The 72,089-nt window shown below is 47.8% G+C and overlaps 2 long non-coding RNA genes and 1 pseudogene across 5 annotated transcripts; 1 reads left to right on the top strand and 2 right to left on the bottom strand.

The window, feature by feature from the left end:
* Nucleotides 1–17,198: 17,198 nt before the first annotated feature.
* On the bottom strand, nt 17,199–38,122 carry LOC144103889 (uncharacterized). Its single transcript, XR_013308360.1, has 2 exons — nt 37,737–38,122; nt 17,199–18,691 (listed from the first exon to the last, which is right to left on the bottom strand). It is a non-coding gene; the product is annotated as an uncharacterized LOC144103889 (long non-coding RNA).
* Nucleotides 38,123–38,136: 14 nt separating this feature from the next.
* Nucleotides 38,137–58,225, top strand: LOC144103888 (uncharacterized). Of its 4 annotated transcripts, none has more exons than XR_013308359.1 (4): nt 38,137–38,454; nt 42,195–42,276; nt 55,316–55,369; nt 57,366–58,225. It is a non-coding gene; the product is annotated as an uncharacterized LOC144103888 (long non-coding RNA). The 4 variants fall into 4 exon arrangements; XR_013308357.1 differs by having other exon boundaries at nt 38,137–40,424; XR_013308358.1 differs by lacking the exon at nt 38,137–38,454 and adding an exon at nt 41,795–42,016.
* On the bottom strand, nt 43,802–51,793 carry LOC144105108 (uncharacterized; annotated as a pseudogene).
* Nucleotides 58,226–72,089: the final 13,864 nt, after the last annotated feature.

Here is a 72,089-nt window from a genome sequence, read left to right as displayed (position 1 = left end):
TATTTCATCTAAATGTGGTGAATGCCGTGACAGTTTCCTTCGATATGCTGGAAGGTATTTTGTCTGATCTGAACTGCTTACCGAACTGACACTCTTGTGAATTCTGTTCACTGTTGTGAAGACTTGTACAGGGCCATGGTCTCGTCAGAATTTTAGCCTTTAGACTTCTCTTCTTCTGAGACACTGTCTAAGGAGCAAATAAAGGATAAAAATAGCTATTTGTTTAGCATAGCTGACTTCTATTAGTTATTAAGATCTCTTGGATTAACTTGAAACAGTCTCATGATGCTATAATTCAATTGCAAAGGGCAAAAGGGAGTGATTTTGCAGGGGTTGCAATGGCTGACCTCTTTTTTTGATAATGATGATGTATATATAGCAGAATAACTATTCTCTTGAACTGCATGCAGAATTAACTGCAGGGACGTCTTGCAACTGACCTGAATTCTCCTTAAAGCCAATTTGCTGAAAGAAACATTTGAAAAATATGCGGAGCTGTTAAAGAGTGCGTCCCACACATTCATCTGGTATCTTCTCTTCCAAGTGAACTGTGGACTGTTGGTTCTTGTAATTTATTGAAAATCCTTTACCTTTAAAACACAGGTTCTGTGGATATGCAAACTGGACATGGTGTATCTCCTGGCCAAGATTCTTCTGATCAAATGCACTCTTTCAGCCACTCCTTGGAATCTACTCATCCTGGCATAGGTAAACACTATAGTAAACCCAGAGCAAAGAAGCTGCACGTATGCATCCACTGCAGCAAGGGATTGAAATATAGATACTGGCTAGTGAAGCATCTCCAAATCTATACTGGCGTCAGCCCGTGCCATTGTGACCAATGTGGAATGAACTTCTCTGTAAAAGCCCCCCCTGGAATGCCAGCTGTGCTCACACACTGGTGAACGTCCTCATCGTTGTGACCAGTGTGGTAGCAGCTTTGCACATAAGGGTAACATGGTAGCACACCTGCCCACTCACACTGGTGAACGTCCTTATCATTGCGACCATTGTGGTAGCAGCTTTTCAGTGAGGAGTAGCCTGGTGGCGCACATCCGTACCCAGACGGGTGAAAAGCCGTATCAGTGCCAGCTCTGCCCCATGACCTTTATAGAACACTCACACCTTGCGAGTCATGTTAGAACACGTAATGGTGAACAGCCCTTCCAATGTGACTTGTGCCAGAAGACATGCAGGAGGGGGCAGAATTTGAGAAATCAAAGGACTCTATGCACAAAGAATAGCAGTGGCCCATGATGCCATTATTCAGTATCTTTTGCTAGCTATACTTTTGAATACAAGCTAAAAAGATTCTGGCTGAGCACCCTATGAAACAAGGCTGTTAGCTAACCTCTATCATTAGCTATATATATACGTCTCTAAGTATTGCTGGTTTTGAGGAACTTGTCAGAAAGCGGCATTTGTTGTGCCTTTAGGATACACAAGACAGTCGGTATAAGTCTTTCCTGAACAAGGAAGGTGATCCTGCTAAGCTTGTAAACTTGCATGGGTGGATATAAGATCCCGGCCATACTCTCTTTTGAAAAGAGACTTTCAGTAGCATTATATGCATCATTTATGGCTGGTGCCAGCTGTCAGCCTGCCTCAGTGAAGAAATTTGGGGGAGTCAATGGGCACAAAGCACTTCTTTTTAATCTTGCAGTCCGAGTGGGCTATTTTTATTGGTGTTCATTTTAAATTTGCTAATCAATATCATTGCCCCTATAATTGACAACACAGGAAAATCTCCTCCGGTAAAAATCCTTGCGTGTTAATTCCAGCAGGCGAGTGGGAAAAAAGAGGTGTTCAGCCTCAAATTGATACGTCTTGTGTTAGTTTGCAGGTTTCAAGAGTTCAGTTTTGTTTGGAACGAAAACTAACAAAAACGTTCACCAACATCTGCCTCACCATTACTTAGAGCACAGTCTTTGTTGGATATAAATGACATATTATATGTGTAGAATATTAGGTCCACACCATTTTCAATCGCTTTTGGTTGTCAGAAAATCAGCTGTTTGTGGCCATTTCACTTTGAGCCGGCTACCTTTGTTGTATTGGTGTTATTTGAAAAAGGCTTATCTCGTCACATAAGCTGCCATGGTCTTTGGTCGTTGAAGCAAAAAATACTCTACGTACTGGAGACGAAAATTATTATAACCTTGTAGTGTATTGTAAAGCTCCTAATTTAGGCGATTTGTGTGAAATTTCTGATAGCACATGAGAATTTACCACATTTTTCATTGCAAAATTTTCAATTTAATCTGCCAACTCACTTCACATATTCTGCATTAGAGTCCAAAAGCAGTGCAGTTCTTTGGTTTGCCTGCTAAGATGCATAGCTGCCATTCCCCTTTTTTTACATTATACTTCAAGCATCCACAGATATCATTGTCCCTTTCATTTGGGAAGTCGTTTTGTCGCTCTCTTCAGCACTCAGTGCCGTTCCCCACAAAAAGTGTATTCTGTCTGATGGCGTTGCGTTACCAGTGACACACCAACTTGCGGTAATCAGTGAGTTATTGCTCTTTGGCATCCACCCAAGCGCAGCCTTACGGCTTCAAAGGAAAGCTATGCAGCTTCCACGAAAACCTCGTAGTTAAAGAATAATTCTTCATGGTCCGGGTTTCGAACCCAGGACCACTGCTTCATAGGAGCGGCGGTTCTACCAACAAATTTTATTTAACTACGAGGTTTCTGTGCAAGCTGCATAGCTTTGCTTTGTAGCTGGCGGCGCTCGGCTCGATGCCAGTGACTTATTACTCCCTCATTACAAATCTACTCCGCCTTGGTGGATTGCCCTTTAAAACATTCGACCAACTTGCATTAGTTTAGGTGGTCGCTTCGGAGGAAATTTTAAATCTTTAATTCTCTCAATCACCATGACAAGCCCTGCATACATTGATTTGAATAAAACACAATGGTATCCTTCTTGGAAAATTAAAAAAAAACATTACCCCTGCTTTTTTACTTGTAGCACATAACGCAGTCCTCCCCATGCCTTGCATCCTTATTCTTTGACGCTCAAGTACAGTTAGACTGCTCGTGCTGTGTGCGCCTTTGCAGCTATTTCTTTGTGAGCAGCACCACGAATATGGACACAGGTGCCAGTATTATTGATTTTAATCAGACTATAACGTGCATGCTCATCCTACTATCTTTTCCTTTTTTTAGGAATTGACTGTCTGTCTAGGCTGTCAATGGCTGTTGTTCATTCAGGTTCATGTTGACTATATATATGGAGCTACAAGTTGGGTGCAGACTTTTATGCGGCAATATATACAGTAATCACAAAGTTTGTCCAGTATACATATATATACTGAACAAACTTTGTGATTACTGTATATATTGCTGCCTAAAAGTCTGCCCCCAACTCGTAGCTCCTGCTGGCCAAAGAAAAAGTTGACTCCAAATACAAGTAGGCACACACAACACCAAGCACATCAATTGTAGGCTCAATCTGCTTGATTCTGGCTGCTGAACTTGCTTTATTCTGGGCAGATCACGGTTGCATTGAATGACACAGCTTGCTAGTTATGCATCTTATGCACTAAGGCATATCTCAGTGTGTTACGATTCACGAACAGAACAGTAGCCATGTGAACGGTGGGTGGCGTCATCTGTTGTAAACACCAGAAATCAGAAACATTGTCTTTTTGAGTGGCCACCACTTGTGATAAAATTGAATGTCATTGATAAGAAAACAATGTTTTCAGTGAACATGTGAACTCGGACGAAATAGAGTGCTGCAAAGTAACAGAACAGTAGGTGTACGATTGGACAGCGAGCAACGATGTAGTGCTAAACTATGCAAAGGAGGGGTCTTCTCCCCAATGCATGGGTGCTTTTCAATCAGGTGATCGCCTTTAGTCAATAGAGGGGTGAACCGCGCAAGGAAAGCAAACGCGCAACTCTAGGTACTTATACAGTAACTCTGACCGGTATCACACTGTAGTGCCACCTAGGGCTTCTGGGGGCTTCTAGAGGCCATCGCCTTGCCGGTTTGCGGTGAAATCGGGATCGGAGATGCCCGCGTAGCACCCAAGATCTTCGAATTAACCGGACTGGTACAAGCCGCCACTTTGAATTATCAGTCAAATATGCATTATAAATTCCGGGACCACAGAAATTCTTGGAATTAACCGGGATTCCGATTTAACCAAGTTTGAATTGTCGAGCTTTTACTGTGCATTGTTTTAAAAATATTAAAGACTTTTGCCCACTGATCTTTTTCAGAAATTTTTTATACTGTACAGATATGCAATACTTGATGCGATATTCGAAGGGATTTCTTCTTCACGTTCTTATTCGATTCGTATTTCAAATTTTCTATATTTTTGCACACCAAATAATGCGTCTATAAGGCACAGAGGGCTGCCCTATCATTTGTTTTGTGCTTGATGACGTACATTAGGGAGCCAAAAGTAGGTATGTTTATTCTTTTCAATTACACAAACCTATAGATGATAGCCTCAAAGTAAATTGCAAACACAAGTAGTGTTTTTTCAGCATTGCCGCCTCCCCTCGCCCTCTTCTCCCAACTTCTTTGTACGTGCACTCACTACGAATATCCTTTAATACCTACTTTCAGCGCATCAGTAGCCAAAGAATCATGGCTACTTGACTGCAACGAAAGGAGCCTTTTTTTCTTAGTAGTGGTTTATTTGCCTTACTTTTTGTATTGCCCTGAAATGTTCATGTAGGTGTCCCTCAAGGAAGCATCTTGGGCCTTCTTTTGTTTAACATTTTCGTCAACGATTTTATTAACATTAATCCCGACACCACATACATTACGTACGACGACGACACCACACTTCTCTTTTCATCCAAATCCCCAGCTGATTTTGTCGTACATGCTAACAGCGTGCTTTCTAAATTACATTAGTGGTCTCTTAACCGTTGAGCCCTGGTGGTGTCTGAAGTTGATCTATGGTGCCAAATCGCACATGTCAAAAACGTGTTGCAGCGCAGCGTCTACGCATTCAATAACATTTGCGACGCGGATATTAGCTTGGATAGGCATTTCACAAAACATTTAAAACTGAGCGAAAAAGAACGAATTGTTAGGCACCCGTCGCGGTGGCTCAGTGGCTAGGGCGCTCAGCTACTGATCCGGAGTTCCCGGGTTCGAACCCGACCGCGGCAGCTGCGTTTCTTTGGAGGCGAAACGCTAAGGCGACCGTGTGCTGTGTGATGTCAGTGCACGTTAAAGATCTCCAGGTCATCGAAATTATTGCGGAGCCCTACACTACGGCCCCTCTTTCTTCTTTTACTCCCTCCTTTATCCCTTCCCTTACTGCGCGGTTCAGGTGTCCGCCGATATGCGAGACAGATACTACGTCATTTCCTTTCCGTAACAAAAAAATTGAAACGAATTAGTGAGATGATGATGACGAATCAACATTTATTGGGCCCGAAATAAATCGGTGGTGCACGCAAGCACCAGACGGGATGGTTCCCTAGTTACGGGACCTATATGTTTCCAGTTTCCAGCAGCTCCTGGCCCCTGTCCGTCAGTGTGAGCTGAATCAGCAGGGCGGGGCTGGATAACAAGGTTTCCCATCGCTCAAAGGGTTGGGGATTGGGGGTGTCGGCGGGAACGGGAGGAGGAGGGGTCTTGAGTTCTGTGTACTTTGCCAAGACGTGCGGCAGGGTGCCCTTTTCTCTTTGCAAGAAGGACAGAGCACATCGTGTTCCGCAGAGTACATGCAGTTCATCATGCAGTACGGGATGCGCAAGGAATCCCGCCTCCGCTCGACGCAGGATAGTCTGTTGTTGCCTGGTGAGTTTGGGGTGCGGTTCTGGCAGTCTGAACCTTTCCTCTGGGCACATCCAGGTAATGTCCCGAAAGCTGGTAACAGTGTACGCTAGCTCTTCCGGCTCGCGTTTGACCCGGATTGACATTTCTCGGGCATGGTAGTCGGCGATGATGTTGCTTGCTACCTGCGAGTGAGCCCGGACCCTCACGAGCTCTATGGCTCTTCCCGGATGCTTGCACTTGGATAGAATGGCTCGGGCCGTGGAGGAGATTACCTCTCCCCCCGGCGGAATTTGAGTCAATGACCATGGTGTCCGCGCTCGGCTGTGCGAGGGCCAGGGCCGCTTCTTCGGCGACTGCAGGGTCTGTTGTCTTCAGGGACGCGCTGACGATCAGCCTGTCTCCTGTCGTAACCACCACCGCTGCGCGGTCACTGTTTTCGGAGCGAGGCGTCTGTGTAGAGGACCCTGGGGCTCTCATCCAGGTTCCGGGCTATGGCTCTGGCCCGCGCGGTGCGCCTCTCGTCGGCCTTGCCCGGCGTCATGTTCCGGGGAAGGGGCTTGGTCTGAATGGTCGTCTTTCAGTCTTCCGGAAGGGCCGCCTTGATGGGTACTAGCTCGATCTGCCATCCTATCTTGCGTAGGACGGCTCGTCCGTGTTCCGTGTGACTGAGCCGGATTCTCTCATTAGAGAGGTGGGCTTCGATGAGCTTTTCTACCGTGTTGTGGGTGCCCATGTCTAGCAGTTTTTGCGTGGACGAGCATATGGGCGTTCCCAGTGCTTGCTCCGTTGCATTACGAAGCGTCATGTTTAAGGTGTCCCTATTTTTTTGATAGCGTTGTTTATTGCCTCTGGGCGTAAGGGGAGTTAGGAATAAAAGAGAAAATAAAGTAAAGAAAAGAGTGGGTGGGTCGTCTTCGTAAGCTTGAGATGCGGGGCGGAGTAGGTAACCTGCGACATGATGAACGCGCGTACCGGGAGCTTGGCATCGTCGTCTTTAAGGCCTCAGTTTCTGTTAGATACCCTCCGAATAATACTAAGTATCTATTCGGTTGTAGTCTTGATCTTTGTGACGGCGGCGTGTGCCTTCCCGTCACTCTGAAGTAATAGGCCGAGAATCCTAATCTGCCGTGTTGGCTTAATTGATGGCCGTTCCGTCGATGGTGATGATCACGTTCGGCGGCAGCTCCTTCGTGGATTTTCCCGGTTGGATCATGAGCAACTCTGATTTCTGAGGAGCGCAGCTCAGTCCGCACGACTTTGCGTACTCGCGCACGGTCGTTGCCACCCTCTGCAAGGCTTCCTCCGTCCAGGCATCGGACCCAGCTCGGGTCGTCCACACCGTAATATTGTCGGCGTAAAACGCGTGGTCCACGCCTTCGATTTGCTTGAGTAGATCGGGCAGGGGCAGGAGAGCCAGATTGCAGAGCAGGGGCACAAGACCGATCCCTGAGGGGTGCCCCTATCGCCGAGCTCGACAGGGTCCGAATTCTCCTCCCCTATACTGATGATCGCCGTTCGGTTTGACAGAAAACATTTATGCAGCCGAATGTCTTTCGGCCACACCTGGTCTTGTTCAGACTCTGCAACAGTCCCGTGTGGGACACGTCAAACGCTCCCTTCAAGTCGGGGGTGAGTATCCCGCGCGGCGTGTGCCTCGTTGCCGACTTGACGACCAGTTCGTGGAGTTGGATCATCACATCTTGGGTGCTGAGGTGTTGCCTGAAGCCGTACATCGTCTCCGGCATCTGATACGTTTCTTCGAGGTGCTTCTGCAGCCGGCGAAGGACCATGCGCTCCGTCACCTTCTCCGAGCAGGACATGAGGAAGATAGGCCGCATGTTGTCTATTGTGAGGGCCTTGCCGGGCTTTGGAATAAAGCGGACCTTGGCGTCCTTCCATTCATTCGGCAACCGCGAGCTCTCCCAGGATTCGTTGATGCGCTCTAGGAGGCCGCGGGCCGCTGTACCGCTCTTGTTACCGAGTAGCTTGTAAGTTATGGCGTCCCTGCCGGTTGCACTTCTCTTGTTACTTTCATCTATCGCTGTCCACAGTTCCGTCATGGTAAACGGCCGGTCCAGCTCTTAGTTTTCGGGTCCTTCGTACCTCTCGGGCACCAGGCACTGGCCCTTCTCTGTTTTTAGGTACTTCGTCTTCAGGTCTTCCAGGAACCAGCGGCCGTCTCCCTTCCTTGTACGTGTTCAATGTTGTGGTGAGGTTGCGATTGGTCGCAGTTTTGCAACTCAACGGGTCGATCAGATGCCTCAAGAGACACCACGTCTGCCACGTCGAGAGCTTGCCCTGCAGGCCGTCGCAGGTCTTGAGCCAATTTTCCCTACATAGTTTGGCCACGTGCTCGGCGATCTGTTCGTTCAAGACTGCTATGCGCATGACCAGCTTTCTGCTGTGTCTCTGACGTTTCCACCGCCGCGTTAACGAGTGTCGGGCCGCCCACATGTGGGTCAGTCTGGCGTCCACGTACGGTGTCTGCGACGTCGTTGCGATTTCTTGGGTAAATTTTGGAGGGCCTTCTTCTGGTCACTCGCCCATTCTGTGTAGGTCTATTGTGTTTCAGCTTGTCTCGATTCTTCCTTGGATGCCTCTTGTTGTTCTTGGGTAAACTTTCTCATCTTGTCCCAATCCGCGATCCGCGCCGTTTCCAGCACAGCCCGATACCGGGAACCTCAGATCGTGATGCCGGTCTCCCTGTTGTCAGACCCCAGGTCCACTTTGCTTCTCCAGGCGATGTCTAACGTGCCAGATAACAACGACAGGTCTGGCGCGGTGTTCCTCGCGGCACTGTTGCCTCTTCTGGTGGTTACGTCTGGCTCCTTCAGGAGGGCTATCTCGTGATCCTCCATTGATTTGGCCAATGCTTTTCCTTTCTTGGACTGGAACTATGCCCCCACGTTCTGTGAAGGGCGCTAAGTCGCCGAGGATCAGGAGAGGCCTGGCACCCGCCAACCCTTTCGCCTGGCTCAGGATGCGGTCAAATTCGTACTGCCGTTGTGACGGCCGGCAGTACGCGCTCATTACAAATAAATTGCCCGAGCTGCCAGTTTCTCTCGCCTGAATTTCGACCAGCGTGTGCTCGCATCCGCCCTGCGCCGTGACATGTTGAGTTGCCGCCTCGTTGCTGCGGACGAGCACCGCCGTCCGTTCAACGTGGGGTGCGTACCCCGGCAGTCTTGGTTTCCCGTTTGTCTCCTGTGGAGCAATTACGTCGCTCCCGTTTTCTTGCCCGTCAGTGTAACATTAGTTCCCCTTCTTTGTTGCGAATCCCGCTGCAGTTCCGTTGGTAAATTACGTTGGTGTCCCCCCCCCCTCCCTCCGGTATTCTCCTTGTGCTTCTTACTTGGCTTCTGCACCATCCTTTCGGGACGTCTTGTGTCGATTGCGCCTTTTCGCGATCGCGTCTTTGATTTTTTCGGCCCGCTCCTTTTTCAGGGACGCGAAGCGGTTCCTCACCGATGTTGAGGCTACTTTTGGCGCTAGGCGCTTGTGCCTCACCGAAGGCGTGTGAGGCTGACTTTCGACAGCTTCGATTCGGGAGTCCATTTTGCCTAGCCTTTCGCTAATTTGCGAAATTGCGGCCAAAATGGCTGTCAGCTCTCCTTATCGCGGGGTCTGTGTCGTTGCCGTGGTCGCGGTCTCTGCGGTCGCCACTTCCTCTCCGCTCGCGGGGCTCTCTTCGGCGTGTATCGCCTCTTGTTTATTTGATGCACGTTGCGTGGTCACAGCCTCTCCCGCCGCCCGCCCTAGGCGGGTCGAGGGGGGGTCCCTCCGCGGCACCCTGCGCAAGCCTGCGGCGTTGTTTGCCGCCGTGCTGTTGCTTTGGGGCCTTGCATTTGCCGAGCTGCCGTTACTCGCCAGCGTTTCGATCTTATTCATAAGCGACCGTAGTTGGGTGTTCTGCTCCTGAATCTGAGCGTTTTGACGCTCTATGATCCTCTAAAGCATTATCACTTCGCTACGGTCCTTTTGCGGATTCGCTTGTGAGTTAAGGGATTGGGAGGGAGTGAGGGGTTGGAATTCGGTGTCGCTGGTTCGAACGACGGGAGACCTGTTGGTACAGCTCACCTTTTTCTCGGCGATCCCTCGGCGTCCGGTTGACTCGCTCCGGGACCTCGAACTGGCCCCGGATCTCGAACTGGCCCGGAAGCTCGAGCGACGGTTGCCGCCGCCGTTGTCACCCCCGGATGGTGTCTTCGATCGGGAGTGACTCTGACGGCTGTTTCCGCCGCCTCTGTTGTTTCTGCTGCGGCCTGCCGTGTGTGACCGGCCCCGTTGTTTGGTGGCTCTACGGCGGGGTCCGCCTACAGGACTTCCCTTGTCTCGGTTCCTTCTCCCGGCGTCTTCCTCCGCTCGCCGCCGTTTCCAGCGCCGCCGGCGGACGACGTAGAGCGTCTTAAAGCGGGCTTTGCAGGCCTTATCCGCGGTCAGGTGTTTGCCTCCGCAGAGGCCACACTTCGGGACACATCAGTGGTCTTAGGTGGGGTTGGAGATTCCGCATCCTCGGCCGATTGTGTTGGAAGGATCCGGGCACATGTCCATTCTGTGGCCCACTCTGCCACGCGCATAACATACGTCAATTTGTTTTCTGTGCAACGTGTACTCCGTGAGCAAGGTTACCGCATTTCACGTAACTGGGGGCTTTATGCCCATCGAAGGCAATGACGACCAATCGGGTCTTACCATTCGGTTTGCCTGTAGCGCCGTTGGGTTATGCCTGTGCACAACATTGTCCTGAATCTCCTGGGCCGTATCCTCGAGCGGGATGCCCCTTGTGACGCCTTTCACCATGCCGTGGGAGGCCGGTTCGTAGGTACTTTGTGCACCGTGCCGCGTGTGTCGATCCTTCCTAGTGCAGCGTATCGGTCGGCGTGCTCTCTCTTGGAGGTGCTCACCACGACGATATTCTGCTAGAGATTTGGCCACAAGACGTCCTCACTTGCTTCATTGGCGGGGATCTGTGCCGCCGCCGCAATTGCACGACCTAAAGTTCACCGCGGGTCACGTCGCTCTCGTGGAGCCCGCCTCATGGTCGTAGCACGATCTTTATGTCACCGCGCGGCAAGTCGGGCATGCGCGCGCCCTTCAACAATTTGCCCTTGTATACACGTCTCGCCCTTCAGTGACGTGTATCGATGCCAGTGGCGCCATAGCCGAGGTTGTTGCTCCGGCTGTTGACATCAGCCGCGGCCTTGGCGCCATCTTGGCTCGTTTGAAGTATGGAATTTAGGCCTAACTTGCCCATGCCTTTGTGCCTGACTCTCTCGCCGGCGGTTTTCCAACCTTGCGATCTTGTGCACTGGTCCAGCGAAATTTCGATGCCATTCACCTCTACACTCATAGCGGAAATCATCTTAGGTCAATGCTCACTTGCGTAATCACCGATGGTTCGATGTTCTGCTGGCGGCTTCACCGAGGCTCGGGCTGGATCTACTGCTCCTCCTGCCAAGGCCAAAGTCGACATTACGTCCAGCAGCGGATGTTCCTCTCGGCACACAAAAGTCCTCTAAATTCGGAAAAAGCGGTCCCCTACCTCGGAATTTCGGTTCCCGGTGGTCCACACAACTTTCATGAAGGTGCGACTAAAAAAATCGGCAGTTCAAAGAAAAACACGGAGCCCAGGTGAGATGCGTCCGCTCGCTCCCGAGGGGCGTGACTTTTTCCAGTGAGATGTAAACATACAACTTAGCTTCTTCATCGCATGACTACCATGCTTCTTCCTCTCTTCTTTAGACCGCACAGCTCAATGGAAATGCGGGAACAGCGATGCCGATAGCGACAGTGATCCTGGATGAACTAAATTATTAAAAATTAGCAATTTTTTCCGTTACTGATTTGCGAAAGAAATATTTTTGTGGTGGTGTCAGTTGATGCCACCAAGGTCGAAAGGGCTAGGGAGGAGTGAGGCTCGTTGGCCTGCGTCAGCTCGCTGAATGAGCTAGTGCATGCGCTCCGTCGTGAATACCCGATCCGAGGCCACCTGAGCCCGGTTTAAAGAGCTTCGGGCTAAAGGGTTGGCGGCCTCGTTTCCGGGATTCCCGGAGAGCGCAGGCACCCATATATGAAGCGTGTAGGAGGGGACACGCCGGCAGTGGGCGTGGAGGCTAGCCCTCCAGTAGACAAAGCCGTGTCTTCCCACTTTTCATCCTTCCTTCAACCACAGAAGAAGAAGCAAGACAGAGGGCAGATGTGCATCTCAGCCGTGAGGTCAGTGAGGAACGCTTGAATTAGTAGGGACGCAAACCCAGATTCAGTGGGTGCGGAATTCAATGCGATCAGAAGCTTTAGAGATCTAAAACTAAGACTGCCTTAGTGCGACCTGGAAGAAGTGGGTTGAAAATGTCGTAAGTTGCAGCATGACGTCCGGCGAGGATAGATGGGGGTAGAATTCCATCATGCTGTGCGGTTATAGATGGTTGTCTGCCATGTGTGTTGTGAGTCTCGTTAACACAACATGCTCGAAGAGCTTCTCGAGGCATGAGGTCAGCGAAATTGGGCGAAGGTTTTGGAGTGTAAGCGGTTGTTCGGCTCTTTCAGGACTGGTTACGATTAGTTTGTTATGCCCAGTACCCAGGGCTGCTCGCAGAGCACATGTTACGTGCGCATAGACGTCTCGCCGCACAGATCACCGAGAGGTGGTGGAACTACACAATTAGCCAGCTGTTGATACAAAAGGGAACGAGCAAGGAAATCCTTCACACCAATCGTGGCCTGACGGTGTTGGGCGACGTGCATGTTCCTGAGAATATTTCCAGTATACTGAAGAAGCGACCTAAATAAAGTTACGAAGCTCCAGTATAAGCCCACGAGTTGCTGGTGGTGAATCTAGGAGTGGCCAAAAAAGCAGATTTCGAGAACCAGCAGGGATGCCTTTTAGAAGGCGGAGATACTCTGTCGAGATCGGTTGGCAAGCCTTCTTCCGCAAAAATGCAGCAAGAATTGGGATCCGTGGTTCGTTTCTTCAGGCAGAACGACCTAAAACTGTTGCAGGCCGACAAGGAAGGAGGATTTGTCGTTATGCCCACCGGTATCTACAACGAGAAGACAGCCCAACCACTAAGAAAGAACTTCAACCAGGTCAAGAGCAGCGTTACAAGAGTCAACATCAAGGCGGAGCGGTTGTGCAAGGAATTGGGCCTCACACAATTGGCTGCAGCGATCGGCTACGCAAATCGAACTCGTTAAATGTATTGTTTACTGCAAAGACTCACAAACCGGACATACCGTTCCAGGCAATTGTTAGCGAAAAGGGCTCCTGGCAGATCCAGGTTAGCCAGTTCCTTCTGAAGCATTTGAACAAATTGAGTGTAAACGACCGTTCCGGCACAAAATGTTCAAAAGATGTTACAGAGTATGTGGGGCACAACCATTGTATTGGGTTCGCGTTTTCTATGGATGTCGAAGACCTTTTCAACTCCGTACCGCACACGGAATTGTTCGCATCGGTAAGGGCATGAGTGGAAGAACACAGAGAAGTGTCGTTCCAAAATTCTGCAGGCATGTCCTTAGGTAATTTTATGAAGCTTCTGAAGTTTTACCTTAGCACTACTTTTATTTCATTTGACAAATTTCATTATCTGCAACGCCTTGGCATATGCATTGGTTTATGTGTAGCACCTGTACTAACCAACATCTTTTAACACGTATTGACCAGTCACTGACAACTGCCCTAGATGGCAGGAAGGTTTTAAAAGTTTTTAAGTACGAGGATGATTTTTAGTTCTTTTGAGCAACCACAACGCTATGACGATCCAGGATATGGTGAATGAGGTTTTATTTTGGTTTCGGCAACATGGCAAAGGTCTAACTTTTACACACGAAATGCCATCGGGGGACTTCCTGCAGTTTTTAGACACCTACGTGATTTTTTAGAACGATGGTGTGTCCTGGTTGTACCGCCCCAGAGTCCAAAAAGATATATTACTCTGTAGTTCAAAGCATTCAAAAACTGTTAAGACGAGGATTGCTGCTCTGTGTCTAGAGTCTGCCCTCATGAAGTCGTGTCCTCACAGAATGCAGGAAAGTTTTAATGATCAAGTTGGCAGGCTTTTATCTGCCTGGTTCTCTTGTGCGAAAGTGGCGGCTGTGGCTGAGACGCTACTGCAAAAGATGAAAGGGAAAGCGCGGCAAAGGGCTGAAAGCAAAGCAAGACCAGTAGTCATGCCGTACGTGCACAAAATATCACACAACCTGAAGTAGGTGGCGGGAAAGTACAATGTGCCGATGGTGTTTACAGCACCGTCCAAACTGGCAAAGCTATGCCCCCTCATCACCAATCAAGGAACAAAGAAAAGTGTTTGTGAAAAGAAGCACGCTAGGCCCTTTGCGGGATGCGCCGTCGGAGTTGTCTACGAAATACCACTCACTTGTGGAAAAACGTACGTAGGCCATTCTGGACGCTGGTTGAACGATCGTGCACGGGAACATGGGTTATCGCTAACAACGCGGGAGGGATCTAATTTGGCTAAGCATTGCCTGCCCTGCAGTCATTGTCGGCCACGGCTGAATGAGATTAGAGTTCTGGGCAAGAGTCGCGATACAATCGCATGTGAAGTTAAGGAAGCCTATTTCATAAAGAAAAGAGAAGATGCATGTATAAGTGATTCTTCGATTCCACTGTTCAATAGTGAGGTAGCCTTCCTCGATAAGGCGATGTAAATTCTGGCCTTGGTGTGCAATTGATTATCACATGATGTACCCTTTTGCTGCGCATTATCAACGTGCGTTCATTTTCTTTCAAATGTGTGATTTGTCCGTTGAATAAAATCAGTTGTAAGTTTGCGCTCGTCCCGTACCCTGTCTTGTGTATGTGTGTGTGTTTCGCGCAACTACCATGTCCGATGTATTCCGTAATTTGGATGATCGCGGTCGGATTAGAACACGGGAATTCCGGCTCAGTAGCCGAGCACCTAACCACTGAGCCATCGACCAGGAGAGGGTGTCGACTGCGGGTATAGGGTTAGGCTGTGAACTGGGACTTCGAGTCCGTAAAGTGTGCATGGAACGCAATCGAACCGAGACCACAACGGAAGGCCGAATATGCACGTGAGCGTAGAGACGCCCAGCCGGACAGTGACTTGTAAAACTTCACAACGAACCAGCAGCTCCAGACCAATCGACTGCTAATGGCGGCCAGCTTTAGTCAATTAATGCGCTGAGCCAATAAGCTTAAGTCCACTAATTTTTGTGAAAATAGGCCTAAAATTTGTGCTCGTGTTTTACTGGTAACGCGCTTTCATTCAGATAAAGCGTCGGATCACTGTCCATTTCTCGTCGGAGAGAACTGGACAGAAAAGAGAGAGGGATAGAGCGGCAGGAGGGTAGGAGGAGGGCCAGATTCAAAGAACTGGCGAAAAAACATAAAAAAACACGGAAGCAGTACACGTGGACATCGGGGCCTATGCTGAGCCAGGCAGGTTCGCGATTGCTGCGGTCGACATCGAGAAGAGGCCAATCATTACGGCTTCAATCTATGCCAGGGATCCTGCGGAAGCGGAATCACTGGTCAAAGCCATCACCATCAAGATCAACAGGGCAAGTCATCGCACGTAGTGACGGACTCCCAACAAGCTAGCAGGGGCTACCTTGCTATAAAACGTCACGGAAGGGCGAGCACAACATTAAGTACACTCTCGCATATGATAACAGGATAACACTCACACAGGATAACATGGACGCCTGGTCACGAACGCCTAAGCGAAAACGAGGCAGCGAATGATCTAGACCGAGCTCTCACAAACTAGGTGGATCCCCATCTCTACGCCACACCCTCCTATGAGACCGCATGACGACAGGCTAGAACACCTAAGGCTAGAAAGGAGACATTGCTCACTGCCACACAAACAGCTGTCCTCCTCAGATGCCACTGACTGGAGGCAAATACAAAGAAACACATATCCAACTCTTCACATTTTACACAAGATCAGAGCCACATAATGCTCAAGTTACTGTCCTTGGTGCGGAGCAAGCCCCACGCTCTACCCTACATCTTGGGAATGCCGGGACAAACCAGATAAAAAAAGTTAATAGTGCCATACCCGACACACGAGCAGTGGTAGGAGGCCCTGACCAGCGACAACCTGGAAAAGCAAGCCTGGATCATCCAGCTAGTCCGAAACTCAGCTGCCGCCAGTGGAGACCTGGACTAGGGGCCCCGACCACCCGGCTCCTGCGAACTGATCTCCTATATAAAAGTTTTCTCTTACTCTCTCGCCTCGAAACTATCGAATCACGTGACTCGCTGCGCCTCGCCGCAGTGCGAAGCCGACGGCATTCTCGCAACTGCCGGAAACCGCGTGACGCGCCGTTCGCGTGTGCTTACCTTCACGCAAAGCCATAGATAAGCGATGTGCCCGAAGTAGTGCTTCGACGATCTGTCGTCGCCGTCAAGCGAAATCTGACGATCTCACGATATGAAAAGGCTTCAGATTGGATAACCGTGCTGGAGCTTTCGCTCGTCTTACTAGGTTCATCCGGGTTTAACCACAGCAAATTTTTTCTCCTGAAATATTATCATTTTCACACAAACGAAAAAAGAATCACTATTGGCCTACTGAATCGTGTGGCCGCCGCGGTGGCTCAATGGTTATGACGCTTGGCTGCAGACCCGAAAGGCGCGGGTTCGATTCCGGCCGCGGCAGTCGAATTTCGATGTCAGTGCACGTTAAAAAAAAACCCTGGTGGTTGAAATTTCCGGAGCCCTTCACTGAAGCGTCCCTCAGAGCCCGAGTCGCTTTGGGACGTACCCCCATAAACCCAATGTGTGCATAATAAATTATTTAAGGAAAAAATAAATTATTAGGCAGCTTTATTTCTCGTGGAATCAACTTGAAGCATTTCCGCATCCTGCCGCGGACGCCTAGATCTCCCAGGTGGCGAAGCATCCCATACCTCCATGTGATGCTGTAGGTTTACTCTAGATTTAAGACAGCGTTTTCAGTGCACAACGCTGTATTTTCAATGCAGCGGACTATCATTTTCAATGCACCACAAGACAGACAGTTGTTGAGCATGCTTTTTTAAAAAAGACCTACGGACATCAAGTTCACGGGGTGAGAGGTGTGTGCGTGCGGATAGGCGGTGGGCTCCTCTCGTGGGCCTGTGGTAGATGGAGTGGACCCTTTCCCCTGGTGGGGATTTCTGGAGGGTGGAAAATGGTAGTGTGTGGTAGGTCCTCGCATCGGCTTGTAGAAGTCGAGATGGATGACGCTTCTGGCGGATGAAGGTGGGTGTAGTGAAGCCTTTTGCTCTAAAACGCCACCACCGCAATTTCGCGAAATGAGCCTATTACTGCTGTCGTAGTAAAAAGAACATTTTTTTAGTGTTCTCTACAGCCGATAATGTACTTTGTTTTGAGCAAAGGAAGACACAACGGTCGTGGCCTCGGCATCATCGACACCATGGAAAACAAGAATGATGCGAAGCACAGAAATAGGAATAGTTGAATCCTTTATTTTTATGTACACAAGCTGTTGAGTTTAAACACCGCGTTAGGATCCTTTACAAAAGGTATCTGTAGTCACGCAAACTTATATTGTTTTTTCATTCATGCGAATGCTGGAGGTGTCCTCAAGCTTGCAAGACTGTTCGTTTTTGTTTGATAAATCACGACAAGAATTATGTGGCCAAGAGCCACGTCCGCAGAATACAAGAGCCTGATGCCGTTGCCCTTTCTGATGCTTTGGCAAAGAGCGTAGAACAGGCGTTTTAGTGAGCACGTCTAATAGTCAGAATAGAATTGAGACAGCGCCATTGCTTTGGACACTGTACAGCTCACGCTAGCAGCTCCCACTTGACGAGAAGCTTGTCGTCATGCATGTAGCCGTCTCTAATAAGGTCCTCTAAATCCAGCGAAGGGACCTCGACCTTAATTAGACGTTTATCTGCCTCCGCTGGCCCTTGGGGTGCAGATGAGGTTGGCTTAAATATTACTGCCCGTACTGTGTCATTCACTGAGTTTATGAAGCTTAGCTTGATTTTGTGACTGAACGGCCACGTGAGGGCTTCATCCACATAGCCTTTGGTGATCAAGAAGCAAATATGAAAGCTCACTGAGTCGCCGTCTTTTATGAATTTTAGACCGGGTTGCAGGCAGTAACCGCGAAGGTATACTATCTTGGTGAAAAAGAATTTCTGGCCATCTTTTACTGCACCTTCTTTAAGAGACTGCACATCATTGACAAAAAACACGCAAGAATCCAGGCGCAGTTCAGCTAGCCGGAGCCCATTTCTGGCGCCCTGCGATGCTCGCTGACTGCTTTCATTGCCATCAAGTGTTGATGTTTCGAGGACAGGCACAACGTCCACCAGCCTTTCGGGATTCTGTTCTGTGGCGTTAACTGCATCATCCCTTAATATGTGATCTGCTGTATTCACAGTGGCGGAAAGATTCTGCACCTCCCTTCCGACGGCCAGTACACATTTTTTCATTATCTCATTAGACGCGACTACTGCAAGCATGTTTGAAGCGGAACTCTCATTATTCTGCCTAACTGTTTCCGCCAGTTCCCCCAGACTTTGCTCTATAGTGTTCGTGTTGTGGCTCAGTTCATTGCTTAGCGTTTCTCTTAACGTGTTCAAGCTGTGACAGACGTCGACGAGTATTGCATCCCGCGGGCTCTCGCTTACAAGCAACCGCTCGAAAAACGCCTTCATCTCGCAGGCCTGTTGTTCCAAGGATCTTGTGAAGAATGAAACAAAAGCTTTGTCTTTGCAGCTTAACTGCGCTTCGCATTCGGATGCGAGAGGCATTACTGGGTCCCGACATTCCGATCTCAGATGCGAGCAGATATCCTTGCGAAGAACCATGCCCGAGCACTTGGAACAGGAGACCAAGTGGTGTCCACATTCATGCCGGAAATGCCGGTACATCTCCGAAGCAGCCATGACAGCCCTGCAGCCCGCTTCTTCGTTCCAGCACGCAACCTGAAAGGGAAAAAAAGAGGGTCGAGTTTGAAGCCCCGTCAACTATTTCTCTACAAGTCAGTTTCTCCGTTTTGTTTCTTACTAACTAATGGATCTAATCGCAGATGACGCTTGCTGTGATGGCGGCAAAATATAGGTGCTCATTTTCTTTAACTTTTTTTTTCGTTCAGTGTGGCACAACGCATACAGGGTCTGAACAATAAGGAGGCATTATAAAGACATTCGAAAGGGCTACAAGTAACCATGATGTCAGGTTTGGTTCAATTGCCACTATAGGCACTGCCCGTCAGCCACAAGTGGAAGTGGGAGTAACTGTTAGAAGACCGCACAGGCTACCAGGGAACCCGGGCGCGCTCCTCGGATGTCTCTAGGCAAGTCCACAGTAGGTGCTGCGCAACACCTACAGGCGTGGGGGCACTTGTCAGGTGCTGGTAAAGTAAGGCTATGCCACTGGTGCCGAACTGCCAAGGTAAGGGCCACTCAGACCTGCAGCCACCTCAGAGGCACCTCCTCCACCCCAGTTAAATTGCGGGGAAGGTTGGAGAAAGAGGGCACGTGTACAATGCCTCAGAGAGGCAGATGATGTTATGTGGATTAGGAGTGGATCTGCCGGAAGGAAGGTGGGAAGAGGTTGAGGCAGGTTGGTTGCACGGCAAAGAGCATCAGCTGTACTATTATGTGCACCTTGTTAGTGAGTACAGGCACTGGGTGAATGGCAAACAGCGTGGATAGACTGGGCAATCTCAAGGGTGCAGCCGTGGACTTCCTTTAGGTGCTTCAGCGCTCCTTTGGAACAAGTGAAAATGTGAACTTGGTCATAGGGAGGGTTGTCACATGAGGCTTTGATGGAATGTAATACTGCAAGGTGACGGGAGAGGAAGTGTCAGTGATGTGAGCTTGGCAGCCATTAAGGTGAGGTTGCGTTGGGCTACTTTAAGCGGCAGATCCTCCTGAAATGGTTAAGACGACGTTCGTGTAAAGAATGCAGCCATTCGATAATGATCAACGGAAACGGAGTGGAGGTCAAACGTGTCTTCCTGCGAGGAATAGGCTTGTTTGTTGTGAACTAACAGCAGTCCTAGGAGGCGGTTAAGGTCGCAACGAAGGATGGACGATGCTTTTGGGATTTTGCTGGCTGGCCATGTTCGCCAACTGATTCTCTCAGTGTGTCAAAATTGGGAATATTCTTGGAGCAAAGGGACACTATGGGGACTCGGGTCCGGTGACTACCCGCGTGGCTTCACAGTTCGTTTCAAGGGCGGCCCCTGGGTCCGAACTTGAAAGACGGCCCGAACCAGACATCCAGTGATATTCGATGCGGGCACTGCCAGAGCGGTGTACGGTAGTCACAATGTATTAAAATATTATAACATTCTAGTTCACTATATTACCGTGGACGAGACCAAGTGTGTCTAACAAGTTCCTTGCAGCACTATGGAAGGTAGAGACCTCCTCAGCCAATCAGGAGAGCGCGTTAAACGTGTTCTGCCGCGCCTCGTAGTATGGTCACGGCGTACACAGATATGGTTAGAAAAGAATACAAATTAATTAACGCAGTCTATGCACAATAAGGGTATCCACGCTTACGTACAAAAACAAGCATTCTGTGGGACGTTACGCCATTTGTCAGATTCACACATTTAGTCTGGAGTATGCAAATCGAGACGCGACGACAAGCTCAGCATAGTAGCGACACCTGGGTGTAGTAACCATTTTTGTCAACAAAACAACACTCCTCTTTAGGGCTCATTCACACTTGAGAGCCGCAGAAGCCGCGCGACTGTTTTGGTCGAAAAGCGACAGTCGCAAACGGTCTTGAGAGTCGAAAAGCTCGCGCGACCCGCAGTTGCCTGCGACTACACCGCAGCTCGACAACACCGATGTTCACACTTGCAAGGGCGACCTGCGGGTCGCCTTCTCGTTCGATTCTCGTTTGAAATGAGAACTCTTGGGAATGACGCCGTTCGCGCGCTTTCGAGAGTTTCGTCTGCTTTGGCCGCGTCTCCTGCGCTCGCGCTTGGCCCTCAGAAGTGCTCTGGTCCCTCGATGTTAGCTATGTAAGTACGCACTGTGACGACCTGAGCGAAGAGGAAGATATAGCGGCAATGTGCACCGCGGCCGTACAGGCGGCCTGCCAGCCAGCCTGGATGCCGACCGCTAGCGTCAGAAAAATGCGCTAGTATGTTGTTCGCGTTCATACCATGCTCTGGGAAGTCGAACTTAAAAAAATGAATCAGTTTTGAGTGTCGTTGACCAATATCGAGCTGCTGGATACAAGCAAATTTCTTCTCATAGCCGCTTTGCTGCTGTTGTCCAAAGCGGCTCGATCGCCTGTCGTCTGCTTTCTCCGCTGCTGAAGGCGTCGCGGAAATCGACCATATTTCTATATTATCACGAGACGGGGTCCACAATAAAGCCGTGACAAATGTAGCATCTTGGTTGCAGCGCTGGTCAGTTCCGAAACGCCCTCGGCTGCGGCATCGACGTGAAAACGGCTAGGCTTAGCGACGACTACGGCAGCCAAGGAGCAGAGTTCGTCGCTCGGTGCACCCGCGAGCGGCGTCGTTGCCGAAGTCTCGGCTCGCTCGCCGATTGGTTCAGCGGTTTGCGACTCGCAATCGCGAGGCTGAAAAATCGAGCAGCGAGCGACTGGGCCGCGACTGTCGCTTTTCGACCAACGCGACCGTTTGCGACTGTCGCTTTTCGACCAAAACAGTCGCGCGACCTCTGCGACTCTCAAGTGTGAATGGGCCCTGTCGCTTTTCGACCAAAACAGTCGCTGCTCGATTTTGCAGCCCCGCGACTGCGAGTCGTAACTGCTCCTTGGCTGCCGTAGTCGTCGCGAAGCCTAGCCGGTTTCACATCGATGCCGCTGCTGAGGGCGTTTCGGAACTGACCAGTGCTGTAACCGAGATGCTACTTTCGCCACGGCCTTATTGTGAACACAGTCTCATGATAATATAAAAATATGTTCGATTTCCGCGACGCCTTCAGCAGCGGAGAAAGCAGACGCCAGGCGATCGAGCCGCTTTGGGCAACAGCAGCAAAGCGGCTATGAGAAGAAATTTGCTTGTATCCAGCAACTCGGTATTGGCCAACGACCCTCAAAACTGATTCATTTTTGAATTTCGACTTTCCAGAGCGTGGTATGAACGCAAACAAACAACATACTAGCGCATTTTTCTGACGCTGGCGGCCGGCATCCAGGCTGGCTGGCAGGCCGCTTGTACGGCCGCGGTGCACATTGCCGCTATATTTTCCTCTTCGCTCAGGTCGTCGCAATACATTGCCAATGTCGAGAGACCAGAGCACTTTCGAGGGCCAAGCGCGAGCGCAGGAGACGCGGCCAAAGCAGACGAAACTCTCGAAAGCGCGCGAACGACGTCATTTCAAAGAGCTCTCATTTCAAACGACAAGGCGACCCGCAGGTCGCCTTTGAAAGTGTGAACATCAGTGTTGTCGAGCTGCGGTGTAGTCCCTGGCGGCTGCTGGTCGCGCGACCTCTGCGACTCTCAAGTGTGAATGGGCCTAGAGGCTGCGACAGAATCGTCACTTTAAATAAAAAAGTAAAGCAAATTTATTGCTCTTAGCGCGCGCACAAGAAAAGACAACAGCCAGTGCGCGGGACGTTCGAAGCAGCAACGGACTCTGGCAATAGTACCATGGACTGAAACCTCCCGGTTTAGCGGGTGCTTCCTCAGTAGACTGGCCGCCTGCCTGGAAATTAGGCCTTTGCCGAAGTTCCTAACAGCCGCCTTTTTGTCTGGAGGAGAATAGTTTTGGCTCTAGTACCTGTCCATGGTAGCGCTTTCGCAGCCTTTTCAGTTATTAAAGCGTTACGCGTATTAACGGATCCAATTCCTTTTTTGGAGTGGTTCCCATCCGCCACTGCTGTGACTGCGGCCCCTTATAGCGCGCAGGCAGCTCCGCAATAGGCTCATTCCTCAGGAGGGTCTTTCATTAGTTTACTTTAAATAAAGTTTGCTCTATGCACCCTTCGTTCCTTGCCATGAGTCCGGTGCATATTCTTAGTAACCGGTGCAATTTTGAATAGTTTCCGCGTCTCAAGCCCCAGGGGTTCAGCGAGATAGGGCAGCTCTCCTGACGGAAGCCTTAGTTCTTGTAGTATTTTTCGGCCCGCTACAGTGGAGTTGAGCCGCCATATTTGCGCCCCCCTGACCGCTTTGGCAATCTCTCCACAGGTATTATGCATTCCCATAGCTTCTTAGGAGCTTCTTTATCGAGGAGATGAAGGGGGGGGGGGTGCCTAAAGCCCTTTTGAATGACGTTCTGATCATTATCTCGAACTTCTCCGCTTCGCCAGGATTGAGATTGAGAAAGGGATCCAGCTCATGAGGGTCTACCAGGCAATGAGGCTGCCCATCGCCTCGCTGGAGATGTATACACCCAAGCGGCCGTAAAGACCCCGCTACCCGGAGGCAAAGACCCCCTCATCGCCTACAAGGAGCTCTCTGGGACTCCCAGACTAGGCCGAAGGATCTATCCACCACCAGGTATGTCCCTAACACCCTGAGAATGTAGGGCCTGGCGAAAAATTCAGGCCAATCGCTTCTTAATTCCCTTATGTTACTCTGCATAATGAGCTTACAGGCGATCCGGAGGCTTGCAATCTCTGCAACGTACCTCTGAGTCCAAATCATCTAATCTGGCAATTCCACGAATCTCCGGGAGCTAAACAGACTGATCCCCTTGATCATGTAGTCTGGTTGTCCCACATCCGCAGCCCAAATGCGGATGTACAAAAGATCGTCCTACGCCCTGGCGAAGGAGGCTTAATTACCCCAAGACCTTCTCTGCGGTCACGGCGCAGGAGGGTCGGCAAGGGGTAGACCTTCCCTCTGGCTGAGCCCCTGCCCCGAGGTCCATGCTGGTGTAAATAGTCTTCTCTCTAGTACGATCGAAGCGCAATTTTTGTAGCGAGATCTACACTGGGCTACCAGTCGAGCATTTCGCGGTGCATGGGAGAGGCCCGTTGTGCGCATGCGCCGTAGAGGAGCAAGGTGCGGCGTGCTTTTCGCCGTCGCCGCGGCCGCGCGCCCGCTCCACCGTCGGAGCCGAGTGTGACGTCATGCGGATAAGCAGTTGAGCGCATGCGCCGATACCATGGTAACCAGAGAGACTTCACAGTTGCGCCACGTTCTTCGTCGCCGCTCTAGCACCCGAACCGCGCGTTGCATGCGCAGCATTGCGTATAAGAGGCGATGTAATGGGAATATGTATTGGGGGGGGGGGGGGGGCGTCCTGGCCTTACGGGGCTGGGATCCAGGGGCTCTCGCACATGTGGCGAGGGCTCCTTGTCACTGGGGGTATCTGTTGCTAAACGTCGTCATCGCTTCAGGTGGCGCGGTTGTTGCTACGCGCGTCCTTTCTTTCAATCTTTCCTCTCACATTTCTTTCAACTCTCCTACTATCTGCACGAGGCAGCGATTGTGGCTCAGCTTGAGCCAGTGGGCAGGCCCGTGCACTTCTTTCCTTTTCATTCTTGCTTCAGTCGCAACAACAACAGCATGTGTATCACAACGTGTGACAAGCATGCAGAGAAGGAGAGTCCGGCCACTGCTAAACGGCCGTATAGACAAGAAAAGATTAACTCTTCCGATCGTGAGGTTGTCGCCTGGCAGTTGGCTACCGAACCGAGAGAATGAGGGTAAGAAGGCGAAGAGAGCAGCGGAGACGCCCAGAGAGAGGAATGCCTTGCCAAACGGAGATGCCAGACTTCCGAGCGTAATAGAGGGTGCATAGCCGCCGAGGTGGAGCCTATGGAAGGCGTCAGTCAACGGAAACGAACAGAACAGGATGTGAAGGCCCGTCGTGTGACTGATCACACCATTTGAGTTTCCGAAAAACAAGCTCTGCCAGGGAAACCTACCTCTCGCTACGTATATCCTGGCATAGCCGAGATAAGCCACTGCCTGTTTTTTCTCCGTGCGCTCTTATGGTGGCGCCAGCAGCGACCACATCGCCAGCGCCGCCTCGTGGCACTGGCAGCGTTATCCGGACGCTCAGTCACGGCCGGTCTCGAGGGGAAAGCGCGCGCCCCCCTGGATACTGGTCGTGGTGGCCCTGTGCCTTCCTCCATGCCCTGCACGTTCGCGTCATCCCGGCCGCATAGCAGACACGCGCTGGCCGCGATGCTATTCCGGGTCAACGCCTGCTTCTCTGCGGATTTCAACGCACTGAAAGCCTTGACGCCACCGCTCCTACATTTAGTTTCAATTGCTTTCAGGTTGGGCTGATCACCGATTGCGAGCAACCACGATTGTGTTGCAGTCCCACCGGCACTGCAACAACCGGCAGTGAAGTTCAACTTATTGAGATTAATTAAGTACCTTTACAGTTTGAGAAACAAGTGTCTGATCGACCCAGATAATGAAATAAGCTATGTAACTTACATCCACTAAATGAATGGTCGGTTAAAATTACTGCACATGTCAGATGATAACGCTCTACATCGTGCAGGATTGACACTGCTTTACATTGTGTATTCCCCTCAGAGAAGCATAGCTCTACGAATGCAAAAAGACGATGGGTTTCTTGCAGACTACCTTCCAAAGTTAGGGGACTGTCATTACAGGTTTTCCATGGAGGCACCAATTAAATTAATTATTTTGGTCTTATTTTTCTTTTGGTAAATAACTCTAGAAAGGCCACCGCGGTAGCTCAGTGGTTATGGTGCTCAGCTGCTGACCCAGATGACTCGGGTTCGATGCCGGTTGCGGCGGCCGCGTTTCGATGGAGGCGAAATACTAGAGGACCCCGTGCTGTGCGATCTCAAAGCATGTAAAGAACCCCAGGTGGTCGAAATAATCTGGAACCTTGCACTGTGGCGCCCCTCATAGTCCGAGTTGCACTGGGAGGATAAACCCCATTAAAATCAAAAGATTAACTCCAGAAATTAAGGGCTTAGCGAATTGTAAAATCCAGGAAATATATATATACGGATATTTGAACCAAACTTTTCCTTTTTATTCATGCAGAACAAGATTTTAAATCTCGAGAATGCAACAAATAAATGAAGAAAACTTTAAACCACTGTAGGCAATAAAATGATACAAATACATGCACAAAAGCTTAGGTGAAACAATGTGAAAAACTACATAAGCACACACTGAAGTACGACGTCGCAACCACAGCATACACACACGCACGAAAAAAAAAACAAGAAACCAAACTGACGCGCTGAACCACAGATGAGCATAACAAACTAAGAGTGAAACTTCAGATGCTAATTCCAAAAACTTCACCGTAGACCATTTTCTGTGACTCACTGAGCGCATTCCTTCCCTCTACACAAAGACATAAAGCAACTCCTGACTCCTACCAGTGAGGGAATGTTCAAAACACTCCAGTCAGTGTAAACCCCGTTAAAAGGAAGAAACAGCGCGATGAAACACGGACACTCAATGAAACGACACACACGAGCGCTGACTCATAACTGAAATTTTATTCTGTTGGAAGACGTTTAAATAGAAAACATAAGGGGGTGGGCAACAGGGCTGCTGCAGCAATAACCAGCAATCAGTGTCGTCGCGTCAAAAGATAAAAAAACAGGGACCAATAGAAAGTTATAAGCAATAAAAAGACGGTGTAAAGGGCCGCGAAAAGGTGGTCAGGTAGGTAACATTAACAAAAAACGAAAAATTACTCAAAATGGCGGGGAATGCGTTACAACCATGAAGGACACAGAAGAGATTATACAAGTGAATACATAAAAACGTCAAGTAAAAGCTTTAAAAATTCCGGCTCTTGAGGAAGGCTGGCTTCAGCACAGCAGTAAATTAAAACGATGAAGCAGAGTTTATTCGGACGTTTTTCCATGCCTGACGTGATACAAAAGCGCTCTTTGACATCACAGCCATCGTTCGGCTGTTTAAACCAAAACAGCACAACACAAAATTTTAATTCGTTTCTAAGTTATTTAGCGGTCGTAGGTGAATATCACATGATGATTCATGCCTAGTAGTGTCTTCCGCATCATTGCAGAGAAGAAAACATACCACAAAAATTAGGTGTCTATACTCCTTTAACAGCTGATGTCTTCAACACCGGTACTAGAATGCGCTTTGTGCGCCATATGATCTCGACAGTCGCTGTGTTATTTCCCAGATGTAATGAATTTTCTCATTGGAGGTGGATAAGAACCTGGCGAACAAAGCAAATTATACGCCAGAACCCAGTCCGATCAGGCAGAAGATGCACACTTGAATGCAAATTTTAAAATTAAAAGCAGAGTGACTTGAAATACTTCGCTCAGCAGAGTGTTGTGTTGTGTTTTATGACACATAGGCAACTGAGGCCATCATGCGCCAAGAACAAGGTATAGGAAAAGACTTGTTGAATATTTTAAAAATGCAAGAATCATCCTTGCTCTAGCGGCCCTCAAACATTAATATTATCCAGTGAACACATACACAAAATTTATAAATGGCTACAAGTAAGAGCTTTAAAGAGGGCCGGGTAACCTCAGTAGCCTTCCTTGGCTGCGGAAGGACATCGAGGCTCCCAACCAATCAAAATAAAAGCCTCAGCTTTCTTCTCAGGCCTGAGAAATTGGCTGAGGTGTACTAAAATTCAAACAAACCAGTGGGTAAAAATTTAGAGTCTCTTGAGAAATCCCGTTTCGTTAAGAAAGCTAAAAACACATGATATATTAACAATTGCATCATCTCCTAAAAGCAGTGCGGGATGAAAAGCAATGCATTTATTATAAAATTCAGTAAAATACGTTTTTCTTAGTTCTTCCAGTTCCACACAAGAGAATAAAATGTGGTTAACCGTGAGTTCATCTCCACATTCTTGGCAAACAGGTTTGTCTTGTGTTGTTAGTAGGAAGTTGTGCGTAAGGTGCGTGTGGCCTATTCGGAGACGGCACAAGATCACTGCTTTGAAACGTTCTTGGTGCACACACGACTTAAATTCACCTAAAATTGGTTTTACCAAGTGTAGTTTATTTTTGACCTCATTGTTCCAAGCCGACTGCCATTTTTTTCTTAGTTTCCTTGCTATTAATTTTATGCAATCATTAAAAGGCATATTTACTTTCATTATTTCCTTGCCACGAGGTTTACCAGCACACACATCTGCTCTCTCATTGCCTTTTATTCCCACATGACTCGGGACCCAGCACAGTTTTATATTTTGTCCTTGAGCTCTGGCAGTTACTATCTTGTGTATGATGTCACCAAGCAGAGGGGAGCTTGCATTTTTAGAATGGAGAGCTCTAAGTACACTTAAGGAGTCTGTGTAAATAACAGCATTTTTGAGGTTCTCACTTAGTATTTTTTCTATGGTCATCCATACTGCGTAGCTCTCCGCGGTGAAGATGGAGGAACACTGTGCGGTGAAGATGGAGGAACACTGTGGTAGTCTTACTATTTGCTCCGAATTTCCTCGCACCACTGCGCTTCCTACGTAACTATCTGTTTTTGATCCATCAGTATAAAATTCTGTAAATCTACTGTATTTTTCTTCAAGGGCACGGAATTCTTGTAATATATGTTGCTGTGGAGTTCGCTTTTTACGGAAATGTGCAAGAGTGAGGTCACAGATTACAGGAAAATTGAACCATGGAGGCAGTGGACCACGTCTTCGAGCAACGCCAGGTAATGCATCCATTACGCCGAGGTTTTTGCACATATCTTCAAAATGCAGGAGAAGTGGCCTTATAGCTAATGGTTTGTTGTTAAATGGTGTTCTAGATGGGCACTTTGTGACTATTTGGTGACAGATATGTTTAGGTAGTGAACGGATTTTTAAAACGTACGAGCAAGTGAGCATGGTTCTCTCTGTAAGCGACGGCTCGTTGGCTTCCACATAAAGACTGTTTATCGGTGACGTCCTGTATGCACCAGTGGAAAGACGCAAGCCTAAATTGTGTACTGTGTCTAGCCGTTTAAGGTACGATTGCCTCGCTGATCCATAAACTATGCATCCGTAATCTAATGTAGAACGTACTACAGAGCGATGAATCCGTAAAAGACAAGTCCTATCGGAACCCCAATGTTTTCGTGAAAGTACCTTTAGTACATGCATAGATTTAGAAGCTTTCTTTTTGAGTATGTTTATGTGTGGTAGGAATGTGAGCTTTTTGTCATAAGTCATTCCTAGAAATTTGTGCTCATCTTTAATTGGTAGTGCGACTTCATTTAAATACAGGGAGGGATCAGTGTGCAGTCCTCTTCTAAGCGAAAAAAGAACAGCTACTGACTTTTGCGTGGAAAACTTGAAACCGGTTCTGTCTGCCCATGTTGTTAGTTTATTTACTGTCATCTGTATTTGCCTCTCATACGATGTAACGCTAGAGGATGTGCAAGCAATCTGGAGGTCGTCGACGTAGACAGAATACATGATAGACTTTGGGATTATTTGTGCTAGGGAATTCATTTTTACTATAAAAAGCGTGGTGCTTAAAATGCGCCCCTGAGGCACGCCGTTCTCTTGAATGAAATTCTTAGAAAGAGTGGCACCCAGGCGTACTTGAAATGAACGGTTGGTCAAAAAGTCACTCAAGCATTTTAGCATTCTACCATGGATTCCGAGGTCTCCAAGGTCCCGCAATATGCCAAACCTCCATGTGGTGTCATAGGCTTTCTCTAAATCGAAAAAGACCGCAAGGCAGTGTTGCTTGTGTATAGATGCTTCTCGGACTGTGTTCTCTAGGCGGACTAGATGGTCGGTTGTACAGCACGCCTTTTTAAACCCACACTGATGGATGTCAAGATCACGGGATTGTAATATAAACATTAATCTAATGTTAAGGACGCTTTCGAAAGATTTGGCAAGTACGCTTGTTAGGGCTATAGGTCTGTAATCGCCAGGGGAGGTAGGTACTTTTCCCGGCTTCAACAACGGTACAATAATGGCTTTTTTCCATGCCTCTGGAATCTCTCCTGATAAACATATTTTGTTAAAAAATTTCAGAAGCGAGTCTACAGCATGTTCGGACAAGTGGGCAAGCATTTCGTAATGGACTTCATCTGGTCCTGGTGCAGTCTCTTTACCCGAAGAAAGTACACTGTTAATTTCTTGTAGTGTAAATGGGCTATTATATGCTTCGTAAGCACTGCCCTTTATCGGCAGTGTTTCTTTTTCGGCTGTGTTTTTATATTTTAAAAATGATTCTGTATAGTTAGAGGAACTAGATACAGTACACACACACACACACACGCACGCACACACACACGCACGCACACACACACACACACACACACACACACACACACACACACACACACACACACACACACACACACACACACACACACACACACACACACACACACACACACACACACATACATCTCTTGAATCTGTGGGCTCTTCGTCACCAGGCGGATCTTTACGCTACTCGTCACCCCGATAACCCATCGGCTCTTCCTACTCTTCACCGCGCTACCGCACGGGCGCGGCGCTATGCAAAGCGGCTAGGCAGGCAACGCTGGGCTGCATGGTGTGCCCGCCTGTCCTCTACGCAGGGCAATCGACATCTTTGGAGAGTGTTTCACGCCATGGAGCGCCCTTCTCAGGTTGCAGATTACACAGAGAGCATTCGCCTTGCGCTAAATGTGGATAAGGACACATTTGCACAACAAGCGGCCCGTCAATTTTTTCCAAACCATGACTGCACCGCTACGTCTCCACCTGACTTATCGGTTCCAGAGCCCTCCGATGGGATTACTTCTGACCTCACCATGGCAGTGCTGCTGGCCTCCATTGAACGTTTAAAAACTACTACTACTCCCGGGCACGACGGCATACATAACTCCTTATTCCGTAACTTGGAAGGGAGGGCTTTGCAAACCCTACTTGATACTTTTAACGAAGTGTGGCTTTCTGGCGTCATGCCGGGAGACTGGAAGCGTTCTATTGTGGTTCCAATACCCAAGTCAGGTAAGCCTCCAGTATCTCTCTGGGCCCTTCGTCCAATTTCCCTTACGCCTACCATCTGCAAGCTTTATGAAAACATTCTAGCCGCACGCTTGTCGTGGTGGCTGGAATCCCATGATTGTTACCCAGATTCCCAAGTTGGTTTCCGCCCACAAATTGGAACGGAGGACGGCCTTGCTACTTTGGCTGCTGACGTGCTTGACCACTCTCCGCAGAGTCACCTTGTACGAACCGTAATCGCTACAGACATAACAAAGGCATATGATAACATCCTTCACTCTGCCATTCTTGCCTCCCTTCAACCTCTTGGTCTCCCTCACCGGTTCCGCCTCTCTATTCACGCCTTTTTAGCAAATCGAACCTTCAGAGTGCGTGTCCACGGAAAGCCCTTTGGTAACTTCACTTCCAATAGAGGAGTGCCGCAGGGCTCCGTTCTCGCCCCCACATTATTTAATGTGGCTTTAATTCCTCTTGTTCGAGCCCTAGAGTCCATCCCTTCTATCCGCGTGCTTGCGTATGCCGATGATATAACCTTGTGGTGCTGTCATCCAGATGCGTCTATTCATCAGTCGGTCCTTCAACACGCACTGGATGTATTGACATCTCGCCTCCCACCTCTGGGTCTAACACTCTCGTACTAAATCATGTTTCATTCGAATTGGAAATAAAGCCGGCTTACGGAAAGCTCCCCCTTTAAATTTTACGGTAAATAATTCTCTGATTCCTCAGGTAGAGACTGATCGTATTCTTGGTCTTCTCCTCCATACATCTGGGACTGGCACCCCGTGGCTGGCAACCACCCGTAAATCGGCTCACGCTACTCCAGGTCTGATTCGTCGCATAGCTATGCGCTCTGGTGGCGCACGTGCTCATATGGCCCGCCAGCTTGTGCGCTCTATCCTTCAGCCACGGATAGTATATCAGGCACAATTTCAACGTCTCACCCGCAGACAGTGGGACTCCCTTGAAGCTATCAATCATGAGGCTATGCGCGCCATAACATATCTGCCTCGTTTAACACCCATATTTGTGCTACAGGAGTTCGCCCAACTTAATACACTCAGTGAAATCATCGACCAACGGGTGGCAAATAGAGCTCGAAAACAGCCTCTCAAGTTTCATCGTTTAAAGACACTTCCACCGTGGTCCTCTTGCCAGCTCACTGACAATCGCCCCACTGTTTCCCCGTCAGTATCAGCAGCGTATCTGCATGAAGGGTGCATATTATACACGGATGCATCACATTCTGCAGAAAGGGGAGTTACTGCTGTGTATAGTCCATCTCATCCCCATCTCAACTCTCGCGCGACGTATACTGCGGATACGTGCACCCCCCTGGCATTGGAACTTCAAGCCATTAATAATGCCATTGCTTCCCTTCCGCTCGTTCCAACATTCAATACAGTTCATATTTACACCGACTCCCGCGCCGCCCTTGAACAGCTTAAGGCTGTTCGACGCACGTTCCAGATTTCACAATCAATTCATGTGCTCTGCGCAAAGTATCCATGTCCTGTGCGCATACACTGGATTCGCGGCCATGCCCAGGACCCACATAACATTCAAGCGGATGCTATGACTCATCTTCATACATTAGACGATCCGCCACCTTCCCCTCTTCCCCCAGATCCGTTCCTGTCCCATGTTTCCGATTCCGAAGTTCTGCGCCAGCGAACACGCGCTACAATTCCTCCGTGTTCGCACCCTCTCCCCCGTAGTCTTACTCGGCAGGAGGAGGTATCCGTGCGCCGGATTCGGGCAGGGGCGGCTCTGACACCATCTGTCCGTTATCGGTGACGTGCCAAAGATCTGCCAGCACCTGACAGGTGCCCTCACTGTAGCGCTGCACCAGACATATGTGATGTGCGGCACTTGTTGTGGACGTGCCCAGCGACGGCTGCTATCAGAAAACGGCTCCTCAGGGAGGTGGGCCTGCGGTGGAACCGCGAAAGTGACTACGTGAAGTGGACTATGGACAACCGTTTCATTAGCAACCTGTGCAACTACCTCAGCGCAACGGTTCTTCATTCCTTCTTTTAACTTTCAATCCCGTTCAATTCCTCCCCCCCCCCTTCCTTTTTCAACTTATGCCTCATGGCACACTTCTCGAATAATAAAAAAAAATAAAACTAGATACAGTGGGAAAATGTTCACCTAGTATGTCAGCTTGTTCTTTTATATTTGTCTGTACACCAGGGGCGGTCAGAAGAGGAACTGTGAATGGAGAGTAGCGACCATCCATTTTGTTCACTGCTTCCCACATTTTTTTCGAAGAGACTTGGCTATTTATCGAGGAAATGAAACGCTGCCAGGATGATTTTTCGGCATTTCGACGTATGTACCGCGCTTTTGCTCTTGCTTTTTTTAAGTTTATAAGGTTCTCCTGTGTGGGGTATCGGCGAAATATACCCCAAGCTTTATTTTGTTGTTTTTTTCCTTCTTTGCAATCTCGTGTCCACCACATTTTATGGCTGCGTTGTACTATTCCTGAAGATTGGGGGATAGCCAAGCGTGCGGCAGAAAGAATGCAATTTCTGAACTTTTCATTTATTTCATTCACATTAAGATTTTCTAACGTAATATTTTCTAACGTGGCTACTGTTCTAAACAGCTGCCAGTCTGCTAAATTGAGCTTCCAACACCGTGGTTTTGTCTGGGTGACTGATGGTGGGGATGACAGGCAGATTTCAACAGGGAGATGATCGCTTCCGTACGGGTTGTCTAAGACATCCCATTTAAAATCGTTAAAAACTGAAGGAGAGCTAAAAGACAAATCTAACACACTCATTTTTCCTGAACTAGGGGAGCAATAAGTAGGTTTACCGGTGTTCAATAAACAAATATTGTTGGATAGTATAAAATCCTCAATAACCTGACCTCTGCTATCGGTTTTCTCACTGTCCCAGAAACAAGAGTGTGCATTAAATCGCCAACTATCAAGTATGGCTCCGGTAACTGTTGTAAAAGGCTCTCTAATTCATGCTGTCTTACTTCGAGATGTGGTTGAAGATATACGCTACAAATTGTAATGGTTTTGTAAACAACCACGGTGGCTGCTACGGCTTCGAACCTAGTTTTGAGTTTGATCTCGCTAGCTGCTACGCCAGGTTGCACATTGATTCCTACGCCTCCCGAGAGTCTGCTCGCCCCCTCTCGGTCACGGCGGAAGACAGTATACTTCTTTAGCACCTTTGTGTGCTGAGGGCCTAGATTGGTTTCCTGCACACATAAAGCAATAGGAGAAATTGTGTTTAAAATGTCTTTTATGTCGTTATAGTTATTTACGGGACCTCTGCAGTTCCAGTGTATTATGAAAGCCATCTTAATGTTGTGTGCGTGTGTGCAGATAAAATTACATTAACTTTGATTTGGCCCCTTGACTCGGAGCCCCACATTTTTTTGATCGATCCAAAGGCCTCCGCCGTCCGTCCGATGTGGACGGCATGGGGCTGCCCTGGGTCGTGTCCATCACCTCAGCAGAGGCGCTGGACGACCGTGCAGGATGCACGCTGACTTTTGAGTTAGACCTCGACCTGTGGGAAGAGGTCTTGAGGCCCGCTGACCCGCGGGTCTGCGCAGCCTGCTTTGGGGTTGGCGGAGTAGTATCAGCTACTCCACCAGGGGGCGCGGATGGCCCTGCCATAGGCCCACTGCGTGCGGCCTGGACAGGTGCCGAAGCCTGGTGTGATGCGCCGCGCCCACGCACCACATCGGCGAAGGTTGTTTTCGCAGTGAAGGAAAATCGGTTTGTTTCGGCGTATCGCCTTCTCGCTTCCTTGAAAGAAATGTTTTCAGTGGTTTTCAGAGTAATTATTTCTTTTTTCTTTTTTCCAGGACGGACAAGCCCTGGAGTATGCAGCATGGTCTCCCTCACAATTTGTGCACCACGGGGCAGCAACACATTCATCTGACTGGTGGTCCTTCGAGGAGCATTTCGCGCAAGTTTTGCGGCCGCCACAACTCTGTGAGCCGTGGGCGAACCTCTGGCAATTGAAACATCTGCGTGGGTTGGGTATATATGGTCTTACATTTATTTTCAGGTACCCGATTTCAATGCTTTCAGGTAGTGTGCTGGTGCTGAAAGTGAGGATCATGTGTTTCGTATCTATATCCTTGTTATCCTTCCGGATCTTTATCCGCTGAACATTTATGACATCTTGGTCGGCAAGGCCTTCAAGCATTTCTTTTTCAGAGAGGTGAACAAAATCAATTTCTGATATGACGCCTCGGACTGTGTTCAAAGATCGGTGTGACGTGATGGAGACAGGAATCTCCCCTATCGATACAATGTTTGCAAGTTTCGAGTGCTGGACGGTGTCACGTATTTCGAGCAGTAAGTCGCCACTAGCCATTTTTGATACCTTGTACCCAAACCCCAAGGTATCTGTCAGGCACTTTGCTACCAAGAATGGGGAAATCAGTCTTGCTTGTTGTTTTTCAGCTTTGCTGTGAATGACATGAAATTTTGGGAATGACACTTTTCTTCTTTAAAAAAAATCTTCATCGTTCCGCCCTCTGTTTAGAGAGCGATCAGGTTGGGAATGGAGGGGAGCCATAAGAAATTTTAGTTTTTCAGCCACGGTGCCAGCCACCCACCACGGAGCCCAACAAGGGGACGGGACGGCAACTTGCACGCAAGTCCTGCCCACGCCAGCTGTACACCTCAAATAGTATAACCAAATATGTCGAAGCCCAGGGTAGTTCGCCACACAAGGTTAACCCTAGCCGCCCATGAAGAAATGAAAAAACCAAGAAACGACGAGGAGACAGGACAGTAGTCGGAAAGAAGATAGGAAAGTAAAAGATGTAGAGGAGGACAAGAAAAGGCGACAGCCGATTTCCCCCGGTCGGGTCAGGCCGGAGGTGCAGTCTACAGGAAGCTGGGGCCAAAGTGGTGTGTTGCCTCCGCCGAGGGGCCTTAAAGGTCCAAACGCTCGGCATCGGCTCAACCACCAGGATCCCCTTTTCCCCGGACACGGCGATACCACGCACGGCTAGGCGCAGGTGCTCGGGCCCGTGGTGATGCACTGTTCACCATCATCTTCTTGCGGGGATGTCCCTGTGGATGCTCGGGAACCCGCGGTGTCGCCACTCACCGACGCCTGCAAGCTGCAGACGCCCCCCTGCGGGGAGCTCAGCAGAGTGAACATAATTTTTGCAGAGTTGCGCGTCTGTTTTCCCTTGCCGCTCCGAACGCCATTCGCCGAGAGGCGATTACATAATTTTCGTGACGTCACGTGTTCAACTTTCCACGAAGAAGTTGACTTCACAGGCACAGTGCCGAGCGACCCCTTGTCAGCTCGACGCCTCATGTGAGCCCACGCTGTCTGCCACTTTTCAGACATTTTCTGTGCACACCTGTGGCGTTAGGTCTGGTGTTCTCCTGTGGTATTGAGAGAAGCAGTCGTCAGCTATGACTGGATGCAGTGCGCCAAACTGCAGCAACCATACTGGAAACGGCAGAGTTTTACGAAGTGCCATTTGGGAACGTCAGCGGCTGAAGTGCGTTCGGCGACTGAAATGGCCTTTAAGAATGGGCCGCGATAAACGAGCCCAAATAATATAACTCAGATGAAAAGATAACGCTATTTTAAAGAAAATTAGGAAAGCTGATAATATCAACGATAAAGAGTACTTTTAAGGTCCTTTAAAGATTCACCATTTCACTGCATCAGCAGCGGGGAACATTTTGCAAAATGTTTTAGGCAAACTACTGAGTTTGAAATTTTTCGTTAGGTCAGACTCGCCTGTTAAATGCACTGGTGTTTCTTTATGATATATAGCCTGCAACAAGCTGCAAACTCATTTTAGTGTGGTCCTACGGAGAGGCGTTTTCGTATTTTCCGCGCATAACTCGCGCTGAACAAGCGGCGGTGCTAGTTGTGAAAAAAACTAATTGAACGCAATAGTCTTCTATTTTTCTTAAGACGAGCATGCAAGAAGACAGGACGGGGCAGACGCTGTCCCATCCGGAACGGGACTGCTTGTTCATCTGAAATTACGTGTTCAAAAAAAAAAAAAAAAACTCGGATGCCGCTTCCAGCATTTTTTCCCCAGTTTGTCATGACTACGATTTGCTGTTAACTTTTGGCGATTTTTTTTCATGCTGTATGCACATCTGCGGCAAATCACAGCTTAGCTTTTGGCGTTACGTATAAAAACTTGCGATCGAGTAGAATTTGAAACAAGCCCACGCGCTCTGCACGGCGAGCCCATGAACGCAGCCCCTTTACGCACGAGCAGTGGCTTTCCCGCACAGCTTGGAACATGATGGCGGACCTTAGCGCAACTCTGCTCCCTGCGGGAGCATATACAGGTACACGAAAGAAAGGAGATGCAGCGCTCCGCCTAGTGATTCCTTCTTACCAACAGGTTCGGAAAGCGCTGAACTACTTTCCAGGCATCAACGAAAAAGTTCCCAACAACAAACGGCGCGCACACTTTGAAATGTATTCGCACACGCGATGGATGGATGAAAGGATAAGGCTGAACCCTTCAAATCGGGCGGTGATTCAAGCCACCTAGCCACGACTTGTGAAATTTACTCTTGCCTTGCTTTTAGCCACCAATCAGATAAACCTCGCTTTGATTACTTCGGCCCGCTTAAAATCTACTGGTGTTTTCCTAGAAGAGTTTTCGAAGGCAACGTCAGTTGGTGCAGTGTGAGTGTGCTGCGTTTTGCCCGCGTTACAACAAGCATCGCTGCCGACCGCAGCGCCGTCTTTGTTTACTAAACATAACGAGTCTATGCGCTTACGCCACATCGCGACAGAGTTTGCAAACAGCAGAGAAGCTATCGTGACGTAGAGCGCTTCGCCTTTTGTTTTTCGTTTTGCAAAAGGGGGCGGAAGCTGCGCTGCTTGTCTGCTGACTGCAACTTGCCATCGCGCTTTTCGTTCGCCCCAGCACGCAGAGAAAGAGAAGCCTTGGCATTGCGCCCCGCTGCTATGCGGCTTCAACAGAGCATTTGTAGCAACGGCACAGCTGATTCTCTCCTGACAACAGCAACATTTTTGGTACCACAGGGAGTGCTGCGGTTACGCATGGAATTCCGTTAACTGCGTTCCAGTTCGCATGAAAACACATTACAAAAAGTTATGTTTTTTCGACTGCATATTTGAAGAATAGCTTCACTTACCTCTCTTCTTAACATGTCATCGACAAGACACTCCTTCCAGTCTACTTCTCCGTCCTGGCCGTGTTGGTTGTCCAGAGGACATGTCAGACCTCCATCCTGAGCGCACTGCTCGCAGCAAGACTCGCATAACACATGCATGCAGGGAAGCAGAGCGGTCTTCACGCATACGAGTCCACAGGCCCGACATATCCTGTTCTGTGGAATCGGTTTGAGAAAGTGCAGAGGCCTCCAGTCGAGCTCAGCTGAGAAGCCAACCAACGTGTACCGCAGTCCTACAGTAGGCATCGTTCTCCAAGCTCCCGCCGTCTGCTCTGCGGGCTCCGCCAAATCCGCCTTGGCTCCGCTCCGGTTTTCCGTACTTTCCAGTGTCCTGCCCTCGGCCAAGTGACGTGATGTCACGTGAACAAAAACCGCATGTACAGTAAAGTACCGGATGTTTGCATTTCCTCTCAAACCCAGAGGCCGAGACGTCGCTCGTTTCATGTTTGTTTGCTGGCCTCGAATACTTTTGTTTTCTTCTAAGGTCGCGTAGTGCGTATACCTTTTCCGGTTCAAGATCACGACGTCGTGCGCACAGACCGAGTCTTCTTCTTTTTGTCACGTTTGTAACCACTACGCGCGCTCCGTGCCGCGTTTTTCTGAGGGAGGCTGGTGAACCAGGCTCGTCGAAATAGGTTTTGACGGCACCCCTCCCTGCATTGGGTTTGTCCAGACTGTGGTGAGTGCTGCGAAAAGCGCAGCGGCGTCGTGCGCTTGTACTTGCCCGCCAACTCCAAACGAGTATTCGGCATTGCTCTCCCACCGCCTCGCGGTTTGTTGTGATTATTTGTGCGGCATCTTTCTGCTGTTTATTTCGCGAGTGTGGCGAGCTCGTCTCCGTGCGCCTGAAAGCGCAGTCGCGCGCAGTTAGTTGCTACCCTTGCTTCGATCTGTCGCCGGTGGCTCGAACGAAATAACCTTTGTTTTGTCTTTCTTTTTCCAGAACGCTTCTACTTTGCCTACAGCCACCGCTGTTTTAGTAGGAGCAACCACTTCTCTGTGCCTTTTGTGTGTGCCGTAATAATCTTGCTACACAGCGGTTGTGGGACCTTACTGCCGTTTTCGCAGCTTATTGGTCTCGCCTGCACCGTGTATACCACAAGTGCTTCACAAGAGGTGGTGATCGTTTAATCGGATCGTTTGCATAAATATGTATCCTAGCAAAGTATTGCAGTACGGGGCCAAAAACCGGTTACGCGCACGAAGGAACTACAGTTTAATTCTAGGTTGACCCAGTGTGAAAAACAAATCTACTTTTGATTATGATCGAGCTCCTCCGTAGAGCTGAGATTTCGCCCAGGACCATCACAACCAAAACAATAATTTGCTAATGTCACAATTGTTGCGGCAGGGTAGTCTAGAAGTGAATTTACCAGCTTTCATCTGAGGGTAGTCATCCCTGTACCAGATGGCTGTGTGAATGTTTATCCCATTACATGCTCATGAACTTATTCAGTGGGCTCCTTTTTCTTTAGTCTGTTCTTAGGTTAAATTAAATATCTGGGATAAATAATGCATATTACCTCGCAAAGCTGTGTGCTACGCTGCTATCTATGTGGCCATTGGATTAGTTTTAGGCTCCTGAGGAGGGGACTCCTAATGAGGAGAGTGGCTGGCTTAAAGGCGTGCTCCAAAAGTTTCATTTGCTTTTGAGGAAGCTGTGAGGAACCTAGTTGGTAGCCAGCCGCCGCGTTGGCTGAGTGGTTATGGCGCTCGGCTGCCGGCCCAAAAGACTCGGGTTCGATCCCGACCGCGGTGGTCGAATTTCGATGGAGGCGAAATTCTAGAGGCTCGTGTACTGTGCGATGTCAGTGCACGTTAAAGAACCCCAGGCGGTCGAAATTTCCAGAGCCCTTCACTACGGCGTCTCTCATGGCCTCAGTTGCTTTGGGACGTTAAACCCCTATAAAACCAATAAAACCAAATCTAGTTGGTAGCCATTGGCACCCCCAAAAACAAAAGCTGGCGCATGTCTTCCAGTAGCCGTCAAATGCAGTGAGGGGGTATTCAGGCATCAGAGGTGGCGTAAAGCTGAGCCAGCCTGTTTCAAGCAGGAGAGGTAGTGACTGTCACGGCAAGAAAAAGTAGTGAACTGCCTCAAATGCTTTCCTGTAGCATCTTTTGGTGGGCTAGCTGGTATACATCCGGAACGTGACTTGGTTCGGCGATCTGGACAAGGACACGGAACACAGAAAACAGGCAAGGAGGTGCCATGTTTCTTTTATCTATTCTTCACCTGCATGTTTCCTTGTGCTGCCAAATTGTATTCATGCTTTCCTGTATGGAAAGCTACAGATGTACCAACTGTGCCGACACACTTTCTATACTTATGAATGGCACCAATTCATTGTTTTTCTTATGCTTGCGTGTGTGCCGAGCTGCAGCTGAAAGCGTTGAGCTTTTTTCCGTTTCTATTGTAGCAGGATCTTTCACATGTCTTGCCTTTTCTGGCAGTGGACATTCCTTGCATTTTTCTGATTTCCATTGTCCTTCCTTTTTTGCTGCATGTGCAGAGTGGGATGCCGTGGAGGCAACCCTTCGTCATCTTGATTCCATCTTCATCTTGTTAATAGTGCATAGCTGTTATTGGCGTGGCCAGCCGCACGAACTGGTGGCCCAGCATTTGGTGCGCATATCTTCACTGTTTTCGTCTGTACGAGGCATGGTGCCTCTTCTTTTTTTATAAATTAGATTTTAGACAGCTTACTTTTAGTGTTAACAATTTTAACGTGGAATATGTGGTATGCTTTTTCTGGCTCTTCCTTTTTCTCATTATGTTGGTTCTTTAAAATAATAGTAGGCTCTTACGGCTAGCGTGGTCTGCAGTGGTGTAAGTAGGGGAAGTATTAAGGTGTGACTAGCACTTTTTGCCAGCAGAATTGTATAATCACAGTTACCTAGCCCCGCTTTCGAATGCGGGGGTTCCCTTTGGCTGCATCTCATTGGCTGAAACTCTGGAAGTGGATGAGCCGCTGGTGTTTTGGCCGGTCAGGTGTTGCCGAAACGGTCACAAATTGGAATACTTGCCCTGGTCACTTCTTTCATTCAGAGCAGCGCCACTCTTTAATTTTGTTGATGTGCGTCAGCAGTCACAAAACATGAGCTATGACTGATTTGAATGTCCTGCTGTGCCATATGAGCTGACTAATATTGATGCTTGTTGCTTCAGTTTATTAGCATGCCCAAGTTCAAGATATTGGCACCTTAGGATGTTGGAGCTATGGGTGGGTTGTACAACTAACGTAGTACTGTACCAGACAAGAAGCAGGTCAAAATCCATGGTGCCAGTTGTTGATTGATGGCATTTGCCAAGCCTTTGATACTGTAGCAGGATGGTTTGCGCGTCTTGCGAACTTACCTTGACATTATTATTGTTCTGTTCCTGTATTTGAAGCGAAGCTTTTGTGATGAAAATATGCATGCTTTCTATGCAAGATTTACTCTGTTGTGTGCAAGGCTGGCTTGGCCAAATGTCAATCTGCAGTGTGTGGCTAGTGACAGCATGATGCACCTTCATGCGCACTTGCAGAGACCTGTGTTGGCTTCTGCTGAAGGTGGTTTCAGGCCCTCTGATGGTTTCATCACTAACAGCAGAGCTGTGCAAATGATTAGTCATGGTGGAAGTGCTCGAGTAACAGGTTACAAAGTTGGCTTGGAAGCAGTTTGACTGCAGCGGTGGCCTCGTGGTTTGAGCTTCCACCTGACATGTGGGAGGTGCAGGGTTCGATCCCCAGTGCCACCGAGTACCCACTGGTGTGACAGTGGGTTCAAGCTTTTGCCTGGCCTGGTGTTGGCTTATCTGAGGTGACTTGCTTAGAGAATGGATCTTTGGCCCCTACCTTGCACAGACGAAAAACACCTTTTGTCATGGCGCTCTTTGGCCACAGATGCCCTTGTGCCATTAAAATTCATCACCATCAGAGAAGCATTTTGACATTACAGTCTTCGGTCTCAGTGATGGGAATGCTGCACGAATTGCGCCAAGCAGTGCCATTACATCCAGTGCCAATACTGCTACATTCTGCTACAAATTACTGGTTTTTGATGAAATGGTGGTAAGGCTCTGCCAAAATAGTATTCCAACAGCCAGGAGCCGTGGAAAATGCAAAGAGGCTAATGATACCGGCAAATGTGCGCAGGCTACCGTCTAATGTGCAGAGGCATGGATAGTTCGTCTCCCGATGAGTGACGAGAGAGATGACCGAAGTCGTCCCGCTGTGCTGCCAGGATTTTGTAGCAAGGCGGAATGTCTTCCGACATTTTAATAGCCGCTGCTGAGAAATCAAGGAGCTCTGGCGACCATTGATCACGCTATATTCTCTGCCTTCCCGAGAGCACAAGTGTTGGAACAGTGTGTTTGTGGCATTGAGGTTTTTTTTTCCTTCTGCTTAGTCTGCTTTTCTGTGTGTCATTTTGCAGGCAAAGGAGGCATATTGGCAGGAGAAGGGGTACTAGTTGCTGGAGAGGAACCTTCATGAATAACTGCTACAAAACTGTGCAGGTAATATCCTCAAGTTCGTATCCTTTATAATGGTGCATCCAGCACTTTGAATTTCTGGTGACTGTGTGCTAAGCCGCTGTGATGGCTCAATGGTTATGGTGCTCAGCTGCTGACCCAAGCGACGCGGGTTTAATCCTAGCCATGGCAGTCATATTTCAATGCAGGCAAAATGTTGGAGAGCCGTGCAGTGTGCGAAATTGTCCAGAGCCCTTCACTACGGCGTCCCTCATAACGCGAGTAACTTTGGCATGTTAAACCCCATAAACCAAACCATGACCCTTCTGGTTGTACCAAGAACACCGCAGGTCTGGATTTGACAGCACCCATATATGGACTGCAGAGCACTTTGAAGCTTACGCTGACTACTTTTTCTTGCATTTCATGTTCATTGCTTTCAATTTTGGCCGTGTTGAGCTGCATGAGTTCATGGATTGAGAGTTCTCTGCTGCCAGCGTCATCAGCTAGTGCCGGCTGCTTCAACGATAAACAGTGTTTCGAAAATACAGGGCTGGGAAAAATTCATTGTTCTCACATTACCTTAAGTACCCAATCAGCGACAAGTGCCAGCAGAAATTTAGCCTGGGGAACTTCTCAGCTTGACAGAACAGACCTTTGCTTTTAATGCGTTTGCATTAGAAGCGCGTCAGCGCAGTGTGAACGGTGACCGACGCCGCATGTTGTAAACCTTGTGCCATTTTCGCAACCTGCCCACCGTGGCAGGTGGCAGTTAAATTAATGATTGGTCGTGAGAGGCTGCTCGGGAGGAGCAACCTGGGTCTCACAAGCCCCACTGGTGGCAGTGTTTGGAACAGCCACTTGCCGGGGCACCAGGAGTGGAATGAAGACTTCCAGTGAATTATGAATACAAAGTAGAGAATGGACAATTCCGTTCTTATCAGCAGCAACAGAAAATGTGAACGCATTCAAACGATCTACCGAGGATCTCTTCAGATTTTTTCATTTTTTGGCTATATGCGTTATCTTATTCTCACATGCAAAGGAGTAGTGTGCTCTTCACGGCATTCACTACCACCAGGAGCGCCTTTACTATGAAAGGAATCAAAAGGCAGCAGTTGCAGCTTGTGTAACATCATTCTTGATCCACTCTGCTTCCTTAAATAATTTGATAGAGGCAATAAAACAGACTTGCGTGCATGAAAATCTTCCCTGTCACTTGAAACTATCTTATACTATGATAAAATATATTCCCGCTTCAGTAACAGAATCATCCCTATCTGGTCCCAATACATTTATGTATTTTGATAAGCACTACTTCTCCACAAATATATTCGTTACTACCCAAGGTTGCTGAGGTTAACTGATCTGCCGTTGAAATCAATACTGGGCTGCCAGGTTATGATCGCCAAATTTACCGAGTACATAGGCACCTCCATTAGTTGCATTTGAGTTTTTTTGTACTTATTTTCTTGCTTAACTTAATTTTACGGGCCGGTGTAGGTCAGGTACTACCAGAGGCCAAGAGTGAACCCTTCATACTGCTTCCAACCTTTACTTTCCGGGTGTCTTACTGTTCAAAGCCTATAAATTTGCACAAATATGCATACTCATTAGGCCATGAGCACGACCGGATGCCTTTCAAACAGAGAGATGTATGCTGCATTCGTCATCATCGTCATGCTAACTATGCCCACTGTAGAAAAAGGCCTCTGTCGTACCCCTTCAGTTAACCCTGTCTTGTAGCAGCTGCGGCCACCTTATGCCTGTAAACTTCCTAATCTCATCTTTCCACCCGACCCTCTGATGCCCCGTGCTACGCTGCTACTCTATTACCTTAACCCACTCGCATCCAAAGAAGGCAATTCACCTTCCCAGCTTGAAAATATTTGGTTTAAATATGAATCAACAGATGGCACAATATGCTTGGCTACAAATTTTTGAATGGTAGCTTTCATGCTAGATCACAGCTACTCACTAGTTGTGAAAATGTATTGCAGGAAAACATTTTTTTTCACCGTTTCTTTTGAATGTGACTGTGGCTTTGCAGGAAGATTGAAGTTTCAGGGGTGCTAGAATTCATGCGCTAATTTTTAGGCTGCAAGCAAACTGCTAATACCCCAGACTTGTAGACGAATATGAAAGATGTGAGTGTGACTCGATCCACAAGGTGAGGATTATTACTCGAACTGTGAACCTGGCACATCCGACATAGCTTGAGTCTCGGCTTGAAAATCCGAAAGTGTGCAAGAAAATATTTGTCAATGTGATGAACTACTATGCTCTGTTTCAATTTGTTGTTATGAGTACCAGTATTATGAGGGAAAGAAGTGCAGCTTGCCAGAAGAAAATTCTTCGATGGCAACATACTGCTGCAACGTATGCAGACTCACCTTTGTGTGTATATCTTTTAAAACAGCATGTTCAGTGATTTGCATGTGTAAAATTAGGCGCATTAGAACCCATCTGGTTGTGCTAAGAGAAATAGCCAGACCAGCCAGCCTGAAATTACGATTATTGTGAAGGATACCGCCAATGACATTGCATTTTTGCCGGTAGGAAGCATTGTTTTCTAAAACTTGTTCTGATATTTTGTAACACAGTATCAGTCGCACTTCTTTTTTCCAGCCGACATACATTCTTCTGAATTTTGGGCCTGCAAAAGAAGACATTAGGATGAGTAGTCAGATGTGCTTTTTGTACTTTGTCACTGTGCTTTGTGCACTGTCATTTGTAGACCTGCTGCATGTTTGTAAACAAACGAGGTGGCGCTGCAGTCGCTTGCGGGCTCGCGGTAGGCAAGATGCCAGGGAGTGGCGTCGTGAAGAGGTGTTGAGCGTGGGTTTTCAAGGCTTGTTGGCGCGTTTCCAGTTTCTGCAAATCACAGCAGTGGTTGATGCTTTTCAACTTAGTTATGAGCTCACGTTGGCCACATACGGCGCATTCAGAGAAATAGTTTGCCACTGTGTATTGTATGCGTATATGGTTAGTGGTATACAGAAAGTGTTTCTTCCGTTGTTCTACACTAGGCATGGAATAAAATAATAACTCTTGACACTCCGCACTAGCAAGGATGATTTTGCTTCGGGACAGTAGTGAGGGGAAGAGCTGGCGTTGTTTCGGCAGAGCAGATGTGTGCTCACCATCTGTTGATATACGTGTCGTGCTGTACAAACAGTGGAGACAGCATCATGTCCCTCATCTTCTCTGGCTCGCGTAAGCGCTGTTTTTAGCCTCGAGATCATGCAGCAGCCAGGCCGACTACCCCCCTTGTTAAACTGGTCGATTTGGTGAAAATTTTTTTATTTCTCAAATTTACCTTCCTAGCCCTGAGGTCTTCTCTTATGTGATGAAAAATTATAACTACATATATATTCAGTAGAAATTTATAAAATTACGCTTTTTAGATGTGTGTTGAAACTATGTGTGTGAAAATTGTGAGGTAATTGCACTTGTGGTGGTCCTGCACGTCGCGAATTCTGCGGGTTTCCGAAGACGATGCACCGCCATCTTAATATCGCTATGAAGAAGAGAGGTGAGAGGTTTCGTTGATTTCAGTGCCGCATTTCTTTGACCAGAGCGAAAGCCAAGAGGCCATAAACGAGTGTATAAACTTGATGGTTCGTTTTCTGACCTTTCACATTTTCTTCGATTGGAATCACTCACCCCCTCTCCTAATTTTATAACGAATGAAAATAGAATGATTCTATTTGTCGCGAGTGCTTCCTGAAACGTTGAGGAGTGTAATAAATCTATTTTTTTCCTACACGTGCAGCAGTATGGTAGTTATTTTTGTAAAAAATGTTTTATATAACTATGCATCCGTAAGTACTGAGCTAAAAAAAGAACTAATGGCGTCATCATACAGAACAAGCCTTTGTGAACATGCTGGCATAAAAAATTGCGCACTTTCTATTTATTTATTCAAGTTCCGGGGGTCGAGGGTGTTAATGATAATTACCCAAGAACTGTACCAGGTATAGCTGGAAATAAAAAGCGTTACTGAAATTAGCATATCAATTTCATATTTGCACCAAATTTGGTTACATATCTCATGCATAAATAACGAAAACTTTTCATTCCCGTGTCCCCTCTCAACCTTGCTACATGTCTCTGAGGCTGCCCGCGGTTGCTTCTTTCCAGACAAGCTTCACGATCGTTTACTACCTAATGAAACAGCTTATAACACATGCATGATGCCATGAAAAAGCATGTGGCTTGTAGCGCACTTAAAGTACGCTATTATAAGCATGCCAGCGTGACCACGCAACATTGGCACAACTTACCAGATTTCTTTCTTCTTGAGTCAAATAAATGTCGGTCATATTAAGAAATAGTTTCAAGTAAATATGAAGTGCCATAAAGTGCGCCGTTATACATTCGCGTAACTTCTACTACACACGCTAAAACATGCTGTGCTATCCACAGAAGAACGCATTCCTTCATGGCGAGTGAACCTGCCGGCTCCCCGTGCTCACTGGCTCAAGGTGATAAATATTGTTGCAGGAAAGAATATATTTACAGCTATGTACACAAGCGAAGGAACAGCTACGAGCGGCACTCAGACCGCAGTCAGAACTTCGTTGTCGTCTTCGTCCACCCGTTCACTCGCTCAGTCTCGTCGTCATCTTCCCGCTTCAGGACCCCCGGCTGATGAGACGCCGTCTCGGCGTTAGAGTGGCGACGTATGAACGTCGTGATAAGGTTTTAGGCGGGAGACACGGACGACGTCGATGGAGGGGCTGGATGATGATGGCGAGCACGCAAGGGGTGCAATTTCGTAGTTCACGTCAGTGACGCGGCGCACCACACGGTAAGGGCCCCGGTAGTGAGAAAGGAGCTTCTCGGAGAAACCGACACTGCGTGACGGCGTCCAGAGAAGGACGAGTGATCCGGGTTCATATCTGACCGCCCGGTGACGGCGGTCATAGGCGAACTTCTGGGAAGCTTGTGAGGCACGGAGCCAACTGCGTGCTATTTGGCGCGCCAGCGAGGCCTGGGCGATGGCGTCCTGAGCGTAACCAGTGGTGGCAACTGAAGAAGACGGCAGGAGTGTGTCCAAAGGCAAGATGGGGTGCCGACCAAACAAAAGGTAGAAACGGGAATAGCCGGTTGTGTCATGCTGTGAAGAGTTATACGCAAAAGTCACATAAGGCAAGGCAGCGTCCCAATCTCGGTGGTCTGGCGAGACGTACATTGCTAACATGCCGGTGAGCGTGCAGTTGAACCATTCCGTAAGCCCGTAGGTTTGTGGATGGTAAGCTGTCGCGAGCTGGTGCTGCGTGGCACATGAATGAAGAATGTCATTAATCACTCGGGACAGAAAATAACGACCCATGGTCGGTGAGCAGTTGACAAGGGGCGCCATGGTGAAGAATGACGTTTTGGAGAAGAAAATCGGCGACATCGGTAGCGCAGCTGGTAGGCAAAGCACGCGTGATGGCGTACCGAGTCGTATAATCAGTTGCGACAGCGATCCACTTGTTACCGGAGAGGGACGTGGGAAAAGGGCCAAGAAGGTCGAGGCCAACACGGTGAAAAGGTTCTGGAGGTACGTCGATAGGTTGTAGGAGACCGGCAGGCAAAGTGGAGGGCCTTTTCCAACGTTGACACAGGTTGCAAGCGGCAACGTAACCCTTGACGGAACGATACAGGCCAGGCCAAAAGAAGTGGTGCCGCACTCGAGCGTACGTGCGGGACACGCCAAGGTGGCCGGCTGTCGGCAGATCGTGCAATTCTTCAAGGACAGAAGAGCGTAGATGTTGGGGTATGACGAGCAGCAATGGAGGACCATCGGAGCGTAGATTGCGGTGATATAAAATGCCATTCTGGAGCACGTAAAGTTGCAGAGACGGAGATCGGTTTGCAGAGCGGAGGCCATCTAAGATAGGGCGTAAAGAGTCGTGGTGCTGTTCGTTGGCGATATCGGTGAGAGCAGTGATAGCTAAGAGGCAGGGCAGGGTCTCAGCATCTTCTAGGTCAGGTGGCTTCACAGGGTACCGAAATAAACAGTCAGCGTCCTGGTGGCGATGACCGGTCTTGTACACTACAGAGTATGAATATTCTTGGAGGCGCAAAGCCCAGCGACCAAGGTGACCGGTGGGATCTTTTAGTGAAGACAGCCAACAGAGAGCGTGGTGATCAGTGACAACAGCGAATGAGCGGCCGAAAAGGTACGGGCGAAATTTAGCTACAGCCCAGACAAGGGCGAGACACTCGCGCTCAGTAATGGAGTAATTTTGCTCTGCGGCGGAAAGTAGGCGGCTGGCATAAGCGATGACGCAATCTTGTCCCTGTTGACGTTGGGCTAGCATGGCACCGATTTCATATCCGGAGGCGTCGGTGCGAACCTCTGTGGGAGACGACGGGTCAAAATGGCCTAAGATGGGTGGAGAGGTTAGCAGTTGAACGAGGGAGGAAAATGAGTGCTCTTGAGCAGGGCCCCAGTTGAAGGGGGTGTCGTTCTTAAGAAGGTCGGTGAGGGGGCGAGCGATGCCGGCGAAATCTTTGATAAAACGGCGAAAATCCGAGTACAAGCCGACAAAGCTGCGCACATCTTTCGATGACCTAGGAAGAGGAAAGTCCTTGACGGCTTGAATTTTGACTGGATCTGGGCGGACACCAGAAGCATCAACCAGGTGTCCAAGAATAGTGAGTTGCCGGCGACCGAATTTGCATTTCAATGAGTTCAGGTGGAGTCCGGCATTACGGAACACTGTCAGAATACTGGAGAGGCGTTCGAAGGGCGTGGCAAGAGTAGGCGAGAAAACCACAATATCTTCAAGGTAGCAGAGGCAGGTCGACCACTTAAAGCCGCGAAGAAGGGAGTCCATCATTCGTTCAAAGGTAGCCGGCGCGTTACAGAGTCCAAATGGCATGACTTTAAATTGGTATAGGCCATCAGGCGTCACGAAGGGGGTCTTTTCGCAGTCCTTTTCATCAACGGCAATTTACCAGTACCCCGATCGAAGATCAATTGAAGAGAAATATTTGGCGCCGTGGAGGCAATCTAATCCATCATCGATCCTCGGGAGAGGATATACGTCCTTTTTGTGATGCGGGGTTTAGGTGCCGGTAATCAATGCAGAAGTGCCAGCTGCCGTCCTTTTTTACTAGGACAACTGGTGAAGCCCAAGGGCTTGATGAGGGCTCGATGATGTCTTTTGCGAGCATCTTGTCCACCTCTTGATTGATCAGGGTGCATTCAGCGCTAGACATGCAGTACGGACGTCTGTGGATAGGAGCGGCATCACCAGTGTTTATGCGATGCGTCACTACAGTGGTACGAGCCAAAACACGGGCATCAAAGTCGAAGATGTCGCGAAAAGATGATAAAAGGCACCTACGATCGTGAGCTTGCATCGGCGGTAGGTCAGAAGAGATCATGTCGGCGTAGTCGTCCGTTGGTTTCTCGGTTGATGTGGCCGCAGGCAACAGGCTTTGATGAGTAGAAGGTAAGCAGGTGTCCACGACTGATATGACACATTCGACAGCCGGGCAGAGCGTGGCGAGTGAGATGCCTTGCGGGAGCAGTTGGATAGACGAGCCAAAGTTCAGAACCAGAAGGTACGCTCGGTTGGCCGACATTGTACAGACAGTGTGCGCAAGCGCAATACTTCGGGAGAGGGCGACGTCAAGGTCCGGAGTGACTACGTAGGGACCTTCAGGGACAGGAGGAACAGATGAGAAAGAAATGTAAGTGGCGGCTTTAGGCGTTAGACGGACAAAGTCGACAGCACAAGGGCGAGGTACAACTGGGGACGGTAACTCAGCAGAAAGGGGAAGGTCAAGCTGGACAACACTGGTGGCACAGTTGATGGGCTGTATGCTTAGGCAGGAAGTCGAGGCCAAGAATGACGTCATGAGGGCGCTGGTCCAGAACAGAGAATAGAACGGATGTATGGCGGCCGGAAATGGTTACACGGGCTGTGCATAGTCCAACCACAGGAGGCGTTCCGCCGTCGGCAACGCAGAGAACGGCTGTGGGTGCAGGGGTCAGTACTTTTCTGAGGCGGCGTTGGAGGGTTGAACTCATGACGGACACGTGCGCGCCCGTATCGATCAGGGCTCTCACAGGGACTCCATCGACATGAATAGCGAGCAAATTTTGGTGTGCGTGGAGGGCTAAGCGAGGATTTTGGGACTTGGAGAGAAGCGACAGCGTAGGGCGAATGAGACTGCCGACGCAGGGGGGACGGGGAGCGGCTGGGGCAGGAAAACTGGCCGTTGACTGTAGCTCTCTGCCGGCCTGGAGGGGGCGTGAAGTGGCTGGGCTGTTCGTCATTGCGCTGAAAGCTGAGAGAATTGTATGCGCTACGACGGGACCAATAATTGCGACAGTGACGGGAGATGTGGCCAATACGGTGGCAGAGGAAACAAATGGGCCTGTCATCGGGTGTCCGCCAGTCGTTAGGGTTACGTCGACGTGGAGCGAAGTAGGAAGGTCGGTCAGGAGCAATCGCAGTGATGTCGGGTGGGGATGAAGGACGTACGGGGCTGACGGGTTGGAGGCCTAGATTTGCAAGCTCTTGACGGACAATGGCTTGTACCATAGAGATGGTGGGCAAGTGGTTGTCGCCATCACGTAGGTGCAAGGAGGCAGGGGACATGGCTTCGAGTTCGCGTCGAATGATGCGGGTCACATTTTCTGGAGGCGCAGGAGTTTGCTGGTGCAGCAGGTCTTTACATGAGGAAGTGGCAGCCGTGTTGGGGAGGCATGTGTACGGCTGGCTAATACGCCTGCTCTTAGCTTACTCGAAGCGGCGACATTCCTTAATAATGTCGTCGACTGTAGTGCAATTCTTGTAGACGAGCAGGTTGAAGGCATCGTCGGCGATCCCCTTCAACACGTGACCCACTTTGTCAGACTCGGGCATGTTATTGTCAACTTTGTTGCAGAGGGCCAACACGTCCTGAATGTACGAAACATAGGATTCCGTAGAAGTTTGAGCTCGGGATGCAAGGTCCCTCTTAGCGGCGAGTGTTCGGCTGAGCGGCCGTCCAAACAGATCGCGCAGTTTCTGCTTGCAGACATCCCAGCTGGTCAAGTCATCTTCGTGAGTCTCGTACCAGACTCGGGCGGTGTCTTTTAGGTAGAAAATGACATTGGCGAGCATAAGGGTTGGATCCCAGCAGTTGTATGTACTCACGCGTTCATACATCTGAATCCAGTCGTCCACGTCAACGTTGTCGGTTCCAGAAAATGTCCCAGGGTCACGAGGAGCAGAGAGAACGAGTGATGGCATGGCCGATGCTGATGTTTGCTGGCAGGCGTCCTGGGTCATGATGAGCGAAGGCAGCTGTCGGCCGCTGCGGAGCTCCGTCGTTGGTAGACGTAGGGGAAAGGCGCACCTCCACCAAATATGTTGCAGGAAAGAATATATGTACACTATGTACATATATTATGTACACCAGCGAAGGAACAGCTACGAGTGGCACTCAGAACACAGTCAGAACTTCGTTGTCGTCTTCGTCCACCCGTTCACTCGCTCAGTCTTCTCGTCGTCTTCCCGCTTCAATATGTTTGCAGCTACATATGTGCTTTTTTTCCTTGCGCAAAGTTAAGCATACTATGCTGATTTTCAGGTGAATGAGCGCAGTAACTTCCCTGCTACGATGTACTTTGACAGCGCAGTCAACACATAGACTTTGCTCTTTACTACCGCGGCCCATTTCCTAATGCAGTATTTATTTGCGAGAAACCTATCTAGGCTAATTTACTTTTCCTTTTTATGTTACTACATGGATCCAGCAGTGACGCAGCTGGCCAATACATGCTGCTTCTGCAGCGCGCAGTCATGGTGCAGCCGCCGGTAGCTGCAGTAGGCACGATCAGGCGGAACCTGTTTTGCCTACTGTGCGAAAGTCGTTACTGACATCAGCGCCACCGCATTTTCGTGATGTCGCGTTGTGAAGGAGGTCTATACAAAAGCACACAAGCACCGCTGCATGCGGGATTTGTGTTTTTAAGGCATAAGCCTTACGTGTCCCATTAATTGAAAATCCATGTGTCTGTGTGTGTGGTGACATTTGATGGTACCCAGAACACATGGCGTCCACATGCAACCTGGCAGGTGGCAGTTAAATTAATGATCGGTAACACGATGTTGCTCGGGAAGAGCAACCTGCATCGCACAAATTCTACTGGTGGCAGTTCCTGCCGTCCCAGGGCTGTGGCGCACTGCTTAACCGCTGCACCACTTAACTGCTGCACCACTGTGCCAAGAGTGGTATGAGGACTCCCTGTGTTCTTTGAATGTTAAGCATAGAAAGACCAATTCGGCATATGTGCATTAACCCATTAGCTATTGTGTCATACACTTAAGGCGAATCAGCGCATAGATCAGAAGGGGTTAGGCGGCATTGCGGTGGCACCTACATAGAGCCATGCAGAGCCAGCTGCGTAGCATCGGGTTACATCACGCAGGAGCTTGTGGCGACTGCATTCACGAAGTAAGCGGGCGGACTTGCACCTTCTCGCACATTAGCCGCCACGGTGGCTGAGTGGTTATGGCACTCGGCTGCTGGCCCGAAAGATGTAGTTCGATCCCAGCCGCAGCGGTCGAATTTTGATGGAGGCGAAATTCTAGAGGCCCGTGTACTGTGCGATGTCAGTGCACACTGAAGAACCTCAGGTGGTCGAAATTTCCGGAGCCCTTCACTACGCCGTCTCCCATAGCCTGAGTCGCTTTGGGACGTTAAACCCATATAAACCAAACCAAACCTTCTCACACATAAGCAGTCATAAGTGTCTCTGCTGGTTTTTTTTTTTGTTGTAGTGATGCTTCTTTGCTCTCCTTCATTTTGGCGGCCAGTATTCACAAGCCAAGGTGTACAAGGTGCCGCAGGAAGAAAGCTCCGATACCACATCTGCCAACCTTCCCAGGCTCCAATGCTTCATGCACATAACCTGGAAAATTGCACTTGCAGTGGTCGTAGTGAACTTGTCTATGGACAATTTTCGGGGTGGAAATTGTTTTGCTGGAATTGCTTAAATTGCAGGGATTTACCAGTAAAGAGAGGGGCACTGTCCTAAAAACAAACATTTTGTTTATTGAACCCATTTTATGAACACTGGGGTTCTTTCCTCAGGGAAGATAACTGGCATTCCAATTGGAGGCACGGAGAGGTCGGAAAAGGGCCGGGCAGGTGTGAAGAAAGGGCGGCAGCGACGCAGCATCTTCGGCTGTCACTCATAGTGCTTAAGGGGTACCGGGCTCTTTTTGATTTTTGGCGCGAGAGCTGCAGAGCTCATATGTGTATTAGTTTGGTAAAAGGCTGCCTCTCAAAGAGTTTAAATTAAGCACTTAATGAGATTACGTAACCTTTGAGTTGCAGTACACTTGGGACACAACAAGCTTCACACATCTATCAAATGGCAACCTCCTACCTGTGTGCTCTTGTCGTGTGGACTGTGTGACTTGGAGGAATTAATAAAAAGGACTGCCAGTTCTCACCCTTAAAGACGAAAGACGTCATTGTCAATTTAAAGAAGAGTTTGGGGGGGGGGGGGGGGGGGCAGTACGATATTATGCCCAATTTTTAGTGCAAAGTGAGAAAATCAGACAGACCCCTGTCCTGTTCAAATGTCATAGCCGGATCTCTGAAACAGAAGTGGTGTTATGCAAGTCTGTGTGTGACATAATGTGAGAAAGCTTAAAAGTGCAAGTGCAGTGGACATTTTTTGTTAATTTGGTTCAAGTGTACAAATTAAAAAGCAGAAACCTGAAGGGAGAAAATTGTATCCATTGAAATAATTAGTCTGGGTGCCTCTATGTTTGGCATATCATTCTTTATTGTGATTTTTGTGCTGCATTGTCTCGAATCTGTATAGATGCTTGATTAAGTCGTTCAGTGGGACTGCACACCATTTTGGTACTCTTTTTTTTAAATTTGCTTTGCTCTGTTTAATGCTTGGGCTTACTGAATGCTTTAGCTCCACAAAGCTAGTGCTATAAGTTTTGCGTTTAATTTTTGCTTTGTAGTGTTTTTGCTGCTGTTGACTGGTTTATGGGCATTTTTTTAGTGTTACTGAAGGTTACACTGATTCCTTGTGGTTAGTCACAAGTGACTTACTTTTCATTTACTGACACTTTGAAAACAGTATTAGTTGCTGCGTGCATTTAGCCTGCACCCTTAATTCTTCGATTACTTTTTGAGGCTTGTTTATAACAGGCCACATTTTACTGTACAATGTGTAGAAAGTGCTATCGTGTAATTTTTTTTTTCACAATACTGAAAATTCTTTCCCATATCCGTAATTCATCATGTATTAATTTCAAGCTGGGATTGTGGTATAAACTCTGAATTACCTTTCGCCTTGGCAGTTTATTTTAATGTGAAGCTGCTTTGAAAAAAAAAAAATGCTTGCCCACTGTTTTTATAAAGCTCTGTGTGCTATTGACCATAAATTCTGTTGCACAAGGCAGTGTCAGATTTACTCATGTAAGACCAGAACTTTTTCGAATTTTGCCCGAGTGTGGGCCTTACATGAGTCTGATGTGCATGCATCGTAAGATACCTGTAAAAACAATGCAGCATTGCTGCAAATTCTGCACAGAATAACAAAGCAGCTGATGATTCAGTACAGATACCTTTATTGACTATTGCTCACTGCTTTTGCTTTCGCTGCTGCACGATGACGTCACCTAATCAGCGGGTTCCTAGATGTGGTCACCTTCACTGCCATCCTTGACGTTGAAAATGCTAGTTACCTCAACATTCATTAGTTCTTAAGCCTGTATAGGCTGACTTGTCCTTTTTACGGAGCTAGTAATTGTGCATGTGCACTGGTCGAGTGTTGACTCTGCTGCAGTAGCTTTCCGATTTCTGTAGGCAATCGTTAGTTTTTTTTAGAGCTTAAGCATAATCCTCATATGCATGGAGTTAGCAATTAAAAGTCAAATTTTAGCTTTTTAGCTGACTTCTCTTTAAGTTAAACTTAATGAACCTACTTTACACAAACTGGCACATCTCTTGCTTGAGATTGTATTCCGCATTCATTGTTTCATGCACATGTCACCAAGTGAGCTGTGGCAGGTGGATTTTTTTGTCTTAGTGGATGTATTCTCGCTTGAATATGCAGGCTTGAGCATCAGGGACTGCAGGCCTGCTGTGCCTCCTGGACAGAGTTCAACAGGTTAGGTTCTGAAGGTTGCCATTTGACGAACAGGATGAAAGCAACAGAAGTTTTAGTTCGGAGGAAAAGTGTTGTAAATGGCAGTGTGCTCTATTGCTAACCACCACTAACTGCCGCTCATAAGTCATTATTAAGCCCGCATGGGTGAACTGAGGGCAGTGTCTGTGAAAAAGCCAGAAATGCAACCCCATAAAGGCAGTGACTTTGGCTGGGTTACAATGGCTACCCTATTTTTGTTGGCAGTCATGACACGGAGGCTTTTGGTACCTGCGTTTTTACTACAACAGAGCACCGTGTTTCTGGAATATTTGCTCTTTATATTGCTGATATTCAGTGCCTTTGCCGTAATGCGCATTTTAACTGCCATGTCAACTTAATATGTACTAGGCAAGTACTTTTTAAATAGTGAACACAACTGAAGTTGCTGCATTTGTACTTGGCATTTGTTTCAGTTTTGCAACGTGGTGACCCTGGCACTCTGCCATTTGTTGCAGAAATGAAGCTGCTGTACATTGTGTATGTTTGGTACATGTTTTGCACAGACTGCAGTATGAATTACAAATACAACGATTCAGCAAGCACAGAGATTAACCAATTGTGTCCTGGTTCATAGATATATTGAGGTAATTGAGCTTGAGTTATTGTTTCTCAGTGAGGTAAGCCCAGAAGTGCTAGGGAACTTGACAAAACTGACTAATACCCCTGTCACACGGTCATTTGGAAAATCCTCAAACTGATAGTCTCTCGACTCGCCATTGAGCACTGCTACACGGGCGGTTTCAGTCGAGTCAGTAGTCTATCGAGTCAACGGAGAAGCGCGGAACTCGGTCGAGATTTCGAGGGCCTTTGAGTGGCATCTGCTTTCGGATGCCGAGCACTCACAGCAACATGGAGGGGAATAAAATTAGAGCGGTATCATTTCTTTTAAATATGCACTTTCAAAATATACAACTTATTTTGCAAAAAAAAGACAGCCCGGGTGACAAAACACTGCAGTATGTGTAGTACCATTGGTGCAAGCGATACAAAAACAACCAACAACAGCTTTCTCAAAAGTGCATTACTACTGCTACTGCTTGTCCAAGACAACAAAGTTCATTTCAAGAGTGATTAATAATACTGTAACAGTTAAAGATTTTGCTTTTAACCTTTTCAGGTTAAACTTATGAGGTGATTACTAGATTGCTAGCATGCCTGCTTAATTTTTGGCGGTGATGGTGGCTCCTTATCACCTTGGTGTGAGATGATGGAAACCCTCAACAGCGATGGTTTGCCATGTAGCAGCGGCATAACTCATTCGAGTTTTGATAACAGTTGATATTCTCTAAGGCTCTTGGCTCAGTAGCCTTTGAAAGTGCCCGTGCAACAGGGGCATAACAGATATGAACAACTGGAGACAGTTTATTTTGCAGGAGAATACAATATTTTCAGCTTTGTAAACAGGCGGAGAGCCATGCATCAGTACACCTGAGCTATTACACTTGTGAATGCTATATGCAAAGTATGTTCTCTTCAGGTAAACGCAGTGTGGCATAATTTGTGAAAATGTCTCCTCTTCAAAAATGCAGCAAAGAACTCAGTCGCACCTCACAGGTCTTCAGTGTTGTGCTAGTGACATCAAACATAATGTGGCAACACACTTTTACATCATACTCAGACTTTTTTTGCCAATCTTGCAGACTTCAAAACAAAGCTGCTTGCTCCAGAGTGCTGAAAATAAATTTTTCACTGCACCAAAGTGCTCTAGAATGTAAATTTTGTTCCTCCAAAAAAAAAACGAGTTTTGTCTGCTTCAAACTGCTATTTGCCAGTAGCACCACTATATCTTGCTGCAGACCTGAATTCTCTGTAAGGCCAGTTTACTGAATATAACTTTCGATAAACATCCACAGCTCTTGATGAGAGTGTCTTTCAAATTCATTTTTCAAGCTCCAGTTGAGCTCTGCGTTGTTGGTTTCTGCATTTTAATTTGAAGTACTGTGCCTTTAAAACACAGGTTTGCTCAGCACGCTGACCGGACATGGCACACCTCCTGGGCAAGATTCACCTCATCAAAGGCGCCCTGCGAGCCTCTGTGTCACATATAATAGGCAGTCTAAAATAAAGTTTTGAAGGAAAAAGGTGTGAAGAAGACGACGAGGTTAGCGATAAGGATGACGTGGATTAACCGAAGACTAAACAAGATGAAGAAGAAGCATTCGGGGAGGTGGAGAGAGATGATTCGTGGAGAAGAGAAGAAGGAGAAGACGACGACGCTTACGTATACTAACGCGAAGGCTATAAAAGGGTGAGGGAGAGCGAGGCACGGGGGGGGGAGAACAGAGAAGCGGAGGCTCCGGTGGGTCAGGGACGCTTCGGCTGGAAGAGAGCGACACCGGCTACTCCTCCGGTGAGCTCGCGTTCTACGGCTTCGCATCGTGGACTTCCTGCTGTTCCTGAGCCCGTTCCGGGGAGTTAACTGAGGACGCTACCACATGCTATGGCCAGGGGTGTCTCCAGCGCTGTTGCCACCCATCCTGGTGGTGCCCCCAACGCCAACAACACCGGCATCACCTCCACGGGCGCTTGAACTGGGAGCTTATACGACGCAGCCAGCGGTGCCACCAGCAACGCCAGGCTAAGCACGTCGAACGCCATCTCGACACCGGCTGCTGGACCCATACAACGCCGCAGCCGCACCGAATTAACCGTGAGCACGAACGCCGACCGCTAACAGTAGAACGCTAGTAGTAGACGCTGGTAGCAGTGTGCCCGGGTCATGGGTATTTATAGTCTTTGTGTTTTGTGTTAGTTTGTTAGTTTTGTGTGCTAGTGTGTGTGTGTCACGTAGGGTGTATTAAATGTGTCTGTGTGGGTACGCTTGTCGCCTAGTCCATTCTTTTGGTCTGAGTGTTCTCCGGGGAGAACCGTGACACTCTGCATGAGATCCACTCGGCCCAGCATGGAGAAACCCGCAGAAAAGAAACTGCATGAGTGCAGCCACTGCAACAAGAGATTCCTGCGGAAAAGCATGCTAGTGGTCCATACTGGCGACCGCTTATACCAGTGTGGCCATTGCGATAGCAGCTTTGTGCAAAAGGCCCACCTGTGGCACACCAGCAAACTCACACAGGCGGGCGTCTTTACCACTGTAACCTCTGTGGAAAGGGCTTTGCTGTCAATAGGACCCTAATAGACCACCTCCAAACCCACACGAATGAGCATCCGCATCATTGCGACTACTGTGGCCACACCTATAAATTAAAGAACAGCCTCGTGGTACATACCCGTAGCCACACGGGTGAGAGGCCATTTCATTGGCATCTGTGTCTCATGCCCTATACGGCATATTCAGGCCTTCTGAATCATTTGGAATCCCACAAGGGTGAAAAGCCATTTCACTGTGACCTGTGCCCAAAGAAATTCTATACGAGGCACAATTTGAAACGCCACAAAGAGTTGGAAGATAAAAGGAACGGTAGTGTTCCGTGAAACCCATTGGTAACATATTTACCTAGCTGTCCTGTTGCTTACTTCCTGCTGGAAATATGCTAGCTAACCAGCCTATGACAATTGCTGCTTGCTAAGCAGTAATAATGGCGTGTTACATTTGCAAATTTTCTTTTATGGTGGCGAGCTTGTCATAAAAAAATTGGAGGGCACATTTGAGCTTCACTTTAAGGGTGTCACACGATCGCGTAGTGGGTTAATTCTCATATATATGGAATCAGGCATTCTCAACCTTACACTCATATGTCCTTGGGAGCCCTCATACCCCTTTTTGTGCAGTGCTGCAGTGTTTAAGCGATGCGCCACTGCCCTGCGATGGCAGCTACTGCCAGTGGTGGACCTTGATTGGGCCAGCTTGCTCTTCTCGAGTGGCCAATCCTTAACTGCCACCTGCCACGGTGGCCAGTTTGCTCGCTGTATGGTGGGCAGGATGTGGTGACGTCGCAAGGTCACATGACCTAGGCGGTCCACCTTCCTCCTAGGTTGCTCTTTGGGCACCGCCTTTCAGAGTCATGCTCGTGACTTTGAACTCGCAATGCTGACGCCGGATTTTCTGGGTAACGGGGCCTTTAACGCTACCGCGTTCAAAGACATTTATAGGCTCTTAGATTTCATTACCACACAGCTGCTTCTTAGGCGTTTTCTCTACAAGCATATCAGCCTACTGTGCTCTTAAACTTGCATGAGAGGAAAAATTCATGGCATGAATGAATAGCATCGCTTGCTTTTATTAAAATACTTTCAACAACAACTTATAAAAGACTTCCAATATCAATGTATTTGATATTTATTCCCAATGCCATTTTGCTGCCTGTCTCCATCAAGGTCTTCAGAAAAATAAACGGGGGTGCCACCATTATTTCTATTTTTGCATTCAGAGTACAGTTTACTTTGGGACATTGTCAATAGTTTCAGGAATTAGTAACACTGGAGCCCTTGCTATCCTGTTGCATACCAGCACAGAAAAAACCATGTGCCTGTGAAGTCTTAATGTTTGCGTTCTAGGAGTGTGAAGGGGATTGACAAGAGCAAACATAAAAGTCTCACCGTAACATGATAATTCTTGCTTTACTTTCGAGGCTGCGGATGTTTCCTTGTTTTAAACGTACCTAAAATCTCTACTGCTGAACTATCTGCATTACCATTTCTTAAAAACTGTTTCTGTACTACATGACTGAAGCCAAGAAAGTCAACGAAACCAAGGAGTGTAGGGGATGTCTATTTTTTTCCTTTTAATTTGTGAAGTTCATAAATAGGAGAATAATAGAATAATTACTTAAATATAGTTGATAAAAAAAAAAGAGAAGAAAAAAACTGCATACCGCCTTTAGGATCCAAACCCACGACCTCTGAATTTCGCTTCTGGTGCTCTGCCAACTGAGCTACGGCATCATCATCAGCCTTACTACACCTGCTGCAGGGCAAAGGCCTCTCCCATGTCTCTCCAATTAACCCTTTCCTTTGCCTGCTGCATCCACCCTTTGCCTGCAAACTTCTTAATCTCATACGCCCACCTAACCTTCTGCCGCCCCCTGCTACGCTTACTTTCTCTTGGAATCCACTCCGTTACCCTTAAGGACCAGCGGTTATCTTGCCTTCGCATTACATGCCCTGCCCAAGCCCATTTCCTCCTCTTGATTTCGACCAGGTTGTCATTAACCCGCGTTTGTTCCCTCACCCACTCTGCACGCTTCCGGTCTCTTAACATTACACCTATCATTTTTCTTTCCATGGCTCGCTGCGTTGTTGTTACCCTAAGCTGAACTCTTTTCGTTAGCCTCCACGTTTCTGCCCCGTTGGTGAGTACTGGTAAGATACAGCTGTTGTACACTTTTCTCTTGAGTGAAATTGGTAAGCTGCCACTCATGATCTGCAAGAACCTGCCATGTGCGCTCCACCCCATTCTTATCCTTCTAGTTATTTCCCTCTCGTGTTCCGGATCAGCTGTCACTACCTGCCCTAAGTAGACGGATTCCTTTACAACTTCCAGGCTCTCGCTGCCAATTGTGAACTGCTGTTCACTTGCTACTGTGGAACATTACCTTGGTTTTCTGCATCTTAATTTTTAGACCCAGCGTTGTGCTCTGCCTGTCTAACTCATTGATCATGATTTGCAGTTCACCTCCTGAGTGACTCAGCAAGGCAATGTCATCAGTGAATCGCAGATTATTTAGGTATTCTCCATTTACTCTTATTCCCAACTGTTCCCAATTAATGCCTCGGAATGCCTCCTGTAAACAGGGAGTGAATAGCATTGGCGAGATCGTGTCTCCTTGCCTGACGCCCTTCATTATTGGAATTTTATTGCTGACTTTATGGAGGACTATAGTAGCTGTGCAGTTGCTATATATATCTTCCAGTATTTTGATGTAAGGCTCTTCAACCCCCTGATTACACAATGCCTGTATGATAGCTGAGGTTCCCACTGGGTTGAATTCTTTCTCGTAATCAATGAAGGCTATATATAGAGGTTGGTTATATTCTACACATTTTTCTATCACCTGATTCATAGTGTGAATATGATTTATTGTTGAATATCTTTTACGAAAGCCTGCCTGATCATTTGGTTGATTAAAGTCTAAGGTTGCCCTGACTCTCTTACCGATTACCTAAGTAAATACTTTGTAGGCAACGGATAGTAAGCTGATCGGTCTGTAATTTTTCAAGCCCTTGGCATCTCCCTTCTTATGAATTAAGATAATGTTTGCATTCTTCCAAGCTTCTGGTACGGTCGAGGTCATAAGGCATTGCGTATACAAGGTGACTAGTTTTTCTAGGACGATGTCCCCTTATCCTTCAACAGATCTGCTGTTACCTGATCCTCCCCAGCTGCTTTTCCCCTTTCCATTGCTCCTAAGGCTTTCTTTACTTCCTCTTTCGTTACTGGTGGGATGACGCATTGCTGTGCACTACTGTCTTTCTCATTAGCGCTCTGATTACATTGGCTATTGTACAGGTTTGTGTAGAACTCTTTGGCCACATTAACTATCTTATCCATATTGCTAATGACATTGCCCTGCTTGTCTCTTAATGCATACATCTGGGTTTTGCCTATGCCTAGTTTCCTCTTCACCGCTTTTAGGCTACATCCGTTCCTTACAGCATGCTCGATTCTCTCCATATTAAACTTCCTTATGTCGGCTACCTTGCACTTACTTATTAACTTCGATAGCTCTGTCAGTTCTATTCTGTCGGTAGGTTTAGACGCCCTCATGCTTTGGCGTTTTTTAATCAGATCTTTCATCACCTGAGATAGCTTTCCGGTATCCTGTCCTACCGCCTACTTCTACTGCGCACTCCGTAATGATGGCTGTCATATTATCGTTCATTGTATGAACATCAAGATCGCCTTCCTCAGTTAAAGCGGAATATCTGTTTTACAGCGCTAACCTAAATTCCTGTACTTTCCCTCTTACCGCTAACTCGTTAATGGACTTTCTCTTCACTAGCTTCTTCTGTTCCCTCTTGAAGTCTAAGCTAATTCGAGACCTTACCATTCTGTGGTCGCTACAATGCACTTTTACGAGGATGCCAGGTTGAGCGCATAGTATGAAGTCTATTTCATTTTTATTCTCGTCATTGGGGCTCTTCTAGGTCTACTTCCTGTTTTCTTGTTTGCGGAAGAAGGTATTCATGATCCGTAAATTATTTCTATCTGCGAATTTGACTAATAACTCTCCCCTGCTATTTCTAGAACCCATCCCATAGTCACCTACTGCGTGGTCATCAGCCTGCTTCTTGCCCACCTTCGCATTGAAGTCGCCCCTCAGTACAGTGTACTGTGATTTTACTTTATTCATTGCCGATTCTACGTCCCTATAGAAACTTTGAACGGTCTGGTCATCATGGCCGGATGTAGGCGAGTAGGCCTACACCACTTTCAGCTTGTACCTCCTATTCAGCCTAATTACAATAGCTCCTACCCTCTCGTTAATACTGTAGAGCTCCTCTACGTTGCCAGCTATATCCTGATTAATGAGGAATCCCATACCTAGTTCTCGTCTATCCTCTAATCCGCGATAGCACAGTATGTGTCCCTCCTTTAGTGCTGTATACGCCTCACCTGTCCTCCAAGCTTCGATGAGCCCTATCACATCCCATTTAATTCCCGCTAGTTCCTCGAACAGCACTGCTAGGCTAGCCTCACTAGATAAAGTTCTAGCGTTAAACGTTGCCAGGTTCAGATTCCAATGGCGGCCTGTCCGGAGCCAGAGATTCTTAGCACCCTGCGCTGCGTCATAGGTCTGACCGGCGCAGTGGTCAGTTGCTCCGCAGCCGCTAGGAGCTGAGGGCCGAGGGTTAATTGGTTTGTTCATAGTAGGTTGTGGCCAAGTGCTACACCAGGGTGGCCAAGTCCTGTTCTGGTGAGGGAGTGCGTTGTTAGCTCTGGTCACCGAGATTAGGCCGCACCCCAGGCCTCGTTATGCAATTCCATCGACATGTGGGTTTTTTGTTTTAACCCGTGGAGAATTGCGTGGCATCAGGATTTGAACCCCGGTCCTCTTGCATGCCAGGCGGATGCCCAACCTATACGCCATCGCTACTTCACACCTAGCCCAAAATTATTCAATGTGAAAAGGTAGTGCAGTATGCATGGTCAGGTACGCCTAAGTTCTACCAACACACTGGCATTTTTTTAGAAAGCATATGCCAGAATAAGGCTCAGAATTACTCACAAGGGCTGTTTACTTGCAGTTACTTGCAGGGCTGTTTACTTGCAGGCCAGACCCTGGCCGACAATAAGGAACTACTTGCCGACCTTCTTCACCTTTTCTCCCAGAGCGGGTATGTGCCATTCATTGTTAGGACAAAAAATCTTTTCCCCTGTGAAGGCCAACGCAACTGACTTTCGTGAATCCACAAACACGAACTTGTGTATGATTGAGTGTTTGCGTGCGTGTGTGCCTGTCTACTTTCTGAGCATGCGTCTTCATACCATATTTTATGTTTTACATCGATAGCTGTTATGCGCCTGTCCCTGGCTTTCTCGTCGCCGTCGGCATAACCGGTGGGTGCGCCGGCCAACCTGGGTCGCATAAGACTACGGGTGGCTCTGTTTGGAACAGCCGCCTACCAGTGCAGGGGTGCATCACGTCGCGCGGCCCTTTATAGCATCGTAATATACATGGACCTTTAAGGCAACTCCGTTACGAAAAACTAAACCAGGAGGTAAGCACACCTACTGCCTAAATGAACACCCTACTGCATTTCATACTGAGTGATCAAGGCGTATACCACGGATTGGCGTGCGTGTTCCTGTCGCCTTGCACGTCCATAACTCCTCCGAGACAGGCGGACTCCGCTGTCGGGTGTATCTGGTCTGCCTATGGAAAAGACCTCAGTTACCACCAATATCTGCGCAGAGAAAAAAGTGCCGCGTTCAGCTGCAGCCAAACGAGGATGCTTTGAGGTTGGCCCGTCCTGAAGTGGACAGTCTCGAGGAGCCCTGCGTGTTGATGCGAGGCGCAGCCATCGCAATCGCTCTGGAGAAGAGGTAATGCTAAAAGGCTTAGGAATGCTTCTTTTGTTTATTTTTTAGGCCAAGTGATTGCGCCAGCAAACAAGCAAGGCTAAATGGTGGGCCAATTGGTAAGACATGTCGAAGAATAATTTTCACCAGCCGAAAAAGACGAGGGACAAGAGGCCAACATACACAAGAGAAGGCTGGCTAAAAAGGCTAACAAGAGGCCGAATTCAGCTAGGTGGGCGTCCGAAGGGTCCCTTTCGCTTTGAACAGTTTGGTGTTATGATTAGCACGTGCTGCCTGATCATATATAGAATACTCTTACCTATAAATAAATGCCTTTTGAATTCGGTCCCCATTACAGGCAACACACATAACCACACACGTTTGTTAAGAGGGTTGACTTCTTTGTATTACACACATAACCGCAATGAAAGCGGCTTGCCAGGAGGAACAAAGAGTGGTAAAAAACTGAAAAATTGCTTTTTAAGGAAAGGAAATAGTGCAGTAATTGTCTTGCATATATATCAGTGGACGCCCGAACTACAGTAAGGGAAGGTGGGAGTGAAAGAAGTAAGAGACAAAGTGGTGCCGTAATGGAGGGCAGCTGAATAATTCCACCACCCTGAGATCTTCAACGTGCACTGCACTGACATCGCACAACATAGGGACGGCCGCCGCGGTCGGGTTCGAACCCTGGTACTGCGGCTCAATAGCTGAGCGCCCTGCAGTATACGGGGGTTTCCTTTCGCTCTCCCCTAGCTCACTGAGGATCTGCCTGCCTGCTATTGAGGAGCTAAGCCTCCAAATTTGTGCTTCTCTTAATTACTGCCCTGGTGATCTCCGCACAGGTATTGTGGACTCCCATACTGCAGAGCTAATCCCCTTAGACATACGGAAGCATCTCAAAATTGCCAGTATACCTAAGAACATGCACCCTTAGGATGATAAAGAAAGAAGACACAGATCTCGAACAATAATGAATAATCTTGCCCGGGACCCGCCGGGTAACATAGCCTTCTGCGACGCAGCCTGTGGGTCCGATGGCGCCTTCGTCATTGCCGCCGTTGATGGGAATGGGGAGAAAGTGAGTGTAGCATCGATTAACACTAGGAATGCGTTAGTGGCAGAGGAGGCTGCTATTGCCCTAGCGTGCGTCAGTACCAAAGCCAAGATCATCTTGTCTGACAGTAAGGCAGCTGTTCACAACTTTTGTAAGGCGGTGGTCTCCAGCCAAGCCACCAAATTACTAAGAAGATACCCCTTAAGCAGAGAGGTCTCCCTCGGAGTAGACTAATGATCTGCAGCGGTCCCCCGGAATGACAAATCTTCTGCGGCAAAACCATATTACACCATTTTCCTGACAAAGAAAGTTAATCCATTGCGCCTCACCTTCCCACCTATCCACTTCCTCCAAAAATCCCGCAAATTCACCCCTGGTAGTAGCTTCTTAGAATATGCTCTCTGTTGTCACGTGACTGAGGCACTCTGGGAGCTCTGTAGCTTGGCGACCCTGTTCTTCTGTGATTTCTCGTGGCTGTCAGCAGGGAAGGCAGTGCACTCCGCACATCTACACTATGCGGCGTGTGTACTTTCCTAGTATAAGAGGCTGTGCTATACACCGTTACATAGACGCCATGACATGGCTTCTCGGTGGCTAAGACAGTGGCACAGTGGAGGGGGGCAATCAGCAATTGGGCTGGTGGCCATGGTGGCCCAGGTTGCGAAGCTGATTCCTACTCTCAGTGCCGCGAGAACCACCCCTACTCCACAGGGGCACGCTACGCGTGTCGGTGAGCGGCGCCACTGTGGGTTTTCCCAGCTAATGCGCGTCTCATCCATGTTTGAACCAGGGTCCCGCAGGAGCACCTCTGTTGGCCCTTGGGTGTCGGTGTGTGGCGACACCACGTACTCCGAGCACAACGTGCTTCCTACCTGAGCCCAGGGGGGCCAGCCCACAGGAGCGCCACCGCTGTCAGTCAGCAGCGCGTGGCTGTCGGTGAGTGGCACCACCGTGGGTTCGTCCAGCCAACCAGGGGTGCTTCGAGGACTGCGATGGCATGGCATGATCCTTCGAAGCAGAGACCCCGGTATAGCCGGTATCCGCGGTGGTGCCACCGCCCGGGCATCACCGCGGGTGCCAAAAAAATCGTCCCCTTCTGGGCTCGGGTTCGGAATGCAACCCACAGGAGCAGCATAGCGTGGCACGCCACGGTGCTGTTCGGTGATTAGCGCCACCGTGGGTACCGAGTTAAAGGCCCGTTTCGATTCCGGATGGAAGCGCACTTCGCAGGAGCACTTTGGTTAGCCGCCGTTGGTGTCGGTGTCTTGGCGTCACCGCGAACTCCCAGCCAATAAAGATATTTTGGGGGCAATCTGGATTCATTACTTTTGTTTCTCGTGATGGCATATTCACACGTCAACTGTTATAGCCAAGCCGTCCCCCAGAGCTCATGAAAATCGCATGAAATAGTGTTATCTTATGACGATTGAAATGACGCCATCACATAGCCAGTAACGTCGGCAGCCAGTCACAATCCAACCTCTGTCAGTGTTCTGTTCGCTGAAACTTGAGGCCACTCACCGGGTTTCAAACAACTACTTAGGAAGCTCTTCTTGCAGCTGTCCGACAGGTAGCAGTAGCTTGTCACTCTTTCTCTTTATTTATAATGCAAAGAAACATCGAAATTTCGATAGAATCAAATCAAGCTTTGTGTCCTGTTCAATTCGACACTGTAAGGCGTGAGAATAACACAGGCAAAGTCAAGAAAAAATGGGGAAAGGTAAAAAGGTAGATAAAAAGTTTGGGGAGAGGGGGCGAATAAACATAAAATACTAACATGAGCCAGCTATACGGGAGCAATAACAATCTAATAGAAGAGTCCTGACTACGAGATTAAAGTCACTCGCTCTGAGCTCATATTATTTAACCTAATTACATGAAGCCGAGACAAAACATCGTAAATCCGTTGAGTACAACGCGGCACAAAGATATTAACACAGCATTATGCGCCCGGAAAAGTAATCAGACTAGAGAAAGATTTTTGCAGAGAGATGGAAGACAATGACCCAACATTTGCAGACCGTGATTAGGTCACCTTGTACACGTGGAAAAACTACTTTATTCTAATTCTATTAACTTTGTAAAATTTGGCTTACCTTTCTCGCCCAATATTCAGGCGTTACCCACCCTGGCTAGCTTGTTCAAGGCACCATAGAATTAAAATGTAACAGGCGTTGTTGGTGTTCTGATTAAAGCAGTGGCCGTCGAATGTGCGACAGTATTTACTACATGCAGCATAATTGCTTCCTTCAGCAAAGTTGGCTGATGCCCTTAACGTTTTTGCGAGATGATTTCTGTTGTATTTCGGTCTTCGTAATGATTTGTTTCCATTGTTTGTCGTTTAAATTCATCAAGCTGCTTCTGAGGAACACTTTAAAATGTTAACATCCTTTGTTACCCACCGTGGTGGCCCAGTAGTTAGGGCGCTTGGCTATGAATGATAAATGAATGAACTTTATTTCCATAATCATGGAGCCTCACGGTTGGGGCACAGCAATTAGGAGGGGGTGCCTCCCAGCCGGCTTTCAGCACCAGAGCCCGCAGAGAGAGTCTTGTAGTAAGCTGTCTCCGCCTGACGAATGATGAGTCTTTGCTGGGGTCGTGGCTCCAGATCAGCTCTCCTCATGTGGCAAGGTCTGGGATGCTTTGTGATTTAGCCCAGGAGAATTCTGGTACTCCCAAATTAAGTGATTTTTCGAAGGCATTCTGTGGCAGCTACTGCAGAGCTCAGACTCCCCAGTGTCTTCATCGTGTAGTATAGAGTACGGAAATAATCTGTTGACCTGAAGCCTCCTCCAGGCGCTGCACTCCTTTGGAGTGAGTGACCTATCAGGAGCTACGGTAAAGGCTGTTAATGTTCTACTTTCGGGGGTATTTATGTATAGTGCAACCGAGCCTTGAGCGTGTTCACCAGTGCCACCCCTATGTCTGTACTAGACATAAATGGCACACTGTTTTGTGGATCATTTATATTTATTTATTTATACATGCATACATCCTGCAGCCCCTATATGGGACTGTTGTTGCAGGAGTGGGGTAAACAAAGTATTACTAAACTTATTGCACAAACAATAAAAATGGAATTGACATGAAATACAGCAGAGAACAAGAAATAGAACACAAATATCTAAGTTGGAGTAATAATGGAAGCAATATAGTGTAACACAACAAGCAATAAAATCATGTGACATGAATTTATATATTGGGAATGAGTTTAATGAGAGATCTTTTTGTTCAAGGGATTGCGTTGCACTGTTCAATTATGCGTCGAACAAACATTTATATTATCAGTGCGGACGAAGTATGGCCTCGTGTTAAGGTTATGGTGACCTGGCTTGATTGGGGAATATTTGGAAAATATATAGAGGCTATGTGAAACATGATAAGAATTGACTGCGCGATTATGTGCATACCATTTTAGTTCGGTTTTTGTTTTCTGATTATCAGCTGTTTTTCTATCACTTCACTTCAGGTTAGAGTCTTTGTTGTGATGAGATACTACTGAGATTTGTTGCTTACTTTGGAGACTTTACTAGTTACCTGATGTTTTAAATGGTAATTAACAAAAAGAAGTTCTCTGGCCAATTACGTGCATTGCCATTTCTCAGTGAACTGTCTCAATTTTGAATATTAATGTTATTTTGTAAAGCGTTAGTGCACTACATTTTAAATCTTGTTTAATTTCTAAATATTGGCTGTTTTTCCAGCATTTCGTTTTGAATTAGCTTCCTCAGCTAGCCTGCCTCACGTAACCATATCATAATGTAGCTTGTGAATGATATCCCAAATGCCTTCAGAACATTCACTCAGACTATGCTGTCATATCTTGTGAGAACTGTGTCTGAGGTGGCAACTTAGAGATGTGCATTTCAGGGAAGGCCCCCTTTGGTGCACACTCAGAGACTTCATAGTGAAGAACTGATTTGGGTGCGTATTTATGCACGAAAACCTCATTCGTCATCTGGCTCTCGTGCAGACAAGTGTCTGGAGTTTTCAAACAGAGCTCAAACAGCGTCAGAGTTTTCAAACAGAGCCGCTATTGCTAACAAACACATGAAAATGTGTGGCCCAAACAGCCTTACACATATTTTATAATAGCCCCACCAATAGCATGACGCTTTCAGGATAACGAGGCAAGAGGGAAGCAATTGCATACCTCTCACTAGGGAAGAAGAGAAGAGAGTAAAGCATGCCAGCATTCAATAAAACATACCACAGACCTTTTCTACTCTGCCGTACAGTTGTTGGAGGGTTGGCCGAGCTTAGGAAAATTTGCAATTTTGCTTTCAACATTATTTTTTTATTACAGAAATTTGAATGAGTGGAAGCTGCAAAGTAATCTGGAATGCGCGCATGCCACTTCTCGAAAACTGGGCCATTCTAGCTGTACTAAAGGGCAGAAAAGCATGCGAGTCACTGAATAACATTCAGGATGTTTTCTGCACTTGAGAATGGTAGAAAACCACAAAACAATTTTTTTTTCTTCTTTTCTAGCCAGCCCTTTATTCTTAGTCATGCTTCATGAATTTTCGTTAGCTATTTAACTCTCAAGGCTTCTTGTATATTTTGCATTAAAAAAAACATGCTCAGTTGTTTTCAATAAGGTGTGGATTTGGGCTAGTTGGTAATTCATTCTTGACAAAAGCAGAAAACGACGAGGACTCATTGCAGTGAATGCTTCTTGCTCTTCCCCAACATCAGCAGGGAATGAGTCTCGCATAGTTTTCACAAAACTGCTCCCACAAAGTGCTTTAATTCATGACCGTACTAAAAAATTTATTTTGACACGGCTTGCATCCCTAATCTCAAAGGCAATCCGTAAAGGACACTTTTCTTCGAATAGTGGTATACCTAAGTGCTGCCTAAGAGTGACTTATCTGTAGGTACATCGCTTTTAATTACTACAGCAGACACTGTCAAGTAACTGCAGATGTAGCCAGCTGCATCCCCTGTTGCTTTAAACAGAACACTGCCACATAGAAAAGTGCTCCAAGTGAACCAGCACAACCATACCTGAAGGAGCTGAATCTCTCAATGCAATTTTATTATACACTACATTTTGATAAAGCGTGGTAGATTTGTTTAAAATTTTACTACTGTTGCTTCGCTTGTAAAGGCAAGAAATTGTACTACCTACAGTTACACTTCAGCACTTGCTTTCGTTTTTGCAAACCACGCTAGCCATTAGAATCGAGCATTATTCTTGAAGCACCAGCATTAGGGGAAAAGTAAGTGCAGAGGCAGCCCACTACACATATTCTGCAATAAAATTGGTAAGACTAAAAATAAGTAGTCTAAAATTTAATAATTTCTTAAAAACTGCAGTGGCACCATGCCTTGCACCAACAAAAGCAATGCAGGTATATGCACCGAATGGTGTGGTAGAAGTCCTTGCAATACATCTGACCATGCCAGTCACATCTATCCGTTATAACAAGACAAAATCGAGATCGAGGAAATTGCACAGTGCCTCCAGGGGATCCCTCTCTGCAATGCACCAAAAAGAGAAGGAAACTAAATCAGAAAAATGAAACAAAGGCATCCCACGCACTTTTCTTCTTTCTTTTTCTACTCCCTTCTAATATATGTCCCAGAAATAGTAAGGCATTTGAAGGATCTTATTGGAACGAAAAGCTATAATGGTAGCTTCACACATGCGCAGATATGTAACGCATAAGCAAAACATTGATTTGGCACCAATCAAAAACAGTAGAAATTTTGCTCGTACAGTTGGTACATTTCCTGCTTGCAAGGCATCATACACGAAATCATGAATTTCACTGTGCGAACTGAATATACACACAAACGAAGAAATGGGTAAAACAGGCATGACTCCTCTATGTCTCTTCCTTGTTCTGCGTCCTTGTCTAGTTTGCGCAGCCAAGTCGCATTCCAGCTGTGTACCAGCTGGCCCACCAAACAGTGATACTACTGGAAAGCAGGTGCGGCAGTTGCATTGCTCTTTCCAACAATAAGAGGCCTGCACGAAATGCATCGTAGAGGCAGTACTGTCGCAATGTGCAGCTTTTTCAAGTAAAATAAATTATTTTTCACCACGCATTTAGGTGCTAGAGCAGATTTATATGTAAAGGGAGCGTGTAATGGAATAAATATTCTCCACAGTCATCTAGTACACGGATGACAGCTGGTAAATTCACCTGACCCTCTGCAACATCAATTGACTATAACAAATAATTGCTTTGGCCTTGGTTGTTCTGGGCAAAATGCATGCCCTGTGGCCACACGTCACTGCCATGCTGCGGAGGAGCTTCATCTTAATCAAAACTAGGCTATTTTCATTTCACATCGGGGCAATTAAACTACAGGTAAACTGTGGCTCCCTGGTGTGCAGCAACCGGCTTCTTCCCCCATATCGCAATACCATGCAAGGAATGCGTATTTATACAAACAGTCCATTCGATTAAATGCTCTCCACCTTTCGTGAAGTGCTAGGCATCCATGGCTCAGGTAAGTCCATGGGCAGAAGTCGCGAGTACAGTCGCCGTGCAGCGAGATCGGCGCACGCACGAACCCACAGAAATGATGAAATGATTACACCTGTTAAAACAGCGATGATCATGAACGAAGTAGAAGCCTACTGGATAATGAGAGACAAAAGAATGGAGATTTTGTGCGAGCCACCGGCGACCGATCGAAGCATGGGCTGTGACTGGGCGACTATGCTTTCAATCACACCAAAATGC

Source organism: Amblyomma americanum, chromosome 9 (assembly GCF_052857255.1).
Source record: "Amblyomma americanum isolate KBUSLIRL-KWMA chromosome 9, ASM5285725v1, whole genome shotgun sequence".
NCBI lineage: Eukaryota > Metazoa > Arthropoda > Arachnida > Ixodida > Ixodidae > Amblyomma > Amblyomma americanum.
The sequence above is the reverse complement of the archived record's forward strand: the minus strand, read 5'-3'. Positions and strand labels throughout refer to the sequence as shown.